At 33.7% G+C, this 72,089-nt stretch overlaps 7 protein-coding genes and 1 long non-coding RNA gene across 12 annotated transcripts; 6 read left to right on the forward strand and 2 right to left on the reverse strand.

The window, feature by feature from the left end:
- The first annotated feature begins 10,373 nt into the window (after positions 1–10,373).
- LOC140888226 (protein FAR1-RELATED SEQUENCE 5-like) lies at positions 10,374–11,275 on the forward strand. The gene is made up of 2 exons (XM_073295918.1): positions 10,374–10,772; positions 10,862–11,275. Exons 1-2 carry the CDS (start codon positions 10,374–10,376, stop codon positions 11,273–11,275), a joined length of 813 nt encoding a protein of 270 aa, XP_073152019.1.
- A 5-nt stretch (positions 11,276–11,280) lies between these two features.
- LOC140888227 (uncharacterized) lies at positions 11,281–12,571 on the forward strand. The gene is made up of 4 exons (XM_073295919.1): positions 11,281–11,660; positions 11,763–11,862; positions 11,971–12,425; positions 12,508–12,571. The coding sequence occupies exons 1-4, from the start codon at positions 11,281–11,283 to the stop codon at positions 12,569–12,571; spliced, it is 999 nt and encodes a 332-aa protein (XP_073152020.1).
- Positions 12,572–14,086: 1,515 nt separating this feature from the next.
- Positions 14,087–14,576, reverse strand: LOC140886726 (uncharacterized). The gene is made up of 3 exons (XR_012151638.1): positions 14,545–14,576; positions 14,313–14,448; positions 14,087–14,242 (listed from the first exon to the last, which is right to left on the reverse strand). It is a non-coding gene; the product is annotated as an uncharacterized lncRNA (long non-coding RNA).
- Positions 14,577–29,751: 15,175 nt separating this feature from the next.
- LOC140890480 (uncharacterized) lies at positions 29,752–32,752 on the forward strand. Its single transcript, XM_073298313.1, has 2 exons — positions 29,752–30,017; positions 32,419–32,752. Exons 1-2 carry the CDS (start codon positions 29,907–29,909, stop codon positions 32,644–32,646), a joined length of 339 nt encoding a protein of 112 aa, XP_073154414.1. The 5' UTR covers positions 29,752–29,906; the 3' UTR covers positions 32,647–32,752.
- Positions 32,753–35,012: 2,260 nt separating this feature from the next.
- LOC140890708 (uncharacterized) lies at positions 35,013–37,259 on the forward strand. 2 transcript variants are annotated; one of them, XM_073298701.1, is made up of 3 exons: positions 35,013–35,183; positions 36,497–36,697; positions 36,785–36,904. In XM_073298701.1, exons 1-3 carry the CDS (start codon positions 35,073–35,075, stop codon positions 36,836–36,838), a joined length of 366 nt encoding a protein of 121 aa, XP_073154802.1. In that variant the 5' UTR covers positions 35,013–35,072; the 3' UTR covers positions 36,839–36,904. The 2 variants fall into 2 exon arrangements, with proteins under 2 accessions (XP_073154802.1, XP_073154803.1); XM_073298702.1 differs by lacking the exon at positions 36,785–36,904 and adding an exon at positions 37,013–37,259 and having other exon boundaries at positions 35,016–35,183.
- A 1,305-nt stretch (positions 37,260–38,564) lies between these two features.
- On the forward strand, positions 38,565–41,547 carry LOC140886921 (PRA1 family protein B4-like). The gene is made up of 2 exons (XM_073293843.1): positions 38,565–39,302; positions 41,362–41,547. The coding sequence occupies exon 1, from the start codon at positions 38,638–38,640 to the stop codon at positions 39,283–39,285; it is 648 nt and encodes a 215-aa protein (XP_073149944.1). The 5' UTR covers positions 38,565–38,637; the 3' UTR covers positions 39,286–39,302; positions 41,362–41,547.
- A 717-nt stretch (positions 41,548–42,264) lies between these two features.
- On the forward strand, positions 42,265–45,331 carry LOC140891625 (probably inactive leucine-rich repeat receptor-like protein kinase IMK2). Its single transcript, XM_073300212.1, has 2 exons — positions 42,265–44,498; positions 44,586–45,331. Exons 1-2 carry the CDS (start codon positions 42,656–42,658, stop codon positions 45,200–45,202), a joined length of 2,460 nt encoding a protein of 819 aa, XP_073156313.1. The 5' UTR covers positions 42,265–42,655; the 3' UTR covers positions 45,203–45,331.
- A 439-nt stretch (positions 45,332–45,770) lies between these two features.
- LOC140887320 (protein DETOXIFICATION 44, chloroplastic) lies at positions 45,771–51,471 on the reverse strand. 4 transcript variants are annotated; one of them, XM_073294500.1, is made up of 13 exons: positions 51,027–51,469; positions 50,809–50,930; positions 49,552–49,710; positions 49,346–49,476; positions 48,920–49,055; positions 48,502–48,598; positions 48,292–48,392; positions 47,629–47,792; positions 47,435–47,506; positions 47,198–47,314; positions 46,915–47,010; positions 46,712–46,833; positions 45,772–46,208 (listed from the first exon to the last, which is right to left on the reverse strand). In XM_073294500.1, the coding sequence occupies exons 1-13, from the start codon at positions 51,353–51,355 to the stop codon at positions 46,145–46,147; spliced, it is 1,710 nt and encodes a 569-aa protein (XP_073150601.1). In that variant the 5' UTR covers positions 51,356–51,469; the 3' UTR covers positions 45,772–46,144. The 4 variants fall into 4 exon arrangements, 3 of the variants coding, with proteins under 3 accessions (XP_073150600.1, XP_073150601.1, XP_073150602.1); XM_073294499.1 differs by having other exon boundaries at positions 45,771–46,208; positions 49,346–49,710; positions 51,027–51,470; XR_012151790.1 differs by lacking the exon at positions 45,772–46,208 and having other exon boundaries at positions 46,811–46,833; positions 47,096–47,314; positions 51,027–51,471.
- Positions 51,472–72,089: the final 20,618 nt, after the last annotated feature.

Raw genomic sequence — 72,089 nt, forward strand, 5'->3', positions numbered from 1 at the left:
GACTCTCTTCTCCAAGAACCGTAGTTAAGACATCGTCAAAATTTAAATTATCTGAAAGAACATTGTTGGTAACATTGATGATGAGCTGATCGTATGAATCTAATAGACTCTGAAGTAGAAGCTCCGCACGTTCTTTTTCCTCTATTTTATGCCCCATAGAGGTGAGCCGGGAAAATAGAGTATTCAGTGTGTTGATATGGTCGGTCATCAATGAGGATTCCGCCATCCGAAGAGTATAAAGTTTTCTATTTAGGAAAATTTTGTTGTGTAGTGACTTGACCTCGTAAAATTTTGTCAGAGTATTCCAAATAACTTTTGTGCTTTTTATTTCAGAGATACTTGACAAAACTTCATCCGCTATAACCAAGTGCAAATTGGCAACAGCATTGTGATTCATCTCGTTCCACTTTTGATCGTCTGTGACATCCGCCGATCTATCTCCAATAGCTGCCAAACAACGTTTCTTTGTTAGAATTGCTTGCACCTTCAATTTCCACAGCAAAAAATTGCTCCCATTGAACTTTTCTATCTCGTATTTTGCCGTCATCTTGACTACAAGAATCCTGCCTTATAAAATCTTCAAAAAATCTTTTCTGATGTGGAAGATCAGTCACAGCTGCAACCACAGAGCATACTCAGAATTTTAAGAAATTTTATGCCAAGGCTCTGATACCACTTGTTGGTCCCAGGTGCGGCATCACGAGATAGAAACTATGGAAATTGAAGAATAAAATAGACACCAAGATTTACGTGGAAAACCCCCCAAAAATTATTAGGGTAAAAACCACGGGCAATACCAAAAGATTCCACTATAATATTTGAAGAATTACAACCTCTCTCTGTGTTTTCAAAGAGACACTCATTCTCTTATACAGGAGAAAACCTATCTCACAAATATATATAGAATTAATTAAGGAGAGAAGATAACTCAAGATCAGAAGGAAGAACTTGAGGATGGGATGCTAAAACTGACGAGCGGAGGCACCTATTTATAGTAGGGGATTCTCGTTTGAGCACACATGAGAAAGGAAATTCATTATGAATTTCCTTCAATCTTGCCGTCCACTTTGGCCAATCATAATTGAATATATAAACATGCATTTAATGCATGCTTCCCATGTGTCATTTGCCGACATTTCTCCCACTTGGAGATTTGATTGAGAATCAAACACATCTCCACACATCCTTTCAATCTTGCCGTTCCATGCTTCTTATGTTTCTGCTAGGCCACTTGAGGATCTACACCATTCAAACTTCTCTGTGCTAACTGGCTTGATCAGAATATCAGCTATGTTATCCTTCGTATGGATCTTCAGCATGTCCACACTTCCTTCCTCTACTACTTCTCGTACAAAGTGAAATTGAACTCCAATGTGTTTAGTCCTAGAATGAAAGGCTGTATTCCTTGCAATGTGCAAGGCACTCTGACTGTCACAAAACAGAGAAATCTTTTCTTGTTTGTGCCCAAGCTCCTTCAATAACCTTTTAATACATATTGCCTCCTTGCAAGCTTGAGTAGCTACCATGTATTCTACCTCCGTTGTAGATAATGCCACAACTGTTTGAAATTTTGAAACCCAGCTGACTACACCTCCTGCAACTGTAAACACATAACCAGTAGTAGATTTTCTTTTATCTGGATCACCCGCATAGTCTGAATCAACATAGCCCCTGAGTGTAAAATCTGATCCTCCAAAACATAATGCAGCATCCGAGGTACCCTTAATGTATCTAAGGATCCTCTTAACTGAAAGAGTGGGTGCCCAGTGAGCCAACTTGTGGCTATGGGCTTTGATGACTCTTTGTACAAACGATCTTTTGTTTAATATAATTTACATTTTTTAATGGCAATGACTTTATCTTTCTTCATATTGTTATATTATGATATACTATTGTTGTTTTGATAAATACCTTGAATATACTATAGTGTATGTAAGATGTGGTAGAACATGGGGATGTCTATCATGAAATACATCTTATAGTCACTGTATATTCTAAACTGTTCCTAGTCGATTGAGCCGTCCGATAATAAGGATAAGGATCGCTCGAGTTTGAGACTAGCATTTGCGATGCGGAGTACCACGTTTCATTGGTAGGGAACATGGAGATGTTCGAAGCATGCAAATGGATATTCATAGGATGAATAATCGAACTACCCTATCCGGACTTTCCAAGTGGTTATCACTTATCGAGTGGATTAAGTCCGCGGTTTTGGTTGTACACCATTAGTCCTTACTACTTGAAACATCATGGAGACTCTATATGCTAGTACTGTGCTTTGACTCGTTTACCGACTCTATGGGGGTCATCAGGTGTCGGGATTGGGTACAGTTACAACACATATAGGAGTCGATGCATTGTTGTCAAGGATTCACCACATACTTGCGAGTGTGGATATCCTATGCGATCTGAGGAGATATTAGTGTGACGAATCTCTGGCCAGAGTACTTGATGTGATTTAAGAAATGGTTTCTTAGTAGCACATGCGATGTCACTAATTTGATCTTCAAGATGTATTGCATAGTTATCGAATCTTGAGCGACTCTCGATATACCAATGGTTGTTGATTCGATCGGGATATATGGATGAAGGGACCGTACTGTACGCTAACCAAAATCTACTGGTTCTTGTAGGCACTATCAGTGATACCTAGGGAATCATGGGGCGATGTTGCTAGGCGCTTTACCATGATTCGTTGGGCAAGTCGGAAATCGTTGTTCCGAGTCACAAGGAGTTGTGAGCCCACGGCTAGCTGTATCCCTGAACCATTGAGGGTCACACAGTGTAATGGAGTTTTAATCCCCGTTGAGATAGTTAAATTTAAAGAGTTAAATTTAATGAATAAAGAAGTTGGACTTCTTAAATAAGAGTAAGGGAGTAGGATTTCCTAAAATGACATAGGGATGGACATTTTTGGAAACCACTGAATTCGGATTCAGGAAAATTTATCTTGACTTTAAAATGTGCAGAAATGGTTTCTGTGCACATTGGTAAAATCGGTTTATCAATCGGAGTCACGATGAATTTTATATTAATTTCTGAACGTGCGGGCTTTGCTTGTCGGGCCTCAACTTATGACTAATGGGCCCTAAGCTGTTAGTGGCCTGCATTATAAATAAGTTATTGCAGTACAGAAATTACACACAACTGGTCATAATTGAGACAGGATTTTTCGAAAAACCCTAGCCTCCCCTCTCAGTTCGGCCGCCCCTTCACTTTCTCTGCCTGAGAAATTCCGGTCTGTGATTTTGAATTGCAGTCTGGAATAGCGAATCAAATTCGTTTATTCTCTTCGTAGAAAACTTCTGATAGATTTTCTAGTGCAATCTATCAGAGGGATTAAACCTCTATTCGTGGACCTGATTGAAGGAAAGCTTGTTCATCAGTTCCAGGGAGATACAAGAAGCGCAGAGAAATCTGTGTGGTGTCCAATAATCTCGCTTCGAGATTGAAGGTAAAATTTAATAATTGTTATTTAATTTTACACACACTTATAATTTAATCGTTAAACGGTTGATACCCACACTATGGAATTGTTCCATAATAAAATTTTTAAACTTCCGCTGCACCGGGTATCAATCGTGATTGATCTGAACGCCAGTTTTCCAACATTAACCATGCTCCAATGCTCTTGTCCAGGATTCGCCATATACCGACTAACCGCTCCCACTGCTTGTGCAATGTCTGGTCTAGTACAAATCATAGCGAACATTAAACTTCCCACTGCTGATGCATACGGTACTCGAGACATATCCATCCTCTCTGCTTCACTGCTAGTATACATCTCAGAAGAACACTTGAAGTTAATAGGAAGAGGGGTTGAAACTGGCTTACTATCTTGCATGTTGAAGCGTTGAAAGACTTTCTTCAAATAATTTTTCTGGGAAAGCCAAATCTTCCTATTGCTTCTGTCTCGGTGAACTTGCATCCCTAGAATCTTGTTTGCTGGTCCCAAGTCCTTCATATAAAATTCCCTAGCCAACTGTGCCTTCAAATCTTGGACCCGGTCTTTGTTGGGGCCTGCTACCAACATGTCGTCCACGTACAACAACAAAATGATATAATCATCATCACCAGACCTTTTGAAATATGTACAAGGGTCTGCACTAAGTCTGCTGTACCCAAGGCTCATGATATAGGAATCAAATCTCTTGTACCAACACCTCGGCGCCTGTTTGAGACCGTACAGAGATTTATTCAACCTGCAAACCAAGTTCTCTTTTCCTTTCTCTGCAAAAACTTCTGGGTGGAGCATATAGATTTCTTCTTCAAGATCGCCATGAAGAAATATTGTTTTCACATCTAGCTGTTCTAGATGTAGGTCAAACACCGCACACAATGTCAATACTACTTTATCTGTTGAAAGTCGAACCACAGGAAAAAATATCTCATTGAAGTCAATTCCTTCTTTCTGAGCGTACCCTTTGACAACCAATCTTGCACGATACCGCTCCACTTGGTTATTGCCATCACGCTTGATCTTGTAGACCCATCTGTTACCGATAGCTTTCCTTCCTCGTGGTAGTGTAACAAGATCCCAAGTTTTGTTCCTGTCCAATACTTCCAATTCTTCCTGCATCGCTGTCATCCACAGGGATACATCTGAGCTTTGAGTAGCCTCATGGAAACTCGATGGCTCACCATCCTCTATTAATAGACAATATGCAATGTTGCTTTCAGTGACATAATCTGAAAGCCAACCTGGTGGTCTTCTCTCTCAAGTTGACTGCCTCACTTTGGAAACCTCTGACTCAACTGGTTCTTGTTCCTTGTGCTCTGGTACTGCTTCACAAGAAACTTGATCTTCGTCTGTATTATTTTCCACCTGAATGATAGTAGTTTCTGAATTTAGTGTGTCTTTGTCTTCCTTCACTTTATCTTCCTCGAAGATAACATCTCTGCGGATGATAAGCTTGTGGACAGTGGGATCCCACAAGCGAAACCCCTTTACTCCATCAACATAACCCAAGAAGATACCCTTTCTGGATTTGGAATCCAACTTCGATCTTTCTTGCTCATTGTACAAAATGTACACCGGACTTCCAAATGTATGTAGCCGAGAATAATCAACTGGCTTGCCAGTCCATACCTCCATCGGAGTCTTCAAATCAATCGCCACTGAAGGAGAACGATTGATGATGTAAGAAGCGGTTTTGACTGCTTCTGCCCAAAATGACTTTGGTAGACCCGCAGTACTCAACATGGCCCTTGTTCTGTCCAACAAAGTTCTGTTCATCCGCTCCGCCACTCAATTCTGCTGAGGCATGTAAGTCGTTGTGAACTGTCTTTTGATGCCCTCGTGCTGACAAAATGCATCAAAATCATCACTGGTATATTCTCCTCCATTGTCAGTGCTCAAACACTTGATTTTCTTATCAGAATCAAGTTCAACTCGCGCTTTGAAAACTTTGAAGACTTCGAAAATATCTGACTTCTTCTTGATTGGATACACCCAACATCTCCTAGAGAAATCATCAATGAACGAGACAAAGTATCTCGCTCCTCCTAGAGATACCACCGGTGCTTGCCAAACATCATAATGAATCAGCTCCAATATGCCTTTGCTTTTGGCAGTAGATGTGCCAAACTTCAATCTGTGTTGTTTACTGGTAACACAATGCTCACAAAAGGATAGAGTCACTTTTCTAAGCCCCGACAATAGCTTCCGTTCTGAGAGAATCTTCATTCCTCGTTCTAACATATGCTTGAGCTTTCTATGCCACAACACTGTTGATTCTTCTCCCGAACCAATTGATGCAACATCTAGTTCCGCCTCTTTGTGTGTTTCCCCCAAAAATACATACAGATTTGCAGCAACCTTTGCCGCCTTCATAACCACAAGCGCGCCTTTCACAATTTTCATGATCCCTTTCTCGATACTGGTTTTGCACCCAATATCATCCAATTGCCCCAAAGACAAAAGATTCTTTGTCAAGTCCTTCACATGTCGTACCTCTTGTATGGTGCGAATAGTACCATCAAACATTTTGATTTATGGTACCGACCCCAGCGATTTCCAAGGCATGATCATTTTCCATGAATACAGATCCTTCTGTGACTAGTTCATACTGATCGAACCATTCTCTCTTTGACGTCATATGCCACGTCGCTCCTGAATCCATAATCCATGCATCACAAAATTTGTGTCTGCCTTCCGCAACCGTTGCTGCTTCGCTGAATAATATTTCACCACCGCCTGAAGTACTGGCCACATTTTCTTGAGATCCCTTATCGATGCTCTTTGTACACTCTCTCTTGAAGTGCCCTTTATCGCCACATTTAAAGCAGTAAATATTCTTCTTCTTACTTCTTGACTTGGATCTACCATATCTGTGGCTCCCACTTGAGTCACGCTCCGTCAATCTTCCTCTCGTCATCGGTAAAGCCTCTGCTTGCTTCGATGTTGCCAATCTATCTTCCTTGTTCCTTCGACGACTCTCTTCTTCAAGAACCGCAGTTAAGACATCGTCAAAATTTATCCGAAAGAACATTGTTGGTAACATTGATGATGAGCTGATCGTATGAATCTTGTAGACTCGGAAGTAGAAGCTCCGCACGTTCTTTTTCCTCTATTTTATGCCCCATAGAGGTGAGCCGGGAAAATAGAGTATTCAGTGTGTTGATATGGTCGGTCATCGATGAGGATTCCGCCATCCGAAGAGTATAAAGTTTTCTCTTTAGGAAAATTTTGTTGTGTAGTAACTTGACCTCGTACAATTTTGTCAGAGTATTCCAAATAACTTTTGCGCTTTTTATTTCAGAAATACTTGACAAAACTTCATCCGCTATAACTAAGTGCAAATTGGCAACAACATTGTGATTCATCTCGTTCCACTTTTGATCGTCCGTGACATCCGCCGGTCTATCTCCAATAGCTGCCAAACAACGTTCCTTTGTTAGAATTGCTTGCACCTTCAATTTTCACAGCAAAAAATTGCTCCCATTGAACTTTTCTATCTCGTATTTTGCCGTCATCTTGACTACAAGAATCCTGCCTTATAAAATCTTCAAAAAATCTTTTCTGATGTGGAAGATCAGTCACAGCTGCAACCACAGAGCATACTCAGAATTTTAAGAAATTTTATGCCAAGGCTCTGATACCACTTGTTGGTCCCAAGTGCGGCATCACGAGATAGAAACTATGGAAATTGAAGAATAAAATAGACACCAAGATTTACGTGGAAAATCCCCAAAAATTATTAGGGTAAAAACCACGGGCAAAACCAAAAGATTTCACTATAATATTTGGAGAATTACAACATCTCTCTGTGTTTCCAAAGAGACACTCACTCTCTTATACAGGAGAAAACCTATCTCACAAATATATATAGAAATAATTAAGGAGAGAAGATAACTCAAGATCAGAAGGAAGAACTTGAGGATGGGATGCTAAAACTGACGAGCGGAGGCACCTATTTATAGTAGGGGATTCTCGTCTGAACACATATGAGAAAGGAAATTCATTATGAATTTCCTTCAATCTTGCGGTAGATTTCAACCTAGCATATGGGTAATACCCCAATGATAGATCTAATGTCTCATGATTTGTCACATCAATAATATATAATTAATTACGCATATGTGTAAAAATACGAACCGTTGGATGGATGGTTTGGGTATTACCCATATACTAGGATCTCATCTACCCAATCTTGTCGTCCACTTTGGCCAACCATAATTGAATATATAAACATGCATTTAATGCATGCTTCCCATGTGTCATTTGCCGACAGGGTGGTCAAATACTTGAGGAAATTAAAGTCGTCTAAAAAGATCAAAGTGACGGCCTTTGTCCATAAAGCAACATACAAGATCCTTTCAGTTCAAGCATAGCAAGACTTGGTTGATTTTCTTTTCAGTTTGCTCACCATCCCGCTGGGAAAAGCCGAGTTTCTCTTGCACGGCAACACTGGTCTCTGCAGTATGGATAATTTGTATAGATGCATACCAAGTCTTCTGGCTGTCCACAAGTGCGTAAAGACTACTTCGGTCAACTCGTTATTGAATCCCACACTCCATCCAAGTTATGTTTCCACGTCCGTGAACCAGCAGACTTTGGCATCAAAAGCGTGATAATAATAATATTTGTCATCCTCCATTAACAAATATGCCTCAACTCAAGGGTTTGAAACCCAATACCTTTATCGTCACTGATGATTTAGTAGTAATGACAGCGAATGCAAACTCGATTGTTTCCCAGCTTTAACCAACCGGTATCCCATTCAATGATATCGAGACACACGTTCTTGATGTAGGAATCGAAGAGGTAAACATGATATATAGATTATTCTTGTTCAGAGAAATATAATATTAAAATTTCCTATTTTCTTTTTTTAATTTGCGCAGGCTTTGAACATACTAAAGGCATCTCTCACCTCATCTTCTGCTCTTACCAATGGCCTCAAGCGATGCTTAAACAGGCGCAAAGCAACAAAAGTGAAGTATAGTATGAATATTAATTTGATGTGAGGATATTGGTTTATATATATAGTTGAGATTGAGATTGAGATTGAGATTGAGATTGAGATTTGAGAATTAAAGAAAGCAGCTACATTTTCTTAATTCCTCGTGCAGGTTCTGGCTTCTTCTTCAGCATTTGGCAATTTTCACCTAAGATATTACTTTAGTGCATTTCTAATGATCAATTGTTTATATGTTTTTTTTTCTAAACAATTTTTTTATTATTAATTCAGTTTAATTATGACTACTGATCATGTTATTTCACGCACTACGTGTTTATTTGCACTATATATATATAGAGAGAGTTTCTTTCAAGTGGCCACCTATCATGCCCACTTTCATGTCCACCAATGATGTGGCACTACTCAATTGGATGTGATAAAGATGTGATAAATTGTAGGCCCAATAGAATAGTGTCACATCATTGGTGGGCATGATAGTTGGGCACTTGAAAGAAACTATATATATATATATATATATATATATATATATATATATATATATCTTCTCTCCTGCCTAACTAACCCTCCCCACCACATTCCCGATTTAATGACATGTCATGCCACGTAATTTTTTTTTAAAAAAAAAATTAAAACTTGTCCAGAACGCCACTTCTTCCCCGTAATCTGTAATCTTTCCTCTTTCATATAGAGATCTTTTCTCCTGCCTAACTAACCCTCCCCACCACATTCCCGATTTAATGACATGTCATGCCACGTAATTTTTTTTAAAAAAAAAATTAAAACTTATCCAGAACGCCACTTCTTCCCCGTAATATGTAATCTTTCCTCTTTCTTTCTAAGTCGGTTCCCACCAGCCTCCGCCGTAAGCCTCCGCCCCATTCCTTTGGTCGCGCCTCTCTTTCATAGGTCTCGTTTTTTCTCATTTTTTTGTTTTTAATGATGTGTTTTAAAAAAAAAAATTCTTGCTGATTTCATTTTGTAGTCATTTGTTTTTTCTTTTTTTTTAATTACTAATTTTTTGGCCTTAAAAATTGAGTTGAAAATGCAGATTTTGGGTCCTGCTTCGTAAATCTAAGGTCTTGATAAATCTGGTCATTACTCGGTCAAAAGGTAAGGGTTCTGATTTTTTTTTCTTATAGATAAATCCTTATGTTTTCTTGTTTTTGTTAGAACATTAATGTTTCTATTTTGGAGATTTAATAATTCACAAGCCGATGATGTAGTCATGAAGGAATTAAATGAGTGTCCTGGTTTCATCTTGGTGCGTGTTTCAGTTTCAGTCACAAGCCGATGATGTAGTCATGAAGGAATTAAAATGAGTGTCCCTTGCTTCGAATAATATTGGAATATAAAGAATCAGAAAGAATTTGGGGGCATTTTTGTTTAAAATATTCTAAATTTAAGGTTTGCAAGTCAAACTTGCTACTGTTCTTGGCATTTTCCACTTAAACAACAAGTTCTTGTTTGTTACCGAAATAATGGTCGTGTTTTAATGACCCCACCAATTAAAATTTTGTATAGATCTCACTAAATCATTTATTTTTTAGTGTAAAAATTTTGACGAAGATTTTAATGTAAAATCATTAATTTTTTGGTATATTACAAGTTATTCCTCAAGTTATCAGCACCAAGGGTTGAAAGTTCAAAACCACTAGAATCTTGTGTCACTTTGTAATTATTTTTTTGGTTCTTGTTCATAAAAATAGTCATGAAGGAACTAAATGTTTTTAAACATTTTGATGTGAGTTTCAGTTTCATTCAAATAGCAATATGTTTTTAAACATAAAATTTATACAAATATTAATTGGAACCCACTAAAATAACACGGTTGTTGAAGTCACCTTACCTAACCATTTTCTAAGGCAAGTGGCTCATTTTTTTTACCAATTCTGTTTTGAAACCTCTCGTTTTTATATTGATTTTTTTTACATAGTGATATATATATAAAGAATGGAAGAAAACAGTGATGATGATCAGATATGCATGCCCGAAGTTGTAGATGAGATAAAACCCAAAATTGGGATGGAATTTGGCTCAGTAGATGAGGCTTTTTTGTTCTATAACCATTATGCTCGAGAAGCTGGATTTAGCACGAGAATCAACAATAGCAAAAAAGATAAGATTACAAATGAGGTTGTTTGGAAACAATTTGTATGCTCTAAAGAAGGGCATACCGATGAGAAGAAGAAACAACCAAGTGATGAGAAACGAAGAAAAGAAAGAGCTCGTAGTCAAGTGAGAACTGGTTGTCGATCAAAAATTTCAATTGTGAAGGCACAAAGTGGAACAAACTGGGATGTCAGTGCTTTTCAGGAGAGTCATAATCATCCACTATCGACTCCTTCAAAGGTGCATTTGCTACGGTCACATCGCACTGTTTCGGCAGCAAATAAAGCATTGACTCAACAATTTCAGAAGTCAATGTGTCAACTTGTCAGCAAATTAGGTTATTGGAGATTGAGTATGGAGGGTCTGAGCATATTGGTTGCACAGAAACAGATATTAGAAACTTTGAGAGAGATCTGAAAAATGAACAAAAAGTTATCGATGCAGAAACACTAATCAAGTTCTTTGCATCCAAAAAAGAGAAGAATTCTGATTTTTTCTTCATATATGAGACAGATTCAGAAAAGAGATTAAATAGGTGTTTTTGGGCGGATGCTGTATCAAGGAGGACATACAGTGCATTTGGTGATGTAGTTGTGTTTGACACGACGTATAACACCAACAAATATGGGATGATTTTTGCACCACTTGTAGGAGTTAATCATCATCATCAAACGATTGTTTTTGGTTGTAGATTTCTAAGTGATGAGAAAACCGAGTCTTTTGTTTGGCTAACAAGTTGGTAGAAGCCATGCCTACAGGTGCACCAAACGTGATCATTACTGACCAGGATCCTGCTATGACGAAATCCATTGCACAAGTTTTCCCACAAACAATGCATGGATATTGTTTGTGGCACATACTGAACAAGTTCTCAGAGAAATTAGACCATATGACTTTTCGTGACCACTATCAAAGCATCAAGCATGTCATCGAAAATTCAACAACACCAGATGAATTTGTGAGTTCTTGGGAAGAGGCCATGAAATGTGCTAAACTTGAGGGAAATGATTGGTTACAACTGATGTATGATTTGAGAAAGAAGTGGGTGCCAGCATATCTTAATCATGTTTTTGCTGCTGGAATGTCAAGTAGTCAAAGATCTGAAAGTTCTCATTCATTTTTTAAGAGGTATGTCTCCAAGAAGAACTCGTTGGTGGATTTTATAATCCGTTTCAATAGAGGTTAAGGTGTATACAAAAAAAAATGGGTTGAGTTTGAAAGTGAAATCAGTGAGAGTCATGGCTATTGTGTGCAACAAGTCTCAGAAGAAGATGAGAAAGTGATCTACAATGTGATGCATTATCAAAGCTCTTCTTCCTCTAAACCGAAGGTGATCACACATGACAAAGAAAAGAATTACATATCATGTAGTTGTAAGAAGTTTGATTTTGAGGGAATTCCATGTAGGCATATGTTAGCCTATTTTCGTTTCAACCAGGTGTTTCAATTGCCTGATAAATATATACTCAATCGATGGACACAACATGCAATGGTTGGAGCACCATATACAATGGGTGAAGAAAATATCAGCAATGATCCGGAGAAGCTTTTGATTTCACGACACTCGAGATTATCCTTCAAGAGTTCATTAATAGTTGATGAGGCATCTTTGACAGATGAGGGAACAAAGCTCATGGAGGAACAATTGGATTCTCTCTACTACAAAATTAGGAAAATTAACAGCAGTAGAAATCTGAGCATGGGAAGGCAGAGGAAGAGAACTATTGATGGGCCCCTGGATATTTTGGATCCTTTTGAAGTGAGAACAAAAGGATGTGGTAAGAGATTGAAATCTGCGAAGGAGAAATCAATCTCAAGAGTTAGGCAATGCCATGGTTGTGGGCTTCGAGGTGTTTCCCATGATAAACGCAATTGTCCAAATTTGCGTGACGGGTATGTCTAGAATATTTTTTTTTTCATTTACACCAATCAATGTCATTAATTCTTGCAATAATTTTGATTTATTGTTTACTAGATCAACTATAGATAATCAATACAACAGTGATACGAGCACAGACGAAGAAGATGTGGATCCATAAAGTGTCTCTCATTTTTTTCTTTAACTAGTGAGTCGTACACTTTGGTGCTTTTGATTATTTATTAATTACGAATTATATTTTGCTTTTTCCGTACTCCTTTTGTGATTTCTGAACTCCATTGTTGTTGAGCAAAATCCAAGTTAGTTCATTAACTAATGCATGGCTTATTCTCTGTTTCTGCCCACATTGCAGCTGAAGTTGAGGTATATGAACTTGGTAAGATCTGTTCGATCAATTCTTTTTATAGTAAAGAAGTTAGCATTTTGATGTAAAATAAAAATTGTTTGCAACTAAATAATATTTCTTGAGATTGTCGTTGGTAAAGGTTCTGTAAAATCATTGTGCGTTCGTGACGTTGGCTCCATTGTATAGGTGGCATTTACATCTGTTATGTTGTGGCTCGATTTGTGGCATTTCAAGAGTAGTGAGTTTTTTGTTTGTTTTTTGTTTTTGTGACTAGGCTAAACCAATATTGAAAGAACCACACAGATTCTCAGAATTCGCTGATCCTCTACTTCAAGGAGAATTTCCAAAGAAAAGCTTCAACCAAGCGATAGCTATAGCAGCAATGTGTCTCCAAGAAGACACGTGGGTTCGAGAAACACATCATAAATCGATCTATTTTAACTGTTGTTGGATTATGATTTTTTCGTTTTTGTTTCGTGGTCTTTAATTTTTGGTTACTTGAGGGGAAAATATTGATCAAATAGGTAGTAGGATGAAAGTTTCGGATGGAGGGGCAAAGTTATGCAAGCATGTGTATGACCAAGCAAGACTTGCAACCATATAGTTATATCTTAATTAATTTTTACAAACGTGGAATACCTATTTCTTAATTAATTTTTATTAAATTTTTATACAATGAGAATGATTATATAAAATTTCCAAAAATATAAACAATAAAATATTGTTGAAAAATAAAATGAGTGTCTAAGTGAATTTAATGATATTATTAAGTAAGATTTATTTTATAATTTCATCATTTAGCTCGAACAAGAGTAATCCAGTTGAACAAATAGCTGACAAAATGATCAGGTGCAAAAAAGCAAGAATGCTCCAACTAAATCACAAGGAAAAAGATATATATGCAAAAAAATGAAATTAAGATATAGCATTTCATATCATCCCTTCTTTCCACGTGCAATATATATGGAATAATGGCAAGCAAACCACCACAGGTCCCCATTACACATTTTTCCAAACTTCCATTAATTGCTTTAAAATAAAGATAGTACATGGAAAAAATTATGCAGATAGCAAGTAGATGTTACTTAATACATTAATTAATATTACTTTTTTTTGTTCTTGTCTTTGCCACCAGAAAAGATGGACCCAATATGTAATATACAAATAAACAAAACACCAATACAAGTGTTATAACTCATAGAAGTCATTCATATGAAATCAATAACCTAATACATTCTCACTCAGATTTTAAGTTCTTACAAAACACCAGTACAATATCTAAGAAAATATCCAATAACCCAAGCAAAACAGAATGAAAGTTAGCCCTGATCCAGCAAGCATCAACTTCAAATTTCGATTCTCCTTTTTAGTTTCTTTCTTATAAACTTCGAGCACAGCCAGCTTCTATTTTAAGTCAGGAATTATGGTCATTGTCCTAGGACACATCGGAGGATCTTCCCACGCAAAATAATTACAACCATTACTCTGTCATAACAAACAAATTATTCAAATAAACACATCATAACAAATCTATAAAAACAAATTCAAAATAAACCTGAAAAACCGATGAATTGAAATGGTAGACATCGCCTTCCAATTCCGGCAGTCATGAAACCTTCGCCCTGGTTTATCAGGTGTCCAAGAAACCCTCAATGCCGCACTTTTTTCGCATTTACAGAACACCAATCCTCCTGCAGAAGAAACCGAACACATCGTCCTAATCTCACTATATTTTTTCAAACGATCAGAAACATTCGTTAAATAATGGAATGACAAGATAGCCCCACCTGTTGAACCACTACACGTAGGTCAATACCCATCCTTATTCACCCACTGTACCTTTACAATAATTAAAAAACAATTAACATCATCAAGATCCATTGTTCACTTTAATTTGTGCATAACACTTATTTTTAAGAAATGATCAAGGCATACTTCTAAAATCTGGTTTGTGCAATGCAGTTAAAAATATATATATAATGCTAAATATATATATATTTTATTTTATTTGTTATAAATCACAAGTCACCCTACTTAAAATCCGAGACTTGACTACACCAAGTGAAAACCATAAACTAACCTGAACACTCTCATTATCAAGATAATAGAGAAAATTCAAGACTTAGCCTTGAAAATTATTAAGTTAAATATCATATTCAAAATCAAGTGAAAATAGAATTGTCTAGTGATTCATTATCAGACACCATTCTCTTTCGAACACAAAAATTACAAAGACCATGGTGTGATATCTTCGAGATACCCAGAAAAATGGATAAAATTAAGGAACATAATATGATGTAGTTGTTTCAAGGAAGACTAAAACTCACGTAGCACGGCGGCCGAGAGGCTTGTAGCTGCGGCGGGGGCTGGTGGGAAGCGGATGTTGGCGGCGGCGGCGGCGAAGCTTGTAACTACGGCGGGATGTGGTGGGAAGCGGCTGGCGGCGACGACGTGGCACAGAATGGGTTTATGAAATTAGGGTGCCCTGAAAAAAAAAAAGAAGAAAGAGGGAAAATAAATTACGGGGAAGAAAGAAGAATGGGGTTATGAGATATGGGTTTAATTTTTAATAAAAAAAAATTACGTGGCATGACATGTCATTAAATCGGGAATGTGGTGGGGAGGGTTAGTTAGGCAGGAGAAAAGATATATATATATATATATATATATATATATATATATATATATATATATATATATATATATATATATATGATTATTAATGTATACTTATACATCTCATTAATATTTAAGGGTCGACCATTAATTGAAAATAGGCTTAAAACTAATATAAGATCATATTAATTAAATCGAAATCCCATCCTATATATCCATGTCATATCAATGGTTACTTACCATGATTGTAAGATACTTGATCTTATATATATATATGTTGATATGATTTATTTGATGGGATTGGCGGATGAGGGGTACTTGAATTTAATTTAAAGAAAAATGATACATGTGCATATATATTGAGTTACACACTACACATGAAACAACTAAATTATTCCTCCACTTATAATTATTTGAAAAAAAAAACTCTTTTCAAAATATATTAAGGATGTTTATGTAATTTCAAATACAACGTGTAACCCTCCGTGTACATGTGTAACATCACTCTAATTTAAAATTGGATAATGCTATGTGTACATATAGACTTACACGTCCCATTGAATCAGAAATGTATATATTTCAAAATTTCTTTAAAATTTCTTTCTTTCAACCTACAATTCTTTGTTTTGCTCAAAAAACTTTTTTTAAAAAATATAATTGTTTTCTTATTACTTACTTATAAAATTAGTTTTACTGAGTTCAACAAAAATAATTATTTTATAAAATTTTAAAATATAATTATTTACTGAATTCAACAAAAATAATAATTGTCTATTTTTTATACTAAATATATTTTAAAATTTTTAAATTAAAATTTCAAATTAAAATCATATATAAGAGAGATTTTATTATTATATATTTAAATTAAAATATATTTAATATTATTATGTGTAATAATTAGTTATTTTGTTAAAAAGCCAAAATAAAAAATAAATCATGCAGGTTTGGGTTGATCGGGTTAGTCGACTTCGAGTCGGTCACTATTGATTTATTCGGATTTGGTTTGAGAAATATTTTTAAAAAATTTGTACTTGTTTGTAGAATTCAAAAATATTAATTACTTGTTTAAGAGTTCTTTTGACAAAGATAAACAATTGTAGTTTAAAAATAAAGATATTTTTTATATACTTTCCAAATTTAATATCTCTATGTAAGACTATATGTATACGTGGCATTATCCTTTAAAATTTGACGATGTGTTGTTGCCTAAAACAAAGAAAGGAAAAATGCCACTGCATTTAGATTTCAAGTGGAACTAGATTCAAGTATAATGTATATATACTTGAACATATATTTTTAGATTCGAATAATATGAATAAAGATATATATATGTGTGTGTGTGTGTGATAATTCATCCGATTCTTCTCAACTTTTGATTCATTTGATCCCACGTTGTTAGGATTGGGTGGGGTGTTTACAATAGGTTGAATAAAAACGTTCAACATAATTTTTTTAAAAATAAATTCAGTCAGGTTACCAATTGAAATTAGCAATTATTGAATGTCAATATCATTTTGGCTAACAAAAATATGTGCGGAAAGAAACCTAATTGATAGATAGAATAACTGAAACTGACTTATGAATGAAAATGAAAAAGCAAACTAAAAATGTAAAAGAAAAAAAAAGTTGTTTATAATTTTTAGAGACTTCAAATACTTCTACATCATTCATCTTTTCTTCAGTATGGAAGATGTTCACCAAAAGATTTTGCATAGTACAAGTAATTTGCACAATCTCAATTTAGATTGAACTTAATATTACCAAATTGAAATTCATAGCACTCAACTGAATAAAGAATTAACAATATGCAAACTGTCTTGAATAATGAATACAATGAATTTAGAAAGTAAATCCCCAGCACAAATTGATCATCAAATATTAGGATACAAACTATGAAATATGTACTTTGAATGTTTGATCAGTTTAACTTGAGATAACTTGAATACTTAGAACTTTTTGCTTCGTAATTGTAGGAGAGTTTCCCAAACTGATCTACACTTCCATTTATAGTTTTTGATTCCAACGATCATGATCCGTTTTTATTCAAGGTAGTTGTCGCTCTCCACGTCATCGTTCTCTGACAATCGTGCAAAGGTAGTGCCACTGGGATCTCTGTGACATCAGTTTGATATGAAAAAACTTATCCAAATCCACCGACACTCTGAAGTAAATTGAATTCCTTTAAAAGAACTCTCGACTGATTACTTGGTAAATTTGTGCTTTAAACATATTGGTCTAGTTGACCATCCAGTTTGGTTGACTTTTCTATTTTAGGTAATTCAGTTTAGCTCATGGACTAAGTCAGTTCAGTTGACTTAGTACAATTTAACTAATTTTAGTTTTTGCCTTTGAATTTTGTTCAAACCAAAACTTTACAGGGATATCGACTCACGAATCAAAGTAGTACTATATGAATGATATTAAGATTACGTTTTTTTTCCCAATATTAAGCTCAAATTATTATATTTGACTCAAGTTTTACCTGAGTTAAAAATAGCTAAGTTATCCATAATTTTTTTTGAAAAACGATTTATGCACGACAAGAATAAAGTGAATGAGTCAAGGGTGACAAGATTAATGTAAGAAACCAACCCCTTGGTGGATGCCGCATTGGTTTTAAACGTGTTCATTCACCTTGTTCTTTAATATCCATCAATCTACAGCATGGACCGTGTTTAAAGTTAAAAGGTAATATTTATTCATAAGTATGGTTGAATAAAAGATTTGTCTGATAAATTATCCATGAGATCTATATAATATTAATTTTTTTTTATAATATGAAACCGTTTTCCATAGACCATATATTTCAATTTACTATATTACCTCTTATAAATAATATTTTTCATATTTTATCTATTGTTAAAAAGGTAAAATGATAATTTATCATTTTTAATATAAAGTTTAATCAATCAAATCAATAAACTATAATCTATCAATCAAATCAAATACTATATTAAAAATTATTTCTTATTTATTTCAATAAACTATAATTTTTTATCAGTTTTTATCAGTTATTTGGACCAAAATCATTTTTAATATAAAGTTTTCTGATATTAAAAATCATTTCTTATTTAAATCAGTTTAGCTTATGGACTAAGTCAGTTCAGTTGACCATATCGAGAGAGAGTCGTCGGTCACATATTTCATCATGGCACCTAGGGGTGGTTTTTTGGCATACAGTAACAAAAATATAGGTATGAAAAAAATTCATACCGGTACCGATACCGAAATTTCAAAATTTTGAAATGAAAAAATCCTTATTTATACCGTATAGATACTGAAAAAAATTTGATATTTCGAAAAAATGTATGTATTTCAAAAAAAATTTGGTACGGTATCGGTATAATTCGATATTTTTGTACGGTATACCAGCCCTAAATTGGAACCATTGCTCTATGAGTTAGAAGAATTGACGGCTGGCTGAACATGGGGTCCACCCACCGTAGCCCGTGATAATATTTAATACAAAAAATTTCTGATCACAAGTTAAATTTTATCAACTTGTAATTAATTAATAATTATTAGCCAAAATATTATAATTATATATTTTTATACTAAACATAACATAATAAAATAAATTTATTTCAATCCAATAATATTATACACTCAAATTGTAGATAAAATATTAATTATTTAGTATAAAAATATAATTATATATTATTAATATTACATATATATTTTATATATATATGTATATTTTAAATTTATATATATATATATATATCTATTACTATTTATTAAGTTTAAGCACCACATAAAAAAATGAATGGTGTCTTGGTCTGATTTCTCTTAATGAAAAAATGTCGCTCTATTCGCTTGTGTTCTTTCTATCATTTTCAATTTCGAATTTTTTTATTTTCCCCCCTTTTTCAATTCACTTCCTTTCCTTTCGAATTATGTGAAGAGAGCTGTTTTCATGCCTATACATAAACATTCACGTATGTTGTTGCACACGCATCGAGTGTGCCTCAATCGCTAATATATATTACGGCGGGACGGGTTCGGGGCAGGTTTTGCCACGGGACCTGTCTTGGACCCGCTTGTGGACCCGCTTAGACAAGTCTAGACCCTCTCCGCCGGGGCAGGTTTGTGCGGGGTCGGGTTTAAACTCGGCTCATTGCCATATTTAACTACAGGAATAAAATCTCTTTCATAAATTAGATTTATAAATAAAAAAAGTGCAATTAATTATTAGTTAATTAATGAACTTATCATAAGTAATTTGAACTAAATATGTCTACACACGCAATGTCTATGTGACTAAAATATGAATATTATTTATTTAATACATAATGTGTTTGTTTCAAATCAATTTAAATTTGAAAATAAAAGATTAGTTGTGTGTGTAATTAAAATATAAATATTATTTAAGTGTATATATGTATTATATTTTTGTTTTAAATTAATTAAAATTTCAAAACAAAATGAAGGCACAAAAATCAAGATTATAATGAGCGAATGAAGTTTAAAATAAAGATAGATCGTCGTTTTTGCTTTTTGATGGTATTTTAGATTTTTTATCTTAGACTTTACAAAATTGATTTTGATTTGGTTACTAAATGATGTTTTTTTATAAATAATATAGTAAGATGATTGTGCATAAAAGATTTATCATTTTTCCCGGACAAATACGGTAAAAAAGAAAAATGTATGGAAGTACGTACAACAAAAGGAAAAAATTTGTCCTAAGAACCATTAACACGTGATTGGAACCCATTTAAACTGGAAAGAACAGAGAGACGCGCGAACTAAGGTAAGTTCATTGTTACTGATTAAATATTGATTGATTAAACGCGCGATAATCGAAATACCACCTGAAAGAAATCTGTGTTAAGGATCTTGGGGCTGTTTCCGCTGAGAAAAAGTGTGAGTGGAATGGATTTAAGGATCTTCGCATATTATAAATTCTAGAGCTAATGTGTAGTTGGGTGGTAATAATCATTTGTCGATCAGTGAGTTGATTTCTGTATTATCTCTGAAATTAGTGAATTTGTGAGCAAAATCTTCTGATTTAATTAGTTCTTGTCTGGCAAGTCACGTTACTTTTATTTGTGTGCGCATTATTGTCGAATTGTTTGAATAAGTGCATTGAAATGAAATACTTCTTTCTAATGCTGTGATCGATATCATGGATTACTATGAATTTGGATTTGTTGCTGGTATCTTTGTGTATTTTAAATTCTGGAGCTAACTAGGAATGGTTGTGATAATCATATGTCGATCAATGACTTGGTTTCTGTGTTCTCTCTGGAATGAGTGAATTATGAGTAAATCTCTGGATTTGATTGATTATTGTCTGATAAGACACTTTACTTGTGTGGGTGTTTTTTATTGTCCAATTTTTAAAGAGTTGTGTTTCTACTTTTTGCATAGTCATAAAAAGGTGCCTTACGATGAGCATATCTATATATATGGACGAAATAGTTGGAACAGTAAGTTTTTGTCCTCCATTCAATGGATTCATTCCTCCAAGTTTCCCTCTTCTTTGCACCTTACACTTTCCAACCGTTTGTACTCCATTGCAAGTCAATCATGTTTGAGATATAAATTTTTTTATTCATGAGAATTTCATTTTACTTTGAAGGATTATAATCTTGATTTGTGCAGATGTCCGCTGAGCGACAAGAATTTCAGTTGTCTTCGACATTTGTAATAAACCAAGAACAAAACAAGGTTCTGTGTGCCAAAGTCACTCGTGATTTTGTTGATGTTTTACCGTAGGCACCGAGGGACATTGTTCAGTAAGCACATATTTATGTTTCTCCGCAGTTAAGACAATCATCAAATTGCGTTTCCAATCAATGTAATTTTCCCCAACTAGTTGGTTGTTTGTATAAAGCATGGACAGTGACATTGAGTTTGAAGACATTTTTCTGAAATTAAAATAAATTAAATGAGCAACACATACAATAAATAAAATGACATGTGTTATGCAAAAAAAAATGCATTAGTAGACCCAAAAACTACTACAACACAGCAATGACCTAAAACTCCAAAATCAAATTATACTTTTCTTTAGGAAAAGTAAACACGATTTATAGCTAGGCTGGGACCCTCCCACTAAATTCAATATATCAAGCATCTCATGCAATATTAATTTTGTATTGCTTGATTTTGGCCATCAAAAATACATTGTTTGACTATTCTATAGGAATTTCTGACAATGTCATTGACTTAAGTGTATACCCTTATATTGATTATTTTTCAAGTATTTAATTAATTATGTCACCTATAGGGTGATCAAAATTAATTTTACTTAAAAAATTATCACCATGTCGGGTCCAATCAAGTAACCGAAACAGTGCATCCCTCCTATAGGGAGACCAATGAAAATTGGCACGAGGCATACACAAATTCTTACTAATGGACTAATAAGAAAGACCATGAGCTCATATAAAATACACCCCTCACACTTAATATTTTTGAAAAATAATTTTGGGTTTTATCCAATTAATAATATCCTGACTATTTTAACTCATAAAATAGTTCAATTATTAATCAAAAATTTATTTTCTATATATAAAAATAGAAAATAAATAAAAACTTATTTTATGCATGACAATGTAGTACCTAAAGCGATGTTTATGCAATCTACATGGCATGATATATGAATGACATATAATGCACATAATAATTAAAAGCAATAAGCAATAATTAAACAAGAACAAGTTTATGGCACATCCTAGACTAGGGGTGTTCATTCGGTCCGAACCGAACCGAAATTTCGATTAACCGAACCGAAATTCACCGAAAATCCGAACCGAAAACCGAACCGAATTTAACGGTTCGGTTCGGTTAAAAACCAAAAATTTTTCGGTTTTTCGGTTCGGTTTTCGGTTTAACCGAATTTATATATTTTTAAATTATTTTATTTATTTTATATTTATTTATTAATAAAAACAAATAAAAATATTAAAAAATAATTAAAAATTCAAAAAAATCAAAAAAATCGGTTTTCGGTTCGGTTCGGTGAACCGACCGAAAAAAACCGAATCGAAAACCCGAAAATCCGAAAACCGAACCGAATTTTCGATTCGGTTTTCGGTTCAAACCAAATTTTTGGTTTTGGCTCGGTTCGGGCGGTTAACCAAACCATGAACACCCCTATCCTAGACACAAAAATACAAATAAATTAATTGAACCAAAAACTGGTCCAATCCTTCAATTTAAATGCTTATGTGTCCAGCCCAGTCTATATTTGACCCAAGGCAATGTCCCAAGGCCCAGCAGAAAACCCATGAATCACGACCCGGTTCATGTCCACGACCCGAAAAGCCCATGGACCAAACCCGTGACCCAATGACCCGCATTTCTTGCTTGAGCCCTAGCCACGCCGCCATCATGTCCACCGAACCGCCGCCGCCTGGGAATTCGCCGGAAACATCACACAGCTCGGCACTGCGCCAAACACGGAGAAGACCACCATCAAATTTTCTGCCGATTCGAAAACGAAAACAGCAGCCGAAAAAAAATCGAGCTTCTCTGTTCCAGCGAATTTGATGGCTACGCTGCCAAGTTTCAGCCCACGCCTCGATCGTATGCAGCCGTGCGAAAACTTCTGGTGGAGTTGCGATGGTGTTCTTGGGTGCTGCGCTCCAAATCTGAAGATTTCATGGTGAATTTCGTAATTCACAAAACAGGCCCCCGAATTTCTGAAGAAGATGCACTCTGGTCCCTAGTTGCTTCGGACGAAATTGCAGAATGACCCTCCAGAAGTTTGAAACAATGGCAGAAAAATCCAATTTCGAAAATTACAATAAAATTGCAATAAAATAAACAAGGGGAAACATGGAGTCGTAATCACCCCCTGATTACAAACTCGATAATTACGAAATACAATTTCACCAAAATTTAGGGCCATAAACTGTTCAGAAAAAAAAAATTATATTTATTCATCCAAACCATAATCACATAAATCTAACACCGCTTTAAACTAAAACATGCATACAAAATTAATTAATTTGAAATACGCAAAACATTATCAAAACCTGTCTCTGATACCATATGTTAGCCAAGACTGAGAAAATCGAATCGCAAAAATTAATTTTATGTGATTCCAATAATCTCATAAAACAGGATCATGATTGTTTTACGTATTTAACACGAATTAATTAATTCAACATACAAAGGAATTGAGATTACCCTTGAAGGGTGCTTTACGTTGTCTTGTCTGCAACAGATCTGCAACTCAACGCTTCCGGTGTTCTCACAAACTCAAAACGTAGGATAATTGTACGTGGTTACAACTTTCTGTTATCAAGTAGTCTAGAAAGATAAGATAATTTCAAAAAGAAATTATCTCCTTTCCATAAATTAAAATATTATCAAAGCATATCAAATCTTATCGTATCGGTAAAGTTTTAATTAAAACTTTACATAGATAAAGATACTATAATCATATTAATTTATTTCTACGAAATCCATAAATTATAACTCATATAATTTATTTGAGTTTATTTTTGAGCCACCAAAGGGACCTGATCGGATCCAATTAAATTAAGCTCCAATAAATTAATTTGATCTAATCAACTCATGATTAATCAAGATAATTTATTAATTTTATTCTACTCCACTAAAATAACAAGATTGCACTCTTAATTAATTGAAATTATTGAAGCATAAAATCAATAATTACATATGTAAGAATCGAGTCATAAGTAGTCTTGTAAAAAGAAATATTAAATTTCCTAATCTTATTATATTGCTTTTGCAGGCTGTTAACATCCTAAAGGCATCTCTCACCTCTCCTTATGCTTTGACAAATGGCCTCCAGCAGTGCTTGTGCAGGCATCAGAGAAAGAAAAGTGAACTGTCGAAGCTTATAAGGTATGCATATAGTGTTATTTGTGTGAATAGTTTTGCAGTTAAGAAAGAGGATAAATTCTCTTCCTATTGCAGGATCCCGAGGTGGTGTTAACGCGTTCCATACTGGCAAATAATGAGGCAAGATCAGCACATAGTAGCGGAAACGAACTTCTCAAGAGGTTGAAAATGAGAACACGGTTAAATTTTTTGACAAGCATTAGTTTCCTACATTTTAGAAACAAGAAGCTTCTGAAAACACATTGCATGACAAACAGAAATAAGCTGCGTCTTTGGTTTGTGCCGAACTTAGCAGACTGCTGTTGTTAATCTTTTACTGTGTTAGAGGCCTCGTTTTGCCTCTCTTGTTGAGATTCCAATCATATCTACACATGTTTGTTTCTTGGAATTTGTAGGTATATTAAAGTTTTGAAACTAGTTTTGCATTGACATAGCAAGATTATTGTCATAATACTAACTAATAAATATTCAAACAAACATAAAAGGTAACAAAAGATTGATTATAATTTATTTGTCCAAAATATAGACCAATCTCAGTCCCCACCCACCCTTGAAACTAACAAATATGCTTGAATGGGCAATGACCAACGAGGTTGACATTTCTTGTCCAATCTGTAAATAATATGCAGATGCTGGTCGAAAAATTATAGGTAGAAAACCTGTCGTTTAAGAGTTTGAAAGGTTATTTTTAACTGGAATGACATTTCTAATTTGGCGTTTACACACTGTGTTTTTGGAATCACAGATTTACTTGGGATTTAGTGGGATTTGAAATTTGGAATCACAGATTTATTTGGGATTTAGTGGGATTTGAAATTGAAAATAACGTTTTAATGTTTGACAAAACAGGATTGATATTTGAAGATTTCATGAGATTTCATTTAACTAAAAAAAAATTTGATAAAACTAGTCGGATTTCATGTGATTTGAGTTTATAAAAATAATTAAATTATTTTTAATAATAAATGTATATACGTTAGTTATAAATTTTAAGTTTTCGTCAAAATTTATTTACAAAGTATCATTTATATAAAATTTATACTATTAAATTCCAAAATATATTTTAAATTTCTGTCAAACACCAAAACAAAATTCCAGTTCCATGTATTTAAAATTCAATTTCAATTCCAAATCCAAATCTCAATTCAATTCCAAATTTCATTTTTTAGGCATCCAAACACACTGTTAAATTCTTCAATTGCATTTATATCTCTATATGTTACTATGCTAATTTTTATTCAAATTCTTGATTGATCAATTTTTTTTAAACAAAAAAAATTGTATGCATCAAAATGTGTAAGTATTTTTCCGTATTTATGTACTTAATTTGAAAAATACGGTTCATTATGAGTTTTAATTTTTTACAAACTGAAATTAGTAATAGGATTGGAGAGAGGATTGTTAAACAGTTAAACTGGTAACCTAAAGTTGGGAAGTTCACGGCTACAATACAATCAATACAATTTGGTAACTCGAGTCCCTTCGAGGTCAATTTTTTTTAAATTTTTTTTAAAAAAAAACTGCAAATTTGATTTTGTATGTTTGTCACTTTGCGATTTTGGTCATCTATGTCTCCATATTTCAGTTTTAGTCCTGCCTTCGATTTTTGACAATTTCGATCCTTTTTATTCGAAAATGCTTATGTGTGTGGCACAGCACACGTCAGCACTGAATTGATACCACGTCAGCGCCACGTCGAAAAAGGACTAAAATTGCCAAAAACATAAAGATAGCGGACTAAAACTGAAATCTAAAAATATAAAGGACTAAAATCGCAAAATGACAAATATAAAGGACCAAAAAAAGCAATTTTTCCTAAAAATTACATATCCAAATAGTATAAATAATATGAATAGATATTTAATTATAAAATAGTAATGTAAAATATTAAAACAAATTAATATAAATTTTCAAAACATTAATTTTTAAAATGAGTAATTTTATGCCATAATTTTTAAAAGAATTGAAATTTAATTTTTTTTAAAAATTTAGCTGGCCGGCCCGCCTCCACCCGTGGTCTGTTTGGGTTGGCCCGTTTAGGACCGCCCCTAAACGGGTCACTAAAACTCCAACCCAACCAGTTATTTTTTCATAACGGAACGGGCTGGTCTGATGAGCTTGGCCCATTTTGACAAGTTTATTTATAAATTTGATTTCTTTTTTGTAAAAATTTGATATTGGTTAATTCAAGAAATTAGTGAATAGAAGACGACAAATATAAGCCCATTCAAGGTCTTGACGATATAGAATTTTCCTTTCTTTTTTTTCCCTTTACTTCTTTTAATTTAATTGTTGGGACCGAAGCCGTTACTCCTATATACACATTGGATAACCGAAACAACGCTCTCGAAGCAAGGATCGCAGCACTATGCTCGGAATAAAAATCGGACAGACGGATCTTGCACAATCAAAGTTGGAAGATCAAATCTCAAGGAAGAAGATGAAGTCTCGGTTTTCTTGAGCTAAGGAATCTGAAAATCTGATATTGATACATGTAATACACGTTAATATGCATCTCAATGCCAAGTGTCCCACTCAATTTTGCATATTTACACTTTGACCCCTCAACTCTTGCTTAATTGCAATCTAGCCCTTGAAACTTATTATTAATTCAATTTCAATCCTAAATAATTTAAGAATATTAGAATTAAAATCTAAATTCCAAAAATTCTCAAATTAAATATTCTTGGATTAAAATTAAATAATCTCGGGCCTTACAAAGATGATACGGTTGGTAGGGGTGAGCATTCGGTTAATTCGATCAAAAATCAAACCGAATTAACCGAAATCGAATTGTTTTTTGGTTAACCGAAGCGAACCGAATTTATATTAAAACTGATTTAACCGAACCGAATTAAAAATCGGTTAATTTGGTCGATGACCGAATTAACCGATTTTTTTAAAAAAAATTAAAAAATTAAAAATTTTATAAAATTAATAATTTAAATATGATTTTTTATCATTATAAAAATATATTAATCTTAAAAAATTTAAAATATGAAAAATTAAGTAAAATACTAAATATAAACCCATTAAAAATATATTATAAATTATATATAAGGCATAATAAAAAATTTCAAAATTTAATTATTTATAATTCGGTTAACCGAATTAACCGAATTGTTTTTAGAAAACCGAAATTGAACCGAATTAACCGATTTAAACGAAATTTTCTAACATAAAAACCGAATTTCCGAATTAGCCGAACCGAATTTTCGAATTGATTCGGTTCGGTCGGTTAATTCGGTTTAACCGAAATTTTGCTCACTCCTAACGGTTGGACACTTATACTAGTATGAGGTCATCATTATCCACTGGGTATATGAGCCACCTCCCGAGACGACGGCGCATCGTGCTATATACCCTGGGTCCGGTCTATGAGCTGTTTCTTGACCTGAGTGTCTTGGTACCCAGTACACTTGCATACATGCACACATAACACAGTATACTCATACTCTCATACTGAGCTTTTCATGCTCACATCCCATACTCTGTTGTATCTGGACACCCTATTCCATGGGGCAGGTCTGCGGCTAGATGAGGCGGGTGGTTCCAGGAGGACCTAGGCGTTGGAGGACCAGCAAAAGTATCTCCTAGGCTTTTGTTTCTGTTGTATTTGATGTATTTGGGTTGATACATTGAATCTTTTCGATATGGTTGTATTATTATTTGGAATTTATTTATATTTCCGCTGTTTAATTTCTGATGGTATATTTTAATTAAGTTAAATGAATGCTTAAGTATCTGATTAGTAGGTGATCACGGCGCGGGTCACTACAGTCCTCTTTTGCTGTCCTAAAAAACACAATGTTATCATCAACAAAGAAAAGATGAGTCATAACTGAACTTGATGTAGCAATGCGAACACCCTATAATTGTCCACTCTCCGCCATCATAGAGAACATCAATGAAAGACCTTGCGCACAAATGGTAAACAGAGATGGAAAAAGGGGGTCTCCTTGACAGATTCCCATACTTGGTTTCAGATCACCCACCACTTGAGAATTTAAAGAGAAAGAGTACCGAACACTCTTAACACAGCTCAAAACTTTACCAACTCATTCTTCACATAACCCCATTTTATTCATTACTACATCTGGAAAATTTCACTCCACTCTGTCATACGCCTTACTCATATCTAGTTTCAGAGCCACATACCCATGTTTTCCTTTCTGTCTATTCCACATCCAGTGCATTGTCTCAAATCCAAGTACAATATTATCTGTAATCAATCTTCCCGGAACAAAGACACTTTGAGTCTCATCAATAAAAATTTTCATCAAATTCCGTAATCTATTTGTTAAAACCCTAGCCAAAATCTTATTACAACATTGAACAGGCTAATGGGACGGAATTTTTTCATTAGCAGTGGATTTGGAACTTTAGGAATCAGAGTAATAATGGTGTTATTCCATTCATCCACCTCATTGAGAACATCTAATACTGCTCTCGTCACATCCTCTCCTATTACATGCCAGTACTTCTGATAGAACAAAGTCGACATACCATTTGGACGAGACGATTTATCCGGACTCATATCAAATAAAGCATTTTAAATTTCCAAACTTGTGAAGAGAGCACACAAAATAGCATTCATAAAACTAGTTACTGAAGTCCTTACACAATCTATGATGGGGAACATCATATCCAACGAAAGCTTTAAAAAGACAATAAACATAATCCAAATTGATAGACGCCATACCCCCTGATCATTCACAAGATTACCATGAATAGAAATCAGCCCACTGATTTGATTTTGAGTCTTCGTCATGGTTGCTAATTTCTAAATTCAATGCATCTAGAGCCTAGACTTGGGATTCTCGAAAGCACACCACCCTAGCTCATTTTTGTTCAAGCAACTTAACGCCTACTCTTGAGACACAATAGGGGGCGATGACTTTGATTAGACTTGTCCAGAAGTAATTAAATGCAAGACTTGAAACAAATTAGAACGATTCAAGATTAATCTTATAATATGCACGATAGTTTATGCAATGATTATACATGTAAAGATCGCATAATTAGTTCAAATATTTACTCAATGTAAGTTGTCGATGCAGTTTTCATATTTTTAAAAAATTGTAATCTTGATGATTTTTAGCCATTTTTTTTTTGGGGAGGTGAAAAGAAGATGAAATTTATCTCTTATATAATATGCATCCTCATCGAACATGAAAATAAAATTTCTAAATTCAATACGTCAAGAGTCTAGACTTGAATTCTCGAAAGCACACCCTAACTCATTTTTCTTCAAGCAACGTAACGCCTACTTTTGAGACACGATATGGGGCGATGACTTTGATTGGACTTGTCCAGAAGTCATTAAATGCAAGACATGAAACAAATTAGAACGATTCAAGATTAATCTTATAATTTGACCGAGTTGTTGTTATTATTATTATTATTATTATTATTATTATTATTATTATTATTATTATTATTTAAATAAAAAAAAACTCCAAAAACAAGCAACCTCAATTGAACGATACGCTGTTGAATGGACCAATGACCAACGATGTTAATACAACTTGTCCAATCTATAAATACAGTTGCCTCAACCATTGCCGGTCCTAAAATACGAAAACTTATCGCTCCCTTCTTATATATTAATAAATAAAAAAAAAAAGATTACAAAAGGATTGGCAAATTGCGAAAGAAATAAGATTGATTAAGATCATATATACACAAATCATCGAAGAAGATCGAAGAGATGCCTTGTCTTGATATTTCCACGAACGTGAATCTTGATGGAGTCGACACTGACGCCATCTTCTCCCAGCTCACGAAAGCCGTTTCTCAGATCGTCGGAAAACCCGAAAACGTGAGTACTGTTTTTTCTTCTTCTTAATTCTTTACATGAATTTGAGTTCGAATATGGCTGATTTGAGGTGGAGGACCTCGTTTAACCAGAAGCATGTGATCCACAATGGCTTCATCATTTCGGCTAGCGATCTCTCTGTGAAATGAAAACAATGGTGAAAAGTACCATTCTTTAGGAATGAAAAGTGAATGAAACAGTAAATTCATCAATCTCCACAAAATTTGGAAACATTTCATATATATTCTGAAAGAATATTATGGTTTTTCAAAGTCAAATACTTTCATCCAAACGGAATCTTGATCTTGACAACTTGGGGTTTGTGTGTATAAAGAGATGAGAAATTATTATGATTTTCTAACATGTTCTTTTCAAGAAACAATACTGAATCCAACTTATAAGGTTCTTTTTGTCAACTACAAATTAATCTAGCTAGCTAATAACCCTATTAATATAGGTTCTTCTTACTACATGATAATATAATTAATAAACATGAGTGGAAACTTCACTTAAATTCAAACTCTGGCTAGGTTTTCTTTTCTTGTTTTCTTTTTCTTTTGTTCTTTAAATTAAAAGTACAGAAACGAAGAGATGTATTGTTAGTTAAAAAAACCATTTTTGTTAAGGCTCATTATCATGCCCTTTTGATTTTGGGGAGAAATTAAACTATTGCTACGTAGAGCTCAATCTTCTTGTTTTAGAAAGACGTTAGTTTTGCTCCATTACCAACAGAAAATTGCTGTTCTTGCGGTAGATATTAGATGAAAAGTACTATAGAAAATTTTAGGAAAAAAATAAATTAATAAAATAAAATAAAATACATGGGTGAGTGATCTACATCCGATAGAATATTTGGAGTCCCTCTATTATTTAAGGGTCCACTTGTGTTCACATTACTATTCACACAGACAAGGACAGTGCTGGTTGATTAATAATGGAGCTAGCACCAGGATGGTGGTACAAAAGGTTTAGACCACAAGTTTGCTAGCAAACTCATCTCCAATTAATTAATGGAAGAAATAATGAATAAATAGTGTATCCCACTTGTATATTTTATTAATTTTATTTTTAATTATAATTTTTTTTTTGAAAAAAAAATAAAAAAACATTTTCACGTTCTCTCATGGCGGAGAAGGGGCGGCGAATAAGGGGGGGATTTGACCTGATCTTGAATTTTCTTCATATATTAATTTATATATGGAAATACAACATTTTACTTGATACTTATATATCTTCCTTATATAATACAAAAATTACAACATACAAAAAAGATAATTTTCAAATTCATTAAGCTATAGTGTTTGCTTTCAACCTCTAAAAATAGGTGATTATGTATTTTTTGTTAATAAATTTGTAAAAAAAAAAAAAATTCATAATCACTTATATTTAAGTTGCAAACACTACCTAAATAAAGGGAGATCTAAGCACAAAAAAAAATCTCAGCATTTTTCTTTGTTACATTTGGAATAAAACATGAAACTTTTGGATATATATATATATTAGTCATGATGTTGGAATTTTTTAAAATCTTGAGAAAAAATTTTAGGGGCCAGCTTGTCTCGGTATTTTTATTTTGAGATTAAAATAATATATATTTATTAGTTTTCATTCTCTTAAAAGACGGAATTTTGTGGTTTGGTAGCGTAATGATAGAAAGTGGTGAGACTTGAGAAGTTGAAATATATAGATGAACGACAAATCGGTAAGCGTAGACATTAATACGAAGAAAATGATTGATAATGGCACGCATGATCGATGTCTCTTTGCTTTCTGCTTTCAAAGAATACAAATTTTGTTTTTTTTTTTGTTTTTTGCCTTCGAGAAATAAAATAAAGTTTGGAATTACAAAACCAAACAAAAGCTAGCTTATCGCGTACATGCATTATTTGAGGTGGCATGCAAATTTTTTTAGCTGACTTAAATAAAGATAAGATCTGAATAGGCAACCAAGACGAAGACAAGAATAATATAACATATTTACTTGGCCATAATATCATATATATATATATTTGGAAAAATTGCAAATTTAGTCCGGTATGTTTGTCACTTTGCGATTTTGGTTCTCTATGTTTTCACATTTCAGTTTTAGTCCTGCATGTTTTGATTTTTTGCAATTTCGGTTCTTTTTATTCGAAAATGATTACGTGGCACTGTACACGTCAGCTCCACATCAACATTGAATTGGTGCCACGTCAGCGCCACGTCGGAAAAAAGACTAAAATTGCCAAAAAAATAAAGATAGCGAACTAAAACTGAAATCTGAAAATATAAAGGACTAAAATCGCAAAGTGACAAACATACAGGACCAAAAAATCAATTTTTCCTATATATTTTTTCCCTCATGCTTCTATATTTCAACTTTATAATATAATAATATAATATGCGTGTATAATATAATGTACAGTTTGTGATGATTCTGATGAAAGGATCGGTGGCACTGACCTTTGGGGGGAACAAAGAACCCGGAGCACTGGCTGAGATCGTATCCATAGGTGGCATCGACTCTCAAGTTAAAAGAAACCTCATTGCCACAATTGGTTCCATTTTACAAACCACTCTTTCCATTCCCAAGACTCGATTTGTTCTCAAGGTTTTTAACGTAACGAGCACCAAAACAACCTCTAAATTGTAATATTCCCCCCTTTTTTAAAAAATATTTATGTTCTGACTGAGCTTTTTCGGTTTTTGTAAGAGTGCTTCTTTCAATAAAATTTTATCCCAAGTTATTTTCTTTTTTATCGGTTTTTATATGCATGTGTCACAGTAAAATATCATATTTAGCTTAATAGTTCATGTAATTATGTACATTTACTGATATCAAAATATGGTCTTGAGATCATGACTATATCTCCTATATATATACTTAAATATTGTGTTAGGGAGATGGATGTCAAATTAATGTTTCATATGCATGTTTAAAATTGGATTTTTATATTGTAAAAACACATTTGACGTTGCGAATATATACAAGTACTCTTGTTTATATATACAACTATTCTGGCCCACCATAGGTCATTATAATATCAAATTTATAAGGTTGTGTCTGATTATTATATATAGCACACCAATGCAACATAATACATTTTATCATTATTTATCATCTTGCGAGTTGCGACATAGTCGGTTACTCTATTATTTATCATCGTCCTCAGACATAGTCGGTTGATTAATTTCTTAATTCGTAGTACTAAAATAAAAACTCGATCGTACAAGGATTAGAATTATAATTCATAAGGTAATTGTACGTGTATATGATACTTGACAAAACATATTGTAAATTTGTAACTGATCACAAAATATAATTATAATTAGGAAAAATTGCAAATTTAGTCCTGTATGTTTGTCACTTTGCGATTTTGGTCCTTTATGTTTTCACATTTCAGTTTTAGTCCTGTATGTTTCGATTTTTGGCAATTTCGGTCCTTTTTCTTCGAAAATGCTGACGTGGCACTGTACACGTCAGCTCCACATCAGCATTGAATTGGTGCCACGTCAGCGCCACATCGAAAAAAGGACTAAAATTGCCAAAAAAATAAAGATAGCGGACTAAAACTGCAATCTGAAAATATAAAGGACCAAAATCGCAAAGTGACAAACATACAGGATCAAAAAAGCAATTTTCCCTTATAATTATATATAAAATAGATGATCTCAGATTTTGGCACAGCTTTCAGATAATGGGAATTTCAATTTTTCAATTTCATGTCGATAGATTATGGAATGACTGCAACTGCATGCATAGTTCCTATGTGATCTATAGCGTGATTTGTTTCTTTGTTCTCAAGCATTATTACTGAATTATTATTTCATATATCATCACAATTCACAATTCACTTCTTCTTCTTCTTTTTTATTTATTTATTAATATTACATATATGGTCCATGATTATTTTTTGACACCAAATGTGATAATATTTTGAATTTAGACCATTGGCTGCAACGGTATCACCCTAATACCTTAATTAATGTTAAGTATCTCATTAATCGGACATTCAAAAATCATATAGTCAGTTTTGATAAAGTGACACACGTTAAATTTAAAATTGGTATTCGGAGTTAAAATGACACTTTAGTTTTTTTTTTTTTTAAAAAAAATTAAAAATGACAAGAAATTTCAATGTATTGCAAATGAATAAAACCATTAAATAAATTGGTTGTTGAAGAATATTAATGTTGCTTTAACAAGAATATTTATCGAAACATGAGATTTGGGATCGAAACATTTGGATTGATTACAACACACAAAAAAGTAAAAAGTTCCAAAATTATTTAATTAAAATTTAAAATAAATAATTATATGGATTTTTTTTAATGATATACACTTTTTAATAACAACATTGTGTTTATAAATTTATGATAATATTTTTTATAAGCAACAACAATAATATTTCTTTTACTATTTTATATATATATATATATATATTAACTCTTTTCAGTGTCATAATGATTTTTCACTATTTTTTCATTTTATCCCCCACCCTAACCTCTCACTTTATCTCTCACTCTCAATTTTGACAAAACTCCCTCGAACTCAATCAGTAACTCACTTTTCTCACATTTTTCTCGTAAGTACTTGCATTCAAAACAACAATGTATTTATATATATATATATATATATTTGAAGAAAAAAAACCTATAACACAAAATAAATAAATAAAAAAATACAAATAACGAAACACTGATGATTTGAGAACCTACAAAAATCTTCTACTAATTAACATATATCAAGTAATGACCCTTATATAACGAGGATCAAGATATGAGAACCTGCAAAAATCATCTCCTAAGTCCTAAACACATATAAAGTAATGACACTCGATGACAGATTGATTACAAGTTGATAAATAAACATAATAAAGGACCAAAATTGTCCTGTCACAAATCCTAAGGGCTAAAATGTAACTCAAGAAATAAAAAGGACCGAAAAATGTATAGTCACAAATTATAGGGGCTGAATGAACTCAAAATTTCATAAAGAGTAATTATTTTTGGAGGACATAGACAGTACAGTGGGATAAGAAACCGACTGCGGGAGAAGGAAGATAGGGTTTATCGACGATGCCGTGTTTGAATCTGTCGACTAACGTGAGCCTGGAGGGCGTGGACACCTCCACCATCCTCTCTGAAGCTACCTCCACTGTAGCCAAGATCATCGGAAAACCCGAAGCTGTATGTATCTTTATGTTTTTTGTTTTTGGTGATTTTCAGTGGTGAACTGAATTGGAATCTATCTCTATAAAGTTTTGATGGAGGAATTTTCATTGTTTTTATGTTTTATTGGCTTCCATCTGTTTATTTTCTTGTTTGGTTTTCCCCACAGCTTATGCTTCACTAGCTGTATACGGTAGCACATTAGAAGCAAGTGATGTTAATTTGTTAACGATATTCTGAAAGTTTTGTGTCAGATTTGTGATTCCTTGGGCATAAATGCTGTATAATTCCCTCGCATGGTGGATCATTATTTATTTGGGTGTGCTTGTTAATGTTCTTTGGGTCATCTGTGTAGTAGAAACCGACAGCGGGTGAGTGGAGGTCTCTAGGACATGAAATAGTAGCATTCTAAGCTGGAGAGTTACTGAACTTATTGGCAAGTCCCCGATGGTTTTTGTGGCCAATACGAGACTTTGGTATATTGCTAAGCATTTTAGAAGATAATGTCCATGCCTGTCTGTTTTGGTTGTTTTCAATAGTCTGTCGGTATTTAGTTAGCGCACATAACTGCATAAGCACCTTAATTGAGTATGTAATGTGAATGCACATCAGGTTATTAATACTGACCCAATGAAGAGCCTGACCGAAAAGACTAATACTTCGTATCATAATCGGAGATCCCAACTTAAAAGATTGGTATTATCTGTGGGACTTGGGAGTGCTCGGCTTAAAGGATTAGTGTCATAGGTGGTATAGGCTTTCAAATTTATTAGTCACTGCACAATTGTTAATTGAATCAATGTAAAACCTCTAATGGTGAGAATGAGGACTTGTGCTCTGAAAACGGTATGGTGGTTGTTATAGTGTCAAAATTGACACTGCATTTTGAATGTATTAATGCTTTCCTTTTCTGTTAAGTTGGTGCACTTTGAAGAGAGACGAGACTACTCCGAAATTCTAATGTTGCAACCACAAATATTTGGGAACCATATTTATATTCATCAGCCTGTGGTTTATTCTATGTTGGTGCTTATAAGTGTTAAAACTTATAAGAAGATCTGCTAGAGTTTAGTTGATGACTTGAAACGAGAGAACTATAACTTGAATCTACTTTACAGTTTACACTTTCCTTGATTCGTAATTTCAATATTTTCGATCATTACTCTGATTTTTAGGTTTGCTACTACAAAGAGCATTATGGCCTTGATCATGAATTATATTGCTTGTTGAATCATGTGAATGATGTGAAAGTAGAATACATTTTTATTCTACTTAAAGAAATTTTATCAATTCTTTTCTTGGCAAAATAAGGAATCGCACCTCCTTTGCAGTATGTGATGATTGTGCTGAAGGGATCCGTACCCATAGCGTTTGGAGGGACGGAGCAGCCTGCTGCTTATGGAGAGCTGGTTTCTATCGGTGGTCTCAACCCTGATGTGAACAAAAAGCTGAGTGCTGCTATTGCCAACATACTTGAGACTAAGTTGTCTGTCTCGAAGTCACGATTCTTCCTCAAATTTTATGATACAAAGGCAAGGAAGTGACCCTTTTAAGTTGTTTTTTGAATGTTCTTGGCTTTGGTCTTGGGTCTTCTCATTGCATTCTTGCTGCTTGTTTAGGCCAGTCAGAGCCAAGAAAATGCACAATGTCTGCATGCTTTACACCAGTACTAAATCATGTGAATGAACTTTCACTATTGATCAGATCGTCCATGTAATTGTGATATCAAGTACTGGTTCGCTTGTGTTTGTAATTGCATATAATAATTGTTGATATTGTCTTAAAAAAATCAACTCCATAAATTCCCTGTCATGTCGTGCACATTGATATCAGTTTTCTTTTTGCAGGGCTCCAACTTTGGGTGGAACGGGTCGACCTTCTAGGTTTATTTCGTGTGATTTTTCACCCCTTCATGAGAGTAAGAAACTTTGATGTACTGAATAATATATATCCGAATTCTGATTAACCATCTTGGACAGCTTCGGGTGGTTATGCTCATTATATGTTTGCCATGTATTCGAATTGCCCTTCATCGACACGATACTTTTACTAGGTTTTGTATGGTTTGAAGGAATATTTATGGTTCTTTATCTATGCATGAACGAATGCTGTCTATTTAAAGTTTGCTAATTTGTTCTCATGCATATTTCTTGTATTAATACTATCCGAAAACATGACACATCTGTTTCATACTATTCAATGTTTCATTCCGAAATTCTAGGCTTCATCATTCCAATACATTACATCGTTTCCTCGTGATTTTTTTTTTAAAAAAAAAGGGTTGAGCAAATGGTGGAAGTGCATTCATCCATGATTTCATAGCTTGAAAAACCGTGTATTTCATAGGTGAGGAGAAATTGGTGCTAGAGCTGAGATTGACTCTTATTTAGTTTCTACGGTCACTCTACACTATCCAATATTTGGCCCTTCTCCATTCTCCTAGATTGGTTTTCAAATCCGTTTATTTTGTTTGGATATGTACGAGTTAGATATAGATGGTGTACAATTTACAAATTCCACCTCTATGAATTAAATACACCGAAAAATGAGTTTTATTTGAGATATTAGGTTGAATTTTATTTTATTTTTCCTAAACACCATTTTACTTTAAAAATCTTTATCATCTAAAGGCGTTTGATTGGTTTTTGAGCTACGTTTCCTAGATTTAGTCTTTTAGAGACATCTAACCATTTTTACATATGAATAATGTTTTAAAAAATTATTCTATCATTATTTTTCTTTCGTCCCAAGCTCACCAAATGAATTCACCGACTACTAGAGTCTAGCAGGAAAGCACATGCCACCAAATAAAGAATCACTCTTTATTATTATATATTAGTAATATTTTTATTAAGATTGATAATCAACTATATGATACTTAATTTGCACGCTAATATTAACTATATTGATTATTGAGTTTACGTTTACCAAGTATTTGTAATTACCAATTACCATTAGCAATTACTATTTTTTCTAATAAAAAGGAATATTACCATTTCATTAATTATCTTACTCTATTATTATAATAGAGATCTTTTAATTTATTTACTTTTAATTAATTAAGTTTGAGTAATTTTAGATTATCTTAACTTAATTCACAATAAAATCAAAATTATTAGATAAATTAGTCGTTTTATATGGTCTTTTTTTTAAGTCATTAGAAATAATCTTATTTTCCAAAATGATATTCACTATTTTGTGTTTGTATTTTTTAATTTTTAGATAGATTAGATTCGATTTTTTTGAAAGATTTAAATTATATAGTTATAATTCTTAAATTTTTAAATATTTAATATATTGTGAGGGATAAAAATATTATAAAAATTAATTAACATTAAAAAAAATTATTTTACTTAAAGGCTGGCTTTTTCCTTACCCTCGTGGAATTCGAGTATACCAAATATATAGAGATTTCAACCGCGTAGTCTTTGTAATCTTTCTTCCGTCCAAAGAAAATCAACAACCCAAAATCATGGCGAATTCCTCTCCTGCAATCTTACCCATCTCCAATCCCCAGCAATCCACCGCCGACGCTCAGCAGACCTCATCAGCCGTTCGCTTGTTCGTTGCCGGGATCTCAGAAACCGTCCGATCCGGCCTCTCCAATCGTCGCCCCTGGCCTGAGCTTGTCGACCGATCCGCCTTCTCTAAGCCTGAATCCATCTCCGAAGCGACCCTCCGCATCCGCAAGAATTATCAATATTTTCGCATCAATTACCTCACCGTTGTCACCGCCGTGCTCGCCATTTCCCTTTTAACAAACCCTTTTTCTCTTATCCTCCTAGCGGGCCTCCTCGCCGGGTGGATGTTCCTCTACCTCTTCCGTCAATCCTCTGATCCTCCGCTCGTTGTCTTCGGCCGACAATTTTCGGATCGCGAGACTCTTCTCTTCTTGGTAGTCTCCACCGTCGTTGTGATCTTCCTCACTAGCGTTGGATCTGTTTTGGTGTCAGCTCTCATGGTTGGTGTTGCGATTGTTTGCGCGCACGGTGCTTTTAGGGTTCCAGAAGATCTTTTCCTTGACGAGCAGGAGCAGAGCACGGGTGCTTCTGGATTCCTTTCTTTCTTCACTGGGGCCAATGCTGCGATTACCCAGCCACAGGTGGCCGCGAGGGTTTGAGTATCATTCTCATGACGGTAATGAATGGATTTATTAGCTAATTACGAGTGTTAATATCTATAATTTGTAGATTGAAATATTGAATCACGTACTATCTTGAAAGATTCACGCGACATATTCATTGGTTTAAGAAATTTTGAAAATTAATTTTATCGACCTCCTGCATAAATTTTAGGGTTGTCTATAAAGTCATACATCTTAATTACCTAATTGGAACCGTGTTTAATTACCTAATTGGAACTGTGTTTGGTAATTTCTTTAGTGCATTGCTGTGGATGCTTGCATAGTTGCATATAACTTAGTGTGTACGATTTGATACTGGTGCATGCTCTTTTATTATGGTTGATGTCAGCATCTGGTTCTTGATTGCCAACTTTTTTTCACGAATGTATCTTATTTTACAAAACTAATGATATAACTAGGATCCCGATCTTGAAGCAAATTTGGGGTTTTGGGATAAGTGCACTGTCTAAATGGGTTAGTTTGGCACATTACACCCTTGTTTATTTTTGTGGATTCCGTCATTAAATTACAGTTTCTTTGACACATCGCACCTAGGAAAATTGTGAAAAATACTTTGGTCAAACTAAGTTGTTTAAAAACATCCCTCCCAAGCGTGTTTGAGTGTATATTTTCTGGAGCGGAATGCAAAATTAATTTAATTGGAGGGTGCAACGGACCAAAATCTGGTCCCAAAAAAAATTATTAAGACTGAAAAAACTTACTGCTGGATGCAAAGTGTCAAGAAACTCTAATTTAATGGTGGCATCTCTCGAAAGAAATTTTTTAATGGTACAATGGGTAAAAAAGTGATCTTTCCAAGTGTGCACACTACACATAGAGACCCTATGTTGTGTCAAAATGTATGAAACGCCTGTACCACTCCCCACCTCCTCATATTTATAAATTGAGATCTAAAACTTCCGGTGCTGAAATAATTTTGTGGTAAAGGTGTTCTTTATGCTCGTAGGTGAGAAATAATTTTGAAATTAGCCTTCTCATGGTTGAAAATTAAATTTTTATTTTATTTTTTTAGAATAAAATTAGAATTTTAAATGTGTTTAGAAGTAAATATTTTTTCTTTAGAAAAAGTAGATATTCTGATTTTTCCCTCTTCATTACAATCTCTCTTTTTTCTTTGAAAGTATTACTCTCCTCTTTTAGTATATCTGAAGTGTTTGGGGTGTGGAAAGATTGAGAAGAAAATAAATATAGTTATCCTTTTATTACATTGAACTAAGTCACCAACACATTTGAATTCAATAACTGTAATTTCTAGATTATTTCATGAATATGTGAATAAAAGTTGGGTGTACCTCAAAAATCTTATTGACGGCCAGTTCATCTATTAATTTAATTTATAAATAGACTGTACTGGGATTTATGTGCTCATTGCCTGTGTTTGTGTTTTTATATTATAGCTTATTTATTCTGTATCTTCTATATATATACTGCAGGAAATGCAGTGTTTTTCAATGGGATAGCATTACAAGTGTTTCATGGATTGATATAATTTATTTCCTTTAATTGTGCTAGATATTGGCATGCCTCATGTTAGATGGAATTTTTATCTGGACACTATAACAGCATGATCAGTCAATTGCTGGATTTGTTCATTTTTTTTAGATTGGTCTTGAGTGCAAAATTGTTCAACAGTTTTACTGTGTAGAGCTTACGATTATTTTCCTACCCTGCTTGATTGATAATTATTGCCCCGTTTAAGCAACAATATTATATGAGTTTGTCATTGACTCATTATGCCTGATATGCAATCTTCAAATCATTAGTTATCTGCCTTTTCCATTAAAATATCTGCCTGTAGTCGCCTGTCCTATGGTTTAGATGATTGTTCCATTGTACTAACTTGAATTTGGTGGTTTTAGTTACATGTATTTAGTCCGTACGACTTTCAGATTTGTGAACGAAAAATTTGTACAGTTATCTTTTCCACAACGCAGATCGCTTTCAAGATGAGTGTTGGTGGTCCTACACTCCTGCTTTTTCATTAAAAACGTTGGGTATATTTTTGTTATTTCTGGGTGAATAATCGATTGTGTGCTTGTTATTTGAATGCAGGAACGCTCAAGTTGATGCGAAGTCTTTCAAAAAATGCACGTGAAATGACAAATTTTGAGTTAGATTTCTTTGTTCTGTATTTCCAATCAACTATACTAAATACTAGATACACTTCTTTTCAGTTTGAATTGTAAAACTTGCAAACCTATGTCGACATTCGTTTAGTTTTTCTTCTTTTTCCTCTTATGTACTCACTGTTTTGTGTAAAGCTGGAACACAAATTTGATAGATTAATTTGGATTCTTTTTTTGTTAAATGGTTTCTTTAAGTATCATAATACTATGTGGTCTTACAGACATAATCATAGTATCTTTAATTGGATGCTTGAGAAACAGGGAACCGATTTGGTTTGTTATCTTTTTCTCTGTATGTCCTTTGTACTACCGTACGATTGGTAGAGGTAAGGATTAGTCGATTTCCGCTAGAATTCTATGGAGTAGCATTTCAAGCTCAGTTTTGTGTTCTAAAATTTAAATCACTTGGACATGAAGTCGGATTAAAGAAAAAGAGAAAAAAAATGTCATGTTTGAATGGCAAGTTATCAGAAGCTGGAGTTTTGGAACACGCGGTTTTTCTAGCGGTGAGATGTTCTTACAAATGTTTTTTAAAAATAGTTGACGAAATCATGTTGAACCCAAAAAGAAATTGCTTTTTTGCTTTTATATGTATAAAAATAAAACTGTGTACTATTGTTAATCCAAATGCTCGACCAACTCGAATACATTCATATATCATAGCCTATGTATGATTTCTTAAATATACACCTTAAAACGCAAAAACACTGTTTTTTGGTGTGGAATTAAACTTTTTACAACTAAAAATAAAGAATTAAATAAATTGTTTTTTATAATCCAAATTAAAACATTTCCCCTTTTTTTTTTAAAGGAATCTAAAACATTTTGATAGAGTGGAAAGAGTAAGAAAAGTCAAGGTTATGCAACGGTTGAGTAGAAAGAAGACTACAAGAATATAGTCGTTATGAATATTGGGATTCTGTTTTTAATAATATTTCCAAAATTCTATTAATAATGTTGGTGACCCAAAAACATTTACCAGTATCATGTGTGTAATCTGTATCCAACGTAAACTAGCCGTTGAGATATATTAAACTTGATACCATTTATTTTACTCTCCACCATTTTCCCCTCCACTCTGAAAAAATATATCCCAAGATTCCCTCCTTCACCCTTCAAGAAAAAGTGGCCTGCCCCTCCAAAAAAAATCTTGAGCTTCCATACACTCATTTTTCTTATCCCAATTTTACATTAAATTAATTTCAACAAGATAATAGTTCATGGGCGTTCGAATTCAGCTGCCATTTCGATTTCGGAATGGTTCAGATGGGTTTTCAGGCTGTCCGGTTAACGGAAATACTGGTCGGAGCAAAGGTGATTCGGATACCGAGATAGAGAAATGGAGGAAACCCCACCTCCTGCTTTGCATTTTTCTTGTGCTATTTTCTGGTGTGGGGCTGGTTTCGGGTGAGAAATGGGACGGGGTGATTGTAACACAAGCAGATTATCAAGCTCTCCAGGCTTTAAAGCACGAGCTGGTCGATTCGAAAGGGGTGTTAAAGAGCTGGAATGACACCAGTAATGGTGCTTGTTCTGGTGAATGGACTGGCATCAAGTGTGTAAATGGACAAGTTATAGCTATCCAGCTTCCATGGAAGGGATTAGGCGGCCGAATCTCGGAAAAAATTGGGCAACTTCAGGCTCTCCGTCGGCTCAGCCTCCATGACAACTTTCTTGCCGGGTCAGTGCCAACATCCCTCGGTTTCCTTCCGAACCTCAGAGGGGTTTATCTTTTCAATAACCGGCTTTCGGGCTCGATCCCTCCATCCATTGGTAACTGTTTGGTTTTACAAACTCTCGATCTTAGTAATAATCAGCTCGTTGGTACGATTCCTCCGAGTCTTGCCAATTCCACAAGGTTGTATAGGCTTAATCTGAGCTTCAATGGCCTTTCTGGTTCCATTCCATCAACACTTTCTCAGAATCCTTCTCTAACTTTCCTTGCCCTTCAAAACAGCAATCTTTCTGGTTCTATTCCTGATTCTTGGAGCAGCAAAAATAGTAACCATTCTTATAATCTTCAGTCTTTGAATTTAAGTTACAATCAAATCAATGGAAGCATTCCCGAAGAGTTTGTTAATCTCTCGAAGCTGAAGTCCCTGGATTTATCAAACAACGCAATCACAGGAACCTTTCCTTTGGGTCTCACCAATCTCTCTTCTCTGGTAACCATAAATCTAGAAAACAACAATTTAGATAGCCAGATCCCAGAATCGGTCGAAAATTTAAGGAATCTTTCCGTTCTAAACTTGAGTAACAACAAGTTCAAAGGGCAGATTCCAGGGACCATTGGTAACATCACCACTCTTACCTTTCTTGATCTTTCTCGCAACAATCTCTCAATGGAAATCCCAACCTCCTTGGTGAATTTACCCAATCTTGATTCCTTCAATGTTTCGTACAATAATCTTTCGGGAGCCGTCCCATCTGTTCTTGCAAGTAGATTTAACTCGAGCTCATTTATGGGCAACATTCAGCTGTGTGGTTACAGTAGCTCGACTCCATGTCCTTCTCCCCAGCCCGAAAATCTGCCTTCACCGGGAAAACATGGCCGAAAGTTGAGCTCAAAGGACATCATTCTCATATCTGCTGGAGCTCTTCTAATTGTCCTACTAATTCTATGCTGTATTTTGATGTGCTGCTTGATCAGAAAGAAGGCAGCTTCAAGAAGCAAACCAGGTGGTGTTTTGGCAAAGGCAACTCCAGCAGCAGGGAATGTAGTCGAATCTGGAGGCGAAACAGGAGGAAAATTAGTCCATTTTGATGGGCCTTTCGTATTTACAGCTGATGATTTGTTGTGTGCTACTGCAGAGATAATGGGAAAGAGCAGTTATGGAACAGCATACAAGGCAACATTGGAGGACAATAATGTAGTTGCTGTAAAAAGGCTCAGAGAGAAGATCACTAAGCCACAGAATGAATTCGAAAGCGAGGTTTCAGAGCTTGGAAAGATTCGGCACTCAAATATCTTGGCCCTTAGAGCTTATTATCTTGGACCTAAAGGGGAAAAGCTTCTTGTATATGATTATATGCCTAATGGAAGCCTTGCTTCCTTTCTCCATGGTTAGTTTACTCACCAGAACCATGATTTATGCGACTAAATTTTTGTCTCTGTTTGCTAACCATCACAGTTTCATTTGCTGTATGCAGCTAGAGGGCCAGAAACCAACATTCCATGGCCAGAAAGAATGGCAATAGCCATTGGCGTAACCCAAGGACTTTGCTATATCCACACTGAACAAGATTTAGTACACGGAAATCTTACCTCAAGCAATGTCCTTCTTGACGAGAAGAACAATCCTGAAATAGCAGATGTTGGCCTATCTCGACTCATGACTAGTGCTGCCAACACGAACATCGTAGCCACAGCAGGCACGATGGGATATCGTGCACCAGAGCTTTCCAAGATCAAGAATGCCACCACAAAGACCGACGTTTTTAGCCTCGGGGTGATATTGTTGGAGCTCTTAACAGGGAAATCCCCAAGTGAGGCCACAGATGGGCTCGATCTGCCTCAGTGGGTCGCATCAACAGTTAAAGATGAATGGACTAATGAAGTATTCGATGTGGAGCTTATGAGGGATGCGCCGAATATAGGTGATGAATTATTGAATACATTGAAATTGGCCCTCCATTGTGTCGACCCCTCGCCAACAGCTCGGCCCGAGGCTCATCAAGTTCTGCAGAAACTGGAGGAGATAAAGCCGGAAATGGACACCAAACCAGCTTCTGGTGATGATACAGCAGTTGAAACAAAAGTTGAGTAAATTTTGAGAATTTGAAGTGTTTACTATATTATTTCATTCTTTGTTTAATGATTTTGCCTTGAAATTACAATAATAGATCTTTTTTAATAGTTTACTCTATGTATGTTTATGTTTGTATATGAGGTTATATTGAAGTTCTTTTTTTGCTCATGTAATTTGTTCCAGCAAAATACTTTTGACAATGACATATATCAATTTTTATAGAGGGTTGTTTCTATTTTTATATTAAATGTTGTGTCAGAAATTATATATGATGAATGATGTATCAATTAATTATTTATTTGATATATATTTTAGTTCATGTTGAAATAACTAGTTCAAATTGTAAACAGGGGATTCCCTCACAAAGGATAAATCATATTAATTTTAAGAAATTAACTAAAGGATGTTAATATATAAAGGAAACTTGATTTGTCCTCCCATCCAAATGCTAGGGAATTCGTGTTGACAAAACGACGTATATGATTTAATGGGTCCATTCACATATTTCTTCCACTTGTTTTCTGTGGAATCATGTGAAATTACTCGAACTAAACATTGCAAAAATGAAGTACACGTTTGAGTGAAAACTGGAATTTGCATTGCATGACTAAACCAGTTTACAAGAACCTGAACAATACAAGAAAACTAAATTTTCGAACTTGACAAATCAAGCTTACAAAGCGAAGGTGGGAATATTATGTTGGTTTGTTCTCTGTAGAAGGCAAGCCATTCGATTATGGCTATGAAAATTAAAGGGTGTGGCTTGCATTTAGATATCTGGTGGCGCACCTCGATATAAACCACCGAGTGCCATAAAGCTCCGTAAAACAAATCTGTGTTCGAAAGTCACCCCTGATGATGTAGGTCAGCCACCCGAGGAAAAATATCTCTGGTGGCGTCTTTGCATAAACCCAGAAACCGCAAGGATCTTGCAATAAGCTAGCGAAAATCGCTAGTAGCTCAAGTGTTGTCTTTTTCATTATCTGGCCAGAGCAATCTCCATGGTCCACTTCTAGAGCTTAGCCTGAAATTAACAACCATTTAGTGGCACTGAACGAAGTTAAGAGCATGAATATGAGTAAAAGAAACTAATTGAATCTGCAGTAACATCATTCAATCTGAACTTGAAATCATCATATTCTGGCTTGAACTCAAACATGTTCATTATATTTTGAGCCTGAACTATTTGTTTGATAGCTTATGATGCATTCAGGTTCTAGGATATATTTATCAATATTTACTAAATACATATAAAATTAAATGAGCTCACAAGTTTTTTTAATTTTAAAAAGCTCACAAGTTTAAACTATCGTTACAGTCTTCATTTAGTAGAGCTAAATAATTAAAATCAATTAAACGAAATTAGCTTGAACTTGAACACTAATCAAGCCAAACTCATTTATGATCACCTAATATGATTGTAGCTCCAGCTCAAATAAAAGAAGAAAAGTAGTATTTAACTTGATTCCATTTGTTTATATCCCCAAAGTCACCAGTCCAAGAGAATTTTGTTATAGTAATTTTTACCTGAAAACACCAGCGAGTACACGCAAAGTCATAAATAGAAAAAGCCCACTCCAGACACCAGGAAGACCAAACAGAGGAGCAGTCATCAGTATGAAAACTGAAGAGATAAATCCAACGATAGCCTGCTTATCCAAGTGAAACCGGACTGTTTAGTTAAACCGTATCTGATGAGGGATCCACAAACAAATGTAAAACAACATTACCATGGAATATGCAGCAAATCCAAAGTCTGAAACCCCATAATAAAGCCCATCAAGAACAAAAGCAATAGCATTCATAGGCTGAGATCCAGCAACAAACTACAACACAAAAATAAGTCATCAAACATGTTTCAATAAAACAATGGCACTGTATCCCTGATACAAAGGATTCAGGAGATATAACTGTATTAGAATCCCGTATTTGATCCTCTTCAAGCAATCAGTACCATCTCATGTGCTTGAGCCAAATTCAGGAAGAATTCCAGCAGAATTAAGTTCTTCTTACCAAGGTTCCCGATCTGGCTATTCCAAGAACTTCTGAGTCTGGACTAAATAAGCTAGAAAGAGCACCAAATCCAACGAACAAAATTACAGCCAAAACTAGGCCCATGATTAAACCAACCTGATTAAATCATCAAATAAATTAAACATTCAGCAAGGCAACTAATCAAATCAATCAACATAGAATATAAACTTAAAATGAACAAAAGTTATAGATGGTTAAGAATCAGATGATTTGTACCTGCAGCACTTTGTAAACCAGCTGTCGTGCAAGACCATAGTTCCCTTGAGAATAGTCACTAGCAAGTAGAGCCTGTGAAAAAAATGTCAAGGAAATTAGAGAAGTTTTGGGGATAGCTAAATCCTCCTCCAAAGTAACTCCAGAAGTGTTGCCAGCATATGTTTGATTACGTCCGAAAAGTCTCACATATTTACCTGTCCTGCAAGTGCTAAACCATCATTCAGCAGAGATAAGGCCAACCAAACTTGAAAACAAATCTGATGCCCAGCCATTTGTATGGGACCTTCGTGTGCAGCCATGGATGTAGCTATTGTTGTAGTCACAAGAACTGCTATAGTTCTTCCTGTCAGTAGAGCGCCTGGGAAATAAATTTAAAAAGAAATGTTGACAACTGACTTTGGCTTGTATATTTGAATGTTTCATGCCAGTCAAAATGTTTCTTTGGCCACAGCAGATATAGAGATGATTAAGCATGGTTCAGACCAACAGTCCTAGTGTATTTGACATATCCGGACATTATGGGATCATTAATCAGCTGCTTACTAAGTTTAATCTTAAAAACGCAGTGTTTCCCAAAATTCATGCTTTGACGAGGATTTTTTCTGATCACAGATTAATATAGCAAAGTGACTTGTTTCTGGACTATAAATTCCCTGGGTAGTTCTGATGTCAAGGAGATTATCAACATAAGCCATGTTTGAACTTTAATTATATGTTAAGAACCAATATGCTGATCACCAGTCTATTCTGTACGTTGAAGTCATCAACCTTCACTAAATAGAGACTTTCACTGCCAAATTGGCAAATATAACCGAATTGAGTCATTAAACAACTCCCTATTTTCTTCATCAACATACCAGATTTAAGGTACTGAAAAATCCTTTGCCCACTGATACTTGGAACTGTAAGTAGCACTTCATCATTCAGCTTCCATAGAAGAATTACGGCTATCAAGTACCTGATAAATATACACAAAAACTCTATAGATGACAAGGGAAGTCTGAGTTGTTATGTTATATCGTGTGTGATGCAAATTTAGATTTAGTTTTACCACATCAACGACGTACTCAGAAATCACAGTAGACATGGCCGCACCACCAACACCAAGTCCACATAAGAATATCAGTATTGGATCTAGTATTGCATTTAGTATGTTCCCAACACCTGAAAACCACGCCAGTCATGGTCATTGATAACTGAACATCGTGAGAGAGAAATGTCCCAACCAGCCCGCTGTAATTGTCACTATCTAAATACCGTTTTTGGCTGGAGTCAAGTTAAATTCTATTGCTTTTTTACTGAGAATCTAAGAAAGATCATACAAAGGGTAATCATCCTCTCAAAATCACATCAAGTCGCAGCTTTCAGATTGATGGAGTAGTACTCTTAAATAATATAAAAGCACACCCCTATGGGATGGCTTCTACAGTAAGTTAGTGATCACATATAGGATGCAACGAGAAAAATTTGCAACGCGATACTTGCCAACAGCAAATAGTGGTGTCTTTGTATCTTTGAATCCTCGGAAAGTTCCTTGAGCAGCAAGCGCTACAACAATTGGTGGTGCACCTAAGGCCCTCAGGGTAAGGAATTGTTCAGCTGGTATGCGCATTGGTGAATCCTACAATAAGCCAAATGTGAATAAGGGTAAGCAGACAAAGTCTTCTATGGATCATGCCTAGTTTAACTGGGATAATATGAGTACAGGTTTCACTAACAAACCAAAGCCCTTTGTTGCTTCAGCTAGCAAAACGAAAAAAAAGTGATTGCCAAACAGAGAACTGAAATGACATCCTACTGTGCATTTACTTTGTTATTCATCAACCATTCAAGGATGGAGAAGTATAGAATTGCAAGTAAAGTTAAAATAGGGCAAATATGAAGTTGCTTGATTAGCTAAGTAAGACATACAACAGGTATACCCATGGAATTCAACAGAAAACCGGAGCCTGTGGAAAGGGCAAGTGTTTCTATGACACCAAGTGCTGCAGCAAGCATTAGAGAAGTTGATACCGAAGGAAGGAGCATCTTGCTTTGATGGTCTGCAAGACGAACAAACATGATGATGAGGCAAAAGGACCACAGAACCAATCGTGTATATGATGTTTTTATATTACCTTGATCAGTTTGATGAGAGTCATTAGCAACCTTTTTAACTGATGCCTGCTCTTCAGCGACAAAGGATGTAGTTATATTCAGCAGAGGTACATTGAATAATTTAGACACAAGGTTGAACACTGCACCTGATACACCAACTGCTGCGAGTTCAGCAGACCCTAGAAGCATGACACAGTAAGTTTAGAACCATATTCATCATGAACTCAAAACATCAAATTATCTGATTTCTGGGAAATGCATGGAAGTTATTCTAATAACAAGCGAAACATAGCTAGAGTGAAAGAGTGAGAGTGACATCATCCAATAAACATGGAATATCACGAGCGTGCACATATGAGAACCCCACTGTAAAGCTTGAGATTGGTCAGCGACCCATCATGAAGCCCAGACCCAGAAACCCCTTCCGTGCCAAGAACGCGAAGGGGAAGTAATGGCATTAAAAGTAGAAATCATGAGTCATAACCATTACCAGCTATCATACGAGGAATTAAAATCTCTCCTGAAACAACCAAATTATGGCAGCAATGAAGCGCAATCGAGAGGGTAATATCTGAGGAAAATGCCTATGATTTCACAAATATAAATGCCCCATCAAAAGCCAACAGACTCTGAAAAGCATAAAAATCATCATTGACACTAATTCCAGCTAGGACCAGAATTTTCAGCACCGGCAAGAAAAACTAAACTTTTCAAGTTCTCTTGCTTCTGTTTCGGTCATTCACTCCTTGATATTACACATTTTTTATAAAATATGAATAAACACGTGCATGATTTAAGATCATAAAATCTTGAAAATATGAAGTAGAACATGTTTTAGCAACAAATGATTGGTCCAAATGTGTTCAGGTTTCGTTCTGTTCTAATCCAAATGTGGTGAGATATGATCGTTGTTACTCTACCTAATAAGGAATGAAATTATCGTTCGAATTTCTTCGAGCATGAGACTTGCTGTTCTAAAATTTTATTTCGAATTTTTGAAAAAACATTGCTGATGACACGGGTTTGGACCAGGGATGACACTCACGCTGAAGACAAAATGCTCTATAAATCGCAATATCAAGGTTTTGAATTATCTAACACTGAAATGGATGATATCGAATCCTTTTATAGAGTTCCAAATGCAAGAATCACTAGCTCACAACATCTATCACGACTCTAAGCAATACATTTTCGGGTAAATTGTTAATCCTATGCAATTACCAAAACAAGAAACAACTATTTGGACATCCACAACTAAAAAAAAGACAAAAAGTTACCCAAATGGCCAACATATGCCGTATCTACAAGTGAAGCAATAGGGTCAGCAGCAAGAGCCAATGTTGCTGGCAGTGCAATCGACAAAATCTCCATCCCAAGTCCATCTAATTTGAATCCACTCCTACAAAAAACCCAAAAAAAAAACCTTCACCCTCTAAATCCCAACGAAACTTCAGAAACAGACAAAAAGTAAAACAAAAAAACAAAAACAAAGTACCCCAAACGATGCATCAACGCAGAGACTGAATTCGGAACAGAACCGCCCGAAACATCATCCAGTTCCGGGCCAGGATCCGGGTCACACTCACACCCACTGTCCCGATCATCCGTCACCAGGGAATTCGCCTTCCGCGGCAAGTTGTTGGAGCTTTTCGTAGCTGACAATTTCTGGATTTTCCGAAACCGAGAAGAAACATGATTGGCGCATTTCGTAAAACACCTGTAGTGTGACAAGGTTTGATCGGGAAAACTACTACAATGGTTGAGACTGAAGCGGCAAGAAAATAGTGAATGGCCATGGTGGTGATGTAAGAAACTACACGCCATTGAAGAATCTTCTGAGAAGAAAGAATCTTGGGTAGAGCTCTGGATAAATCTATGTGGTAGAATTTCAACGGCTATTATTCAATTTCAGGTAATCAAATATCTCCACGCCTGTAGCGGACACGTGACAGTTACGGCGTCGTACATATATATTGTCTTCTTTTTCTGTATCCTTTTTAAAAATAAAAATATATAAATAACAATAATTTATTTATTAATTGCAATAAATATTTATACCCAAAAAAAAATAAACACCTTATATAAACACAATTCCCCTCACATGTAAAATTTATTGAAATTTCTTTAAAATTAATTGCGAACATCAATTGTAAAATATTACCCCAAATAAATGGAGAGAGTAGATTGGTTTTAAATTGAAAGCTAGAATAAGTAAGGTTGTTTTTGGATTAATGGATTTCAATCCATAGATTTTGATTATAGTTTTATTATTTGCAATTAAACAATATATTAAATCTTAAATTTAAATCAGATAACAGATCATAAATGTTGATCTATATACTGTAGAGGATAAATTGAATCTAGTTTTTAGATTTTATCAAGTGTATATAAGATCCTTGTATTAGAAATGAAAATAAGTGAAATGAATACTATCATTCAGCATATTTATTGATCTCCGGCTCCACACCTTATTTTTTACACTCTAAACAATAAAAATATATTTGAAAATTCATAAACTTGAAATTTATCACTCCAAACACAACTTAAAAAGTTGTAATTTCCAATCTTCTTCTCCATAAACCTAAAAAATGTACTTTGAGCTTCTCAAGCGATCAAGGGTGGTTTCCAATGTTGCTTTGAATATGCTTCATCGGCGCTAAAATATCTTACTCATGACACATTGAACATAAGCAATGTCATGTTATATAAGTTGCATTGCATACAATATGCTACCAAGAGTAAAAAAACGTAGCCAGCCTCCAATGGGTGTCAAATTAGTGAGGTAGGTAAGCACTCGTCAATGATTTGGTGTTTGATTTCCCTGTCAAACTTTCATGGATTAGTCTGTCATTTTCATGCGTTTATCTAATTAGCGTGATTTGTAGGCTATTGTATTAATTCGAGAGTTTACTCAATGCACATAAAACATAGTGGCTGTGTATTCCATGTCATAAAAAAAAGTAGAAAATGTAATATATATTATGAAGGTTAGTATCTATCTTTCATCACAATTGTTCACTCTTTGGAAAAAATCTTCTCTTAGACTCTTCCGAATCGAACTTTTTCAAATGTACGTAGAATGGGTCATCCAGCTCAATGTCCTTCTCTACCTATCTCTATAAATCTTAACGAAAATTTTGTGCCGACAACCATGTTTCTATTGACTTCAGTTTGTCTATAACATTCGAGATTAGCATAGTTTCATCAAATATTGAGCGCAAAAGACATGATCAACTGAAATTTTAACACACGTTTACTATATAATTTAATAATCATAATGAATATAATTATATAATTGCTATGGTTAAATGACCCCTACTGTCCAAATGAAGTAAGATATAGCAGTCACTAAAATATTTTTCGCGTCATAAAAAAAAATAAAAAAAAAAAGGTTTGATTCTTATTAAAAATTTCTTAAGAAGGTCCACTACTTCTGATTCCTGCATGGAAAACGAGGTAAATCTATACCAATTCAGGCAAGGATCAAAAGCCATTATTCGAGGATTTAAATACCCACAAAAAGAAAAAAAAAAGAAAAAAAAAAGAGGCATTAACTCATAAAAATAAATTAAATATAAATCATCAGCATCAGTGAATGCAATGAAAACGAACGATTATGGAGCGTGCAGCCCTCCTCCAGCACTCTTCCTCCGGAGTACATGAAAGATTTATCAAGATCTAAAAGCAAAGACGACAGCGCGAAGAAACCGTGAAACTCAGGATGGATAGCGCCGGCCAAGATGATCATCGTGCCGGATCAGGCGCTATCCCTCCTGAGCTTCGCGGGTTCTCCGTACCAAATTTAAACAAGCAGAAATCCGCATCAATATTATTTTTATGATATTGATAATGTGTATAATGTATATATTGTTGGGAAAAATAAAGGAGAGGGTGGGGGAGAAATGAATGCGAATGGAGGAGTATTTATAGCAGCAGCAGCAAAGCAACGTGGGGATTGGCAGATTACTTGTTCCCTCGAGGAGGATCGGAGCTCCCTTCCTTTGGAAATCTTTGACTGGATTTTATAATCTATTTATTCAAATCCCATATTTTAATTTTAATGTAAACATCGGTTTTTTTAAATGTAAATTTATCCGTCTACAATAGAATCATGCATTAAAAGGCATCATGGAAGAATTTCATTCTGAATCATAGGGCTTATATATATTGATAATAGAACAACTAGCTAGCTCATGTGTCGGTGTTAGCTTGATATTTGACAAAAGTAATCGTATAATATATATGTTTTGTATTCATCAATGATAACACCAAAATATGAATTATTTTTCTTCTCTTACTTCGTATCTACTTCAAAAATAATATGATGCATCTCTATGTTCTTTACCAATATAATTAGTGCTTCACGTAAGGCAATTTCTTCGGCTTCTTTTAGTCTAATATTTCCTTGCATCGATGTGCACGTCATAAAGTTTTAAAATGACAAGAAGGCCAAACTATGTTTTTTTAGTTTGGAGAGTAGATCGTTAAAATTAGATCTCGAACTTGAGATTTTGTTGTCGATAGATAATTAACTACAAGTCTATCTATCGACGAGTCCAAAATTATACTAACATGATCTTCATTCATCATTGGCAAGTGCAAATTAATTTTTAATAATAAATATATTTTTTTAAAAAAATTGCAATGATAGTAAACATTTTCTTATTGAAAGTTAATGTTTGGGTTTTTTTCTCATTTTTTTCCTTTTATATCTATAACATGGTTACTCATATCGTTATACGATGTTGGTGTCTCTCTTCTTCGGCCACCGTAATTTAATAATGTTAATTCTCTATCAAAACACAATCGATTGATCACCAAAAGATTATCACCAATACGATAATATGAGACTGAATAGAAATATATGAGGAATGAATTAAGCAAGAACACCAAGAATTATAGTGGTTCGGATTGAATATCCTACATCCACTTTGCCTTGCCCAAGGCTCAAATGCATTAATTTCGATCGTGTTTCGTTACAAGAGGATTACACCAAGAACACTCTCTTGAATACAAAGATACTGTTTAACATTCAAGAAAAGAGAAACCAAATCGATACAATATGCAGTCCGACCCTCAATCGCAAGGAGGAGTCCCCTTCTTATAGAACAACAATCTTGCATGCATGTAGTTGCAAGCAAGTAACCTCCAATAACCGATTCCCTTGACAGCTGCAATTCCGTTCGATCAGTCAGCATAGCTGCAATCCTGTGCATCATGGATTTGATCCTATCGTGCACCATATTGCGTGGACCAATCAGCAATCCATAAGGTAATCCAACTTCACAAATCTCCACCATGGATTTCCTATGAACCTCGGGCAAGACAATTCCAAAACTAAGGAGTAACCTTAGCTTCCCCAACATTCAGCTGATTAAGGCAACGTTGGAACTTCATGGTTGGAATGGGTTTGGTCAACATGTCTGCAGGGTTATCTTCAGTTGATATCTTGTGCATATCAATCTTATCCTGCTCCACCAAATCCCTTATAAAATGCAGCCTGATGTCTATATGTTTAGTCCTTTCATGGTGCATGGGGTTCTTGGTTAAGTGCAAGGCACTTTGGCTATCAGTGTACATCTTAACACTGATATCTGTTCTCATGAGTTCTGTTAAGATGCCTTTAAGCCAAATGCCCTCCTTAGCTGCTTCGGTAATTGCTACATATTCCGCCTCTGTGGTAGATAAAGCCACTATGGCTTGTAATGTAGCTTTCCAGCTTACTACACATCCCTTGAACATGAAAGTGTAACCACTGATCGATCTTCTCTTGTCAATATCAGCTGCGTAATCAGCATCTACATAGCCAACCAATCCCTCTGTAGTGTTATGTAAATTACCATATATCAAGCCAGTAGACATGGTGGCTTTGATGTATCTCAGAATCCATTTCACAGCACTCCAATGAGCTTTTCCAGGTCTGCTCATAAATCTGCTTACTAAGCTAATGGCGTATGCTATATCAGGTCTTGTACAAACCATAGCATACATTAAGCTCCCTGTGGCATTCGAATATGGTACATTCTCCATATATGACTGCTCTTCAATCTCCTTAGGGCACTGATCTGTGGATAATCTAAAATGTGACGCTAATGGTGTAGCAACATCTTTAGATTCATTCATCCCAAACTTAGTCACAACCTTCTTCAAGTAATCTGTCTGAGAAATATACATCAATCTCTTTCTTCTGTTTCTGGTAATTTGCATGCCAAGAATCCTCCTTGCTGAACCTAAATCCTTCATCTCGAATTCTGCTTTGAGCTTATCCTTCAGGTTATCTATCTCCTTCATGCTTTTACATGCAATTAGCATGTCATCAACATAGAGTAACAAGTAGATAATGCAATCATTAGAATTCAACTTATGGTATACACAACTGTCATATTTGCTTCTTTCAAAAGAATTTCTGATCATGAAGTTGTCAAAACGTTTGTACCATTGTCTTGATGATTGTTTCAAACCGTATAGTGATTTCTGAAGCAAGCATACTTTGTTTTCTTGGCCTGCTACCACATACCCCTCTGGTTGCCTCATGAAGATAACTTCATCTAGGCTACCATGCAGAAAAGCTGTTCTTACATCCATTTGCTCCAATTCCAGATCCATGCTTGCTGTTAAAGCCAGTAGAATTCGGATAGATGTATGCTTTACAACAGGTGAGAAAACTTCATTGTAATCAATGCCCTTTCTTTGTGTAAAACCTTTGGCCACTAATCTAGCCTTGAACTTGAGATTCACAGTTCCTGGAATGCCATCCTTTATCTTGAAAATCCATTTGCTCCCTATCACCTTTCTGTTCTTAGGCAGCTCCACCAATTTCCAAGTATCATTTCTTTTAAGTGAACTTATTTCCTCAAGCATGGCTTCTCTCCACCTCTCTTTGTGTGGACCATTGACAGCTTCATTATAGGTAATTGGTTCATCCACGTTTAAGGTTTCTGACACACTTAATGCATATGAAATGAGGTCTGCATAACCATATCTTTCAGGTGGTTTTATGGTTCTCTTTGCTCTGTCCTTCACGAGGGTATAATCCCTCAAATATGACTCATCCTGTTTTTCAAGTGATTCTTGATCTTCCAAGCTTCCGGGCTGTAGTATAGTTTCAAGATACTCTCCTTGATCTGACTCCACCATGATATGATCATTACTCTCACTGTCATTATCCATGACTGTCTTCCTTTCTAGAGGCATATCGTTTAACAAGTCATCTTCATTGAAAGTAACATCCCTGCTTATCACTGCCTTACCAAGTCCACCTTCAGAGATCCAAACTCTATATCCTTTTGTTCCTTCCGGATATCCAAGGAATATTGATTTCTTTGCTCTTGGTGACAGCTTACCTTCATTTGTATGTATATAGGCTGTACAACCAAAACATTTAAGAGTTTGGTAATCTACTGGTTTTCCTGACCACACCTCAATTGGTGTTTTAAAGTCCAAAGCAGCTGAAGGACATCTGTTTATCAAGTGACATGCTGTACTGGCAGCTTCTCCCCAGAAACTTTTCCCAAGTTTTGCATTTGAGAGCATGCACCTGACTCTTTCCAATATAGTCCTGTTCATTCTTTCAGCAAGTCCATTTTGCTGTGGAGTGTATCTAACAGTGAAATGCCTTGCTATGTCTGCCCCTTTGCATAATGCATTGAATTCCTGATTCAGATATTCCAAGCCATTATCTGTTCTAAACCTTTTAATCTTTTTGCCCGTCTGATTTTCAATCAGTGTCTTCCAATCAATGAACTTTTGCAAAGCCTCATTCTTGTGCTTCATAGTATATAACCATACTCTCCTTGAGTAATCATCTATGAAGGTTATAAAATATCTCGAGCCACCGTGTGTTTGGGTTTTGGCAGGCCCCCATACATCAGAGTGTATATAATCCAAGGTGCCCTTGGTTATGTGTTCTGCTCTCTTAAACTTGACCCTTATCTGTTTTCCCAACACACAATGCTCACAGAAATCGAGCTTGCTTATCTGATCTTTACCAAAAGCCCTTTGTTTGTTTAACTCAGCCATCCCTTTATCACTGACATGTCCCAATCTTATATGCCACAACTTGGTTCTGTCTTTGTCTTCTGCACTCAGGGCACTTTGGTCAGTGCATGTCTTGCCCTCCAGTACATAAAGACCATTGTTTCTGGATCCTTTCATAATGTGCATCACACCTTTTGTGATGTTGAGAATCCCAACTTTGGCTTTGAATTCATAACCAAGTTGATCAAGCATTCCAAGAGATATGAGATTTCTTTTTAAATCTGGGACAAATCTAACATCAGATAAAGTTCTAATCACTCCATTACTTAACTTGAGTTTAACAGAACCAATGCCTTCAATTTTACATGCCAAGTTATTTCCCATCAAAACTTTTCCACCATTGGTCTTGGTAAAGGCACTGAACCACTCCCTACATGGAGTCATATGGAATGAACAACCAGAATCTAGAATCCATTCTTGTTCAGGTTTATCAGTACTCACTAATAAAACATCAGCACTCTCATAGCCATCTTCTGCTAATGCTACATCTCCTGAACTTGACTCCTTTTCGTTGTGTTTCTTGTTCCATTCTGGGCAATCCCTTTTGAAATGCCCTTCCTTATTGCAATTGTAACATCTCTTTTTAAACTTGGTTCTTGACTTCGATCGAGACTTATACTTTGGCTTAAACTCCCTCTTCTCCGATCTTCCCCTGACATACAATCCTTCACTTTGATCATTGGTATGAACTCCAGCCTTCTTGTTCAACTCTTTAGACATCAAGGCCGAATGTACTTCTTCCAAAGTTAGAGTATCTTTGCCATATATCATGGTATCTCTAAGATTGTCATAGCCATCAGGAAGAGAACGCAATAGCAACAGAGCTTGGTCTTCGTCTTCCACCTTAATTTCTATATTTTCAAGATCCAAAATGATTTTATTGAAATCATCAATATGATCTTCAATAGACTTACCATTCGGCATCTTGAACGTATATAGCTTTTGTTTGAGAAAGAGCCTATTTGTCAAAGACTTCGTCATGTATAGGTGCTCAAGCTTCAACCAGATCGCAGCAGCTGTAGTTTCTTTTGAAATTTCACGCAGCACTTTATCTCCTAGACTCAAGATCAGAGCACTATGAGCTTTGGCAAGGATTTCCTTCTTATCAATTCCTTTGATTTTCTTCGGCAAGTTGTCATCACCCAGGAGTGCATCTTCTACTCCATTTTGAACCAACAAAGCCCTCATTTTCAGTCTCCATAAACTGAAATCATTCTTTCCCGTGAATTTTTCGATGTCGAATCGAGTGGTTCCCATATTCAAACAAAGCTCTGATACCAGTTTGTTAATTCTCTATCAAAACACAATCGATTGATCACCAAAAGATTATCACCAATACGATAATATGAGACTGAATAGAAATATATGAGGAATGAATTAAGCAAGAACACCAAGAATTATAGTGGTTCGGATTGAATATCCTACATCCACTTTGCCTTGCCCAAGGCTCAAATGCATTAATTTCGATCGTGTTTCGTTACAAGAGGATTACACCAAGAACACTCTCTTGAATACAAAGATACTGTTTAACATTCAAGAAAAGAGAAACCAAATCGATACAATATGCAGTCCGACCCTCAATCGCAAGGAGGAGTCCCCTTCTTATAGAACAGCAATCTTGCATGCATGTAGTTGCAAGCAAGTAACCTCCAATAACTGATTCCCTTGACAGCTGCAATTCCGTTCGATCAGTCAGCATAGCTGCAATCCTGTGCATCATGGATTTGATCCTATCGTGCACCATATTGCGTGGACCAATCAGCAATCCATAAGGTAATCCAACTTCACAAATAATTTTGTGATAATGTCAGTGACAGTGCTCTTCATATGTTTGGTCCGAGCTATGCTACACCGAGTGAAGATCATCCGGTGCATCATTCATGGCATCTGCCCATATGTTTTGTGTCATGTTCGAACCAAATACGTAGAACTTGTTTATCAATTTTATTTTATTTTTTTGGAAAAAATGTTGCAATGGAGATTTTTGTAACCATGGACGGAGCCAATTTCATTGAGGAGACAAAATTTTAGTTTTGTTAATTTTATAAAACAAATATTAATAATAAAATAATTTTTATTTAACAATTGTGTAGGGATCGAGTGGACTAATAATTTTTTAAAAAAAAATTAAATTAAAAAAACTCTTATTTAAAAATTAGTATGTCTGTAAGAGTTTTTGCCTAAATTAAAAGGACTGCGTATCTTATACTATATTATTATTATATTATTATAGTATAAAATTCTCTAATTAACTAACTTTCAATTAATTGATAAAATTTGATTTGAAATTACCATTATATCCTAATTTAATTTTCAATAAAAACAAAATTATTAGGAAAATTAGTTATTTTATATGACTTCTTATTTTTTTAGTCATTAGATGTTTTATTATTTACCAAATTGACACTCACTTTGTGTCATTTGATATTTTTTTTATTCACGAAAATGTCACTCAATTTGTAAAATTATTATATTTATTGCGTTTTGTGATTATTTGTATAGGAAAACGCTATATTTTTCTATTTGTTAAATTTTTCAATTTTTAAATTTTTTTTTTTGTTTTTATTAAGAAAAATGTATGGATGAAGTACTCCGAATTCTGAATCAACAGGGACAATATAAGATTAGTCGATGCGAGAGATTATTATCTCAAACTTCAACGAACAAACATATGCAGTAACTTTCTATTAGAGAGAGTGAAAAACTTGCAGAAATCAGAAATCTCACGTTATATGTTATCAGAATTGCGCGCTCGAGCGTCAGGCTTTTTGCTTGGCTTGTTTTTGAGGCTCACTCGAGCGGCATGTTTGCACGATCGAGCGCCAAGCTTTCTGCCTGGTTGTTATCTGGAGGCTTGCTCGAGCGACAGGTTTCCCATAATCCAAAGTTGGACTAGTTAATGAGATAAACACATTGGCTCTTTCTCCCCCAAAGCTCATTTCTCTTTAATTCGTTCACATTTTTCTAACAAAAAACGAACTATACGAGCACGCAAAACATGCAACGAAATACTAGTTTTTACTATACTTCTGTCAAAGGATTCATTTACTAACTTTTTCGTATCAATCTGGTTGTTTCGATCTCTCCCTTCCATGTATCCTAGTTTAAGGGGCACGTTTAAGGAAACTTCATCATAATCTAAAGCAAAAGGTAAGCGTCGGATCGGATGGTTGATGAGTTAGCTGTCCTTGGTGAAAATTAGGACCAATTTGATGCACAAAAACTATAATTTGAAAGTTTTTCGAACTAAAAATAAAAATTAAACAAATGATGCCACTAAAATGGTAATTTTTCCAATAAAAAAAAACGAATGCATGAAAAAAGTCTATTTCGTTTTCAAAAAAACGTTGTAAAATGCCCCCTGCCGACTACTTTTTATGGTCACTTGAAAATCGAGCTCTTCGAGCTTAAAAGTTAGAAACGGACGTATAGTTAAACACCCAATTTGTGTGATTGAATTAGAATTAGAGTTAAAGGTCCAATTTCATTTTCTTGCTTCATCATTACAACGTTTCTGAATTTATTCCTTGATATTTCGGTCCTTAATAAATTGAATATTATAAGATTTTGCTTTCTAAACAAGAATCAAATATTTGATAAATATCTTGTGTATATCTCGAATATGTTAAGATATATATTTGCCAAGCTTAAATCGGGTCTTGATAAGGTAGATAATCGATATATTATGAGTTGATAATTATCAAGATTTGATTTGTTGGATTTGATAGAGTTTTATTCCTACTAAAACTTGTTTTTTTATTTATTAGGACTCTATCTAAGAAAACCTTCCTAGACTTGGATGCTAAAGAGGGTTTTCACGCACAAGATTCAGACGGGCTTCAGACGTACAATACTCTGCGCAAACTCTGAAGAATTCTGTTGAAGAATTTGAAGAATCTGAAGCAAGGTTTTGCAACCTTCGTTGTTGCTTGTCCCCGTGTTACCGTTCGTGTTGAAGATATCCAAGACAACACTGTGGGAACTTTGTTGTTGAAGATCTTTTCGTGTCTCTTCAAATTTAGGCTACGGGAGTTGCATCCGATTTCTTTTATACTCTGATTGTGTTTAGGATGCAAGTTTGATTTCTCAACTTTTTGAAAAATTTAGGATTTACTGACTTTTCGTAAAATCACTAGGATTATCTTTGTAAGACTGATCTTACGTTTATTAGTGATATTTAGTCTAAGGCATCCGCACGAGTTTTTATATTCGTGCAAAATTAATTACTTGTGTTTTATTTACGCTTTAAATTTCCGATGCACTGTGTTGTCTTTGGTGTTACAACACGAAGTACAACACTACTTATTTTACATAACAAACCACGTACACCATTTCTTTCAGTTCCCTTTTCCACTAATCTTCGGGTTAATTATGATTTAGGAACACGAAATATTGGGTCTTTTGGTCCATTTCATATCATAAAATTCTAATTCCCTGGAAAATACTTCACTAAAAGATGGTTCAACAACTTATAATTAATATAATAATAGTATATTATACCCCGTCGTTTCAAGTTAAACGTCGCTATCTTACCATTAATCGGTCACTTTAACCTACTCTTTAGATATAATTTCAAATAATCGAGTTGGTTTTTCGATAACATTCAAATTATAAATCATATGTTAATTTTGTAAAAATAAACTTTCAATCATTAGACTTTTATTGATTCACGAAAATGTTATGTGAAATTAATACATATATCTCATAGCATGATTATTATTTTAATGGAATTAAATAAGTTTTTATACATAAATGAATAAATATAAAATAAAACACTAGGAAATGACTAGATAAATTTGAGAGGCCTCTAGTACCCCCTGTCTATGTCCTGGTTTTAGGCAACATAATTGACTCCCAAGTCTTCGAGTGATCATGATTTCATTCAACAAGAAAATCGAAGTCAGATACTACTTCTTTCCAGTGATCGATAAAGTTTCAATCTTTTTGTGGAAGTTTTAAATATTTTATTTTATTTAGATATTTAATACATAATTAAAATATCAAATTTTCTAAAAAGTAGCCATTTATGAAATTTTTATTCAAGATCATATAGATTTGTTCGGTTTCCGTCAATTTGGATTGAACCGTCATGTTGCTTCGTACGTCACATAATTTAAGTTGGTTGTTAATATTTTGTCATCACATTTAAGTGTGGGTCAATCCTGCGGGTTGGAGCTAGCCCGCGAGCCTGAAAAGAAAAAAATCATGTTATGGATTTACAATGATATATATATTTTTTAATAAAAATTGTGATTTTTTTTGTATTAATTATTTTGTACAAAATGTACACGTGAAATCAATGATTATAAATTTTATTGATATTTTTTTAGAAATATTTATTTATGTAATGAAAAATTTTAATTAATTATAATTTTTTTTTACTTCATTATTTTTTTTGGTTCCGATTCGCCCAACTCGCAACTCATCATTAGATTTTGGATTGGGTTGGGTTGAGAATTTTCGATCCACCACACTCAGCCAATGGCGAGCCGGCGTGTCCCGCCATAGATTGATCCGTCTAACAACTCTATTAATACTTGAGTGATAATAATATTTGAGATATAACTAGTAGGGTTCTCAAACACCTGGGTGCCATAATTGATGTACATATTCTGATATTTATAAACTTCATTTTGAGAAATATCTTTGTTTCGACTTATATTGATTTTGATCTGAACTCGAATACAACAATATAAATTTGTTGGGACACTCTCATAATTTAGATATGAGATCCAGATAATTGGATGTTGTTGAAGATTATACTTATATCTGATCTTGATCTGTTATAATCTCCCTTAGCTATCAATAATGGTGTTTATATATTCTTTTTGTACGTAAATCTTGTGTAAAACTCTCTCATGAATTTATAAAAAATAAACAATATTTTTTACATAAAAAAATAGAGTAATGCTACATGTACAACGGAAATTGTACAATAATTTTACACCATAAATAATTCAAAAACAATTTTATCTTTAAAATATCTTAATACATTTAATAAAAAATTTCACGATATAATATCAAAATATATCCATATAATAAAAAAATATAACGGTATATTTGTTATAAATATCGTTGTACGATATATTGATTGCAATTTATACATTTAGCATTATTCTAAAAAGTAATATTTTTATGAACCGAGTCGAACAAGAAATCAATCTTATATCGGTGATACTGTTTTATAAGAGTTTTTGTGATATTTATGTGGAATAACATCAAAGTTTTATTAGTTTTAGCAAATTAATTAAAATAATAATCAAACTTTTGATTATTATTTATGTGGAATAACATCAAAGTTTTATTAGTTTTAGCAAATTAATTAAAATAATAATCAAACTTTTAAAGATAAATAATAATCAACTTTAATGTGCTCACTTGGGAAAATATCATATCAATATGGAGTATAGTGTTGGAGTCTTGGAGATCCCACATTAGGGATGGCAACGGGCGGGTTTGGCTAAACCTGGGACCCGTCTCGCCTCTCTTTGGACCCGCCCCGTGAATCCGACGGGTTCAATTCGGGTTAGACCCGTTGGACCCGTCATAAATTAAATAATTTTAAATTTATTAAAATAATAAAAAGTTTAAAAATTAACAAATATCATTAAATTTAATTTCAAATATAGATTTATAATATTTAAGACAAAAAAGAAATTATTCTCAAAAGTTTAAATTTATTAACTTGTAATTAATTAATATTTATTAGCTAAAAAATATTATAATGATTTATTTTTATACTAAACATATCATAATAAAATAAATTCAATTCAATCCAATAATATTACACATTCAAATTATGAATAAAATATTAATTATTTTGTATAATTATATATTATTAATATTACATATATATTTTATATTTATATATATACATGAATATTTTAAATTTATATATATATAATACTTTGACGGGGCGGGTTTGGCCAAACCCGAGACCCGCCCTAGACCCGCTTGTAGACCCACTTTGGCGGGTCTAGACCCACCCTAGATCCGCTTGCGGACCCGCTTTGGCGGGTCTAAACCCGCCCCATTGCCATCCCTATCTCCCATACCAACCATATTTATTAACTTTCAGAGTAATTACACTCCACCTGCCAGGAATTTAATGAAAAATAAAATGTCATATTTAGATCCGACCACACTGTTGCATCATCTGTATCATGTATCGAAATAGACTCTCTTATTAAAAAATAGTAATAATCATCATCAAAATATCTTTAAAAATTTTCGAACTTCAATCGAGATATTCGGTTCCAGTTCATATATAGATATAAGAAACTAAAATCGATCGGAAAGACGAAGATCTTTTGACTTAATGATAAAGGTGAAGATCCAAGATCTCTAGGTTAAAATCACGTCATCTAAAAAACCAGTGAATTTTTTTTTTATAAAGAAAATCCAGTGAATTTGAAATTCAGTAACAATAATAATAATAAATAAATAAAAACGTTGAACCAATAAAAGGGATATGTGTGATATTTTATCTAATTTTTAAGTGAAATGAATATAAAAGATCTAATTTTAGTTTTTTTTTCGATATTATAGCACTGATGTGAGATTAAATGGAATCATTATGCACATGTTAATTATATTTTCCTTTTAAGAAAAGAATTTGAAAAAAAAAATCACAGATTTTTTGTACAATTGCTCTTGCAATAAAGTATTTCAAATCCTTATATTTCGATTACAATTTTAATGTTAACAATGAAACATAAAGAAATTTTAAATTCATAACATAATTATTTACACATTAGTTAGATGAATTAAAATGGATTTCAAATCATCACTTTATTAGATGAACTTAAAATTCATCTTAATTATCATGAATTATTATTACCATATAAACATAAAAAAAAAGTAGATTTGATGTTTATAATGTTATTTTTTTAAACAACAAAAGTACATTCAAAATCCATATATTTAAAATATTTTTATCCAAGTCCAAGCTAAATGTAGTAAACAAACTTTTTCCTATTTTATTCGGGGCTTGGTTTTTATATTCGTCCCATTTTGATAGGTGGAATTGATATGAAATAAATATTGAAACAGAGGTCTGAGATGGTCCGGAAAAATGTGGTGGAAGCTCTATAATGCACGAACTTGTCTACAAACTTGGGTTTACGATGGGAATATATTTATGTGTGGGTTCCATAGATTTCAGAATTTGCCGGCTATATCATGTGGAGATGCATGTCAATTTTACTTGTATTTACAATAAAAAGTGCACAAAAACTTTTGTAATACAGTCTTTCAAGTCAAATTTGTGAGACTGGTCTCTTATTTGGGTCATCCATTAAAAATTATTACTTTTTAATCAAAAAATATTATTTTTTATTATAAATATAGGTAGAATTGATCCGTTAAGGATAAATATCTTTCACGTCATTCAAAAGATATATGTTCTAAAAAGTAATACTTTTATAAGCATAAAAATATAATACGTTTTCATGGGTGACCTAAATAAAATATTCGTCCCACAAGAGTTTGTGTGATCTCACAATAGGTTAACCCAAAATAAATATCACTAAATCTTCTATGACAATATCACGAGTTAAATTTTTTAGAAGGATCTTTCATCGGGTTCGACTCATGAAAAATATTACTTTTCATGTAAAAATATTATTTTTCACTGTAAATATATATGAAATCGACTTTCACGAATATAAATCCATGACACAATTCCTCGCGCAAGATACATATTCAACTAATAAGTAGTTCATCAAATCATATTGTACATTTTTAATGTAAAATTTGTGTAATTTATTAAAAATTAAAAACACCAACAAATTGTCAAAAGTTTCCCTCTGCAAAATATTTTCTCTAATTGGAATACAATAAAATTTTCAAATTATATATACTTGTAATATACTATATTATAATGTATGAACTCTTTAGAATAACTTCCTGATTAATTTAATAGATAAATACTTCTTATTTTATATTTCAATAAATTTAATAGTTATTTATCACTTAGAATTATCATCTTTAAACTTTATTTTTTAAATTAAAAATATTAATTTATTTTAGATGTAATATAAATTATTTTTACACGTATATAAATTTTCTCTTGCATATATAGATTACTGGTATTTATAATACACACACAAATATATTATATGCGTAAATTTCTGCCTTCGTTTTCTTGAGAAGATGATCGCCCTGAAAGAAAATTAAATATTGTGAATGGTCCCTCTAGCAAAACCAAACTAAATAAATATGTGCAAGTGCAATGATGATCGATTTTGATGTAAGTGGGGCTCCTGCGTAGTAACCGAGGGATATTAACAATTTCAACAATCAAATGGAAAAATAATAATGGATGCATTTAATGTGATATTTTATAAATTCTTTTTAAAAAGGTAAAATTCAATTTCACATATTATATGTGTTCTTTTAATATATATATTCAAAATTTCCCATGAAATGAAATTCCTGCTCTCTCATAGGGTTAAATTCAGGGTTGCAAACGAATCGAATCGAGCCGAATAATAGTAAAATATAAAGGTTCTAGTTTGTTTCGAAATAAGTATATTCGAGTTTGAACTCGAATCGAATTTCGAACATTTTAAATATTTTGGCTCAAGCTCGACTCGAAATGAAGTTCGAGTTCGGCTTAAAATATTCGAACTTATTTTTGAACTATTCGAACTATTGCTCGGATATTAAGGTTCGAAAGCTTCGTTTAAAAGCTCGAATTCTCCGAAAAAGCTCGAAATATATATTTATTATAGATTAAATTTTATTAATAACATATTAAGATTCACGAACTATTCGCGTATTATCGAATAAAATAATTTTGGCTTGAACTCGGCTAAAAAAGTAAAACATGTTCGAATTCGGCTCAAATTCGATAATTCGAATACAAATAAAATATTTATCGAGCCGGCTCGAAAAACTCACGAATCAGCTCGATTTGTTTACACCCCTAAATAAATTAGATACTATCTGTACTGGCATTGCCACAAGTAATATCTAAATGTGAAACTTTATTAATATATATAAGATCAATTATTTTTTTGTGTGAACCCTACATATATTGATAAATATATATCCTACGATTCATCATTTAGGTACGAGTACAGATAATGTGAAATTGTCCTCTCAATATGGTCCTTCGCATGGCCCGTTGAGCACCACATGCAAATCTATTTCTCAAGAGCATCCACAATGGTGGATATTGGGTTATTTAAATAAATATAAAAAATTTAATTTAAAAAATTTTAAACAAATATAACAAATTTAAAATTTTAAAAAAATATATAATAAAGCGGGATATGATACCCCGCTTCATTGAGGAGTTGGGGTTTGAGACTCCGACTCCTCATTTGTTATTTTCAAGGAATCCGGATTTGAAATTCCAACTCTTCATTGTCTATAACTTTATTAACATATATATATATATATATATTCAGCTTTGTCATTATTATTTTTTGGTTTTATATTTGCATCTTTAGTTGTTTTACATATTTGAAAAAAGTTTATAATAATGTTTAACTTTTATAAAATAATGATAATAATACTAGGACAATAACATTTTACTAATTTAGAGAAATATTGATTAATCGATGAATAAATAAATTATTATTTTAAAGAATATCTTTTGTTACTCTTCGAATTGTAAGATAGGCATTTGTTTATTCTATTTTTTTAAAATTTTATTTATTACATGTTTGAAAAGTGATAAATATGGTTAATAGTATTTTTTTAAAAAAATAAAAGTTAATAATATTTTAGATATTTGGAATTTTACAATAATTTAGAACTTCTATAAATTAATAATATTTTGATCATGATATTTAATTTCAGAGAGATATTAATTAACCGATAAATTAATAAATTTTTATTTTAAAAATTATTTTTTGATTGAATGAACGTGGATTTGATTATATATATTTATTTTCATAGATTTTTATAAGAGTTTTTCTAAAAAAAATTATAATCTTATCAATTTATTAAAACTATTAATTTAACATATTAATCCAAGCCGATCAATTTATTAAAACTATTAATTTAACATATCAATCCAAGCCGAGACTGAGAAAATATATCTTTTACAAAAATTATTAATTTATCAAATATTAATTTTATGAAGGTTTAATGTATCATTTTATTTCTTTCTAAATTTTATAATAGGAAAACATATAGGTATATAAAACCTTAAATTTTTTTTATAATTATTAATTATGAATATAATAATTTTTCTCAGTCTCGACTTAAAAGACTATTATATAAATCTATGTAAATTAATAAAACACAATTTTCTTATATAATTAATCTCTATATTCACTTAATTTGAATCAAAGATACTCTTTAAAATAATAATTCATTAATTTATTTATTAATAATTAATGCATTTTTAAATTAGTCAAATATCATTGTCGTTATATTATTAATTTATAAATTTCAACGGTATTATAAAAATTTTAAACAACTAAAATTTTATTAATCATAATCACTTTTTTAAAACATACAAAAACAATTAAATCTGTAAATATAAAACTAAAAAATAATAATGACAAGAATGGATATTATATATATTATATATAAATAAAAGATATAAGCTATGAGGAGTAGGGGTTTCATAGCATATGTGTAATATCTCAATGATAGATCTAATGTCTCATGATTTGTCACGTCAACAACATATAATTAATTACGTCTATGTATAAAAATACGAACCATTGGATGCATGGTTTGGATATTAACCATATGCTAGGATCTCATCTACTGATTTCAAACCCCGACTCCTCGAAAATAATAAACGAGGAGTCGAGGATTTAAACCCCGACTCCTCAATAAAGCGGAGTTTCAGACCCCACTTTATCATATTTTTTTTAAACTTTAAAATTTGTTATATGTGTTTAAGTTTTTTTAAAATTTATATATTTATTTAAATAAATTGAAAAGACTTTTTTAAAGTTGAGTTATAAAAAAAAACATTTGAAAAACTATAAATATGAGCTTTTTTAAAAAACACTTATTTTGTTTTAATTAAATGCTTTTAAAAACACTTAATTTTATCAAAACACACATCACAGAATAAAAGAACTTTTTAGAAAAAGAACTCTTTTTTCTCTTTTGCTTCTAAAACCAAGCGCGCTATTTGTAATTGTAACCGGGTGCAAATTTATTTTTTAAAACAAATGAGGTTCATGTTGCAGCATCTGGCGCGCGTTGGTGGGCTGGCAGTAGATCCCACCCAATTTACCTTTATTTTTAATTTTTTTTAATTATTTTTTAATATTAATATATAACCAACATAATTTTGAATTCTGAATTCTGAATTCTGAATTCTTTTTTTTTTTTTAAACATAGGGCATTTTTCATAAAATCAAGAACAAGAAATAGGGGAGTACAAACCAATGAGATCACCAATAAACGCTGGTATCTCCAACCAAACAAAAGGACTAGCTTAAAAACGGAAATGCCTAGCTAACACATGAGCAGTCTCGTTTGCTTGTATACGGACAAAATTGTAAGACCCAAAAATATTAAAGTATTAATTATGGGATTTGAGAATTAAATTCCATATTATGGGCTAATATTGATTTGAGAAATTATGGAAATGATAGATTTAATTTCCGAGCCGAAAATATTTAATTTGAGAATTTACGGATTTTGAGAATTAAATTCCGGAAATTCTTAAATTAAAAGAATAAATAATCGATTTGAATATTTATGGAATTTAAGATTAAATTCCAAGTTTTGAGAATTATTATGATTTAATTCCGAAGTGAAACCCGATCAGGGACTGATTCACAAATATCGAAGTTTGAAGGGCTAAAGTGCAAAAGGCCAGGATTATTTAATTAATCCGAATTTATTTAATTTTAATCCGAGTATATTTAATTTGGGAATATTTAGAGTTTTGATTTAAATTCTTATATTCTTAAATTATTTAGGTTTGAAATGGAATTAAAAAGATGGCCGAAGACTGAATTGCAATTAATGAAGACTTAAAGGACTAAATTGCAATATATGCAATACATATCCGATTTTAATCAGATTTTCCACATGAATACGTGTATGAAGCTAGCTTAATTCAGAATTCTGAACAGAGGAGTCGAAACCCTCTCCCTTTCTTTTGAAAATTTGATTTTCAAACGTCGATAACTTTTGATCCGATCGTCCGATTTCAATTCCGAAAAGTGTTTTGGAATCCTTGCGACGAGGAATTCGATTTGATGTAAGTATTTTGATATTTCACATACATTTCGAAATCAGTATGTTGGAAAGATCATACGTTGAGCATGAATCTTGAGTTTTGATGGTTTCTAACTTTCCGTATCGACGTCGAATCTGTTACTTGAAGCCGTATGAATTCTAATGAGTTTTCAAAGCATGTATCTTGAATTTAGACTTCTGATATGCTGGGAATATGATGTTATTCAGCTGATATGTGATGATTATTGTTGATATGAATATTGAAATGAAGTTCGAATGGTTTCGATATGTCGTCGGTTATCGATTTTCAGTCGCTATGCCGTCGATTAATGTTTTGAAGCCGGTTTGATAGCCTATGACTTAGATGAGATGTTCTTTACGATGTTGCTGATGTTTTAGCATCCTTATTCTTCCATTTCAGACTAGTTTGGAAGGCTAACGACTCAATAACATTGAATTCGAACCGAAGAAGAAGAAGTGAGGTTTGACATGATGTTGATTGAAGATATATTGTTGAATTTGATTCGATTCTGAAATAATTGAATAGAATGAAGTTTGATATGACTGTTTTGATGCTATGTTTCAGATTTGAAGCGTTCAAAACCGAAGAAATATGAAGGTATATTGACGACATCGAGAGTCGGGAATTTGAAACTCAAGGAACGACGCTTCTTGAGTTGTCCCACCAAAATCACATACGTATTTATTGCTTTGATTTGATTTTGATATTTTTGATCCATCTCAGGTAGTGGATCTTTGATTTTGAGTCGATTTGATTATGATACGATGATGATATAAATTGATTCTATGCCAAGATCCGAGTTGATCTTATTTTCTAGCCCGAAAGGCTACGATAGATGGATATCCATGTCAAGATCGTTTACGAATCTTGATGGCAATGAAGTTGAATGAATCAATTTCCGATCGATCGATAGAAGCGTTATTTACTCTATTTGTTGAGTCGATTTAAATAGAGTCGTTATGATTTATTTAACGCTTTATATGTCGCTTATACTGAGATGATTTCTCACCGGAGTTTATCCGGCTGTTATTTTGTTTTGTATGTGTGCATCACAACAGATGGGGCAGGAGTTGGTCTGTGATGACATTGACAGCTTGGGAGCGAGACTTAGCACGTGAGGACTCGAGTTATAGCTGAACGAATATGTATTAGAGTACATCAAACCTAGTAGAAGATTTGATACTTGAAGCTCACTTATGACTTTTGGTGTAGCTTGTGATTTAATGCCTTTTACGTTATCCGTTTGATGTAAGAATCGCATGATTAGATGCTCAAGTCTTTATATATGATTATATGCATGTTTAGATCTGGTTATATGTTAATATACATGTT

Source organism: Henckelia pumila, chromosome 3 (genome assembly GCF_033568475.1).
Source record: "Henckelia pumila isolate YLH828 chromosome 3, ASM3356847v2, whole genome shotgun sequence".
Classification (NCBI taxonomy): Eukaryota; Viridiplantae; Streptophyta; class Magnoliopsida; order Lamiales; family Gesneriaceae; genus Henckelia; species Henckelia pumila.

Excerpts from the sequence above, each read along its gene's own strand:
- LOC140888226 (XM_073295918.1), top strand. The coding sequence starts at position 10,374 with ATGGAAGAAAACAGTGATGATGATCAGATATGCATGCCCGAAGTTGTA. Across the intron at positions 10,773-10,861 it reads CACTATCGACTCCTTCAAAG|CAAATTAGGTTATTGGAGAT; the intron begins GTGCATTTGCTA and ends TCAACTTGTCAG.
- LOC140888227 (XM_073295919.1), top strand. The coding sequence starts at position 11,281 with ATGCCTACAGGTGCACCAAACGTGATCATTACTGACCAGGATCCTGCT. Across the intron at positions 11,863-11,970 it reads CTTCTTCCTCTAAACCGAAG|GTGTTTCAATTGCCTGATAA; the intron begins GTGATCACACAT and ends CGTTTCAACCAG. Across the intron at positions 12,426-12,507 it reads TGTCCAAATTTGCGTGACGG|ATCAACTATAGATAATCAAT; the intron begins GTATGTCTAGAA and ends ATTGTTTACTAG.
- LOC140890480 (XM_073298313.1), top strand. The coding sequence starts at position 29,907 with ATGCCTTGTCTTGATATTTCCACGAACGTGAATCTTGATGGAGTCGAC. Across the intron at positions 30,018-32,418 it reads TCGTCGGAAAACCCGAAAAC|TTTGTGATGATTCTGATGAA; the intron begins GTGAGTACTGTT and ends TATAATGTACAG.
- LOC140890708 (XM_073298701.1), top strand. The coding sequence starts at position 35,073 with ATGCCGTGTTTGAATCTGTCGACTAACGTGAGCCTGGAGGGCGTGGAC. Across the intron at positions 35,184-36,496 it reads TCATCGGAAAACCCGAAGCT|TATGTGATGATTGTGCTGAA; the intron begins GTATGTATCTTT and ends CCTCCTTTGCAG. Across the intron at positions 36,698-36,784 it reads TCAAATTTTATGATACAAAG|GCCAGTCAGAGCCAAGAAAA; the intron begins GCAAGGAAGTGA and ends CTGCTTGTTTAG.
- LOC140886921 (XM_073293843.1), top strand. The coding sequence starts at position 38,638 with ATGGCGAATTCCTCTCCTGCAATCTTACCCATCTCCAATCCCCAGCAA.
- LOC140891625 (XM_073300212.1), top strand. The coding sequence starts at position 42,656 with ATGGGCGTTCGAATTCAGCTGCCATTTCGATTTCGGAATGGTTCAGAT. Across the intron at positions 44,499-44,585 it reads CCTTGCTTCCTTTCTCCATG|CTAGAGGGCCAGAAACCAAC; the intron begins GTTAGTTTACTC and ends TGCTGTATGCAG.
- LOC140887320 (XM_073294499.1), bottom strand. The coding sequence starts at position 51,355 with ATGGCGTGTAGTTTCTTACATCACCACCATGGCCATTCACTATTTTCT. Across the intron at positions 50,931-51,026 it reads GCGTTGATGCATCGTTTGGG|GAGTGGATTCAAATTAGATG; the intron begins GTACTTTGTTTT and ends GGTTTTTTGTAG. Across the intron at positions 49,711-50,808 it reads GGCATATGTTGGCCATTTGG|GGTCTGCTGAACTCGCAGCA; the intron begins GTAACTTTTTGT and ends TCATGCTTCTAG.